This window comes from Pseudochaenichthys georgianus, unplaced genomic scaffold (genome assembly GCF_902827115.2).
Source record: "Pseudochaenichthys georgianus unplaced genomic scaffold, fPseGeo1.2 scaffold_612_arrow_ctg1, whole genome shotgun sequence".
Lineage (NCBI taxonomy): Eukaryota > Metazoa > Chordata > Actinopteri > Perciformes > Channichthyidae > Pseudochaenichthys > Pseudochaenichthys georgianus.
This window is the reverse complement of record NW_027263170.1, coordinates 1-70,000: the sequence shown is the minus strand read 5'-3', so window position 1 is coordinate 70,000 and position 70,000 is coordinate 1. Positions and strand designations below refer to the sequence as shown.

The window sequence follows — 70,000 nt, the reverse complement described above, 5'->3', positions numbered from 1 at the left end:
CATGGCACAGTTTGAGTCAAATTATTATATATAGTTTCAATTAACTAACATACTCTTTTTGCTTTTTGACTACTCAAAGGCAATGCATATTAAAGGTCCCCTGTTTATACTGTTCCTCATCAATATATCACAGCTCTCAGATATATACAGAGCCTGTCTCTGATTGGCTGAAACACCAAACTGATCATTGCAGCATTACCCATAATCCCTTCTGTTTCAGCCCTGTTTCCAAAGTGCTGATTCTCTGTCTGTGACTTTAGATGAAAATAAGGAGCCCCTCCCCACGCCCCTCTGAGAGACATTTGGTTACAAAGAACTCAATGTGCTCTAGGAGGAGATTCAGGGGGTAAGGGGGGGGGGGGGGTACCTTGGTTGCTGATTGGCTAATGGTTACACAAGACAAACATCGTTATGACATCATAAAGTGGCCAAAATCTGATCAGCTCATTTTCAGACAGGTTTTTATTTAGAAGAGACATGCAGAAGAGGGGACACATGTTGATGTAGAAGAGACATGAAGAAGAGGGGACACATGTTGATGTAGAGGAGACATGAAGAAGAGGGGACACATGTTGATGTAGAAGAGACATGAAGAAGAGGGGACACATGTTGATGTAGAAGAGACATGAAGAAGAGGGGACACGTGTTGATGTAGAAGAGACATGAAGAAGAGGGGACACATGTGATGTAGAAGAGACATGAAGAAGAGGGGACACGTGTTGATGTAGAAGAGACATGAAGAAGAGGGGGACACGTGTTGATGTAGAAGAGACATGGAGAAGAGGGGACACATGTTGATGAAGAAGAGGATTTATAGATGACCTACTGAAACGTTCTCTAACCCCTATGGGCGTATATTTGACTCAATCTTATTTGTATGAACAGACGGTGTAAATGTGTAACTACTTCATCACATGAACATAGCCGGAGTGACACGAGTAGATTTTTGTTGTAGGTCGTTGCAGTTTGAAAGCCCTCGATCGATTCTGGGAATCTAAAAAAGAAAGGGAAGTATCGGGCAAACGTAAAAAGGTGGCGTTTATTTTATTCTCTTTTCAGTTATTGTTTCTAAATGTCATTTTATAACGCGTTCTGCAGCACTATTTCTCACTGCTTTCAATGTCTTTTATTTTTGTAAAGCACTTTGAATTACCTGGTGTTGAGAGGTTCTATGCCTTGCCTACCACTAGAGATGCCCCGATCCGATCACGTGATTGGGGATCGGAGCCGATCACGTGATTTTCAAAAGATCGGAATCGGGAGAAAAAATCGGGGATCGGGATTTTTTTTTTTTTTTTTATAAATATTTCTATTATTTTATTTAATGTTACAAAACAAAAACGACCATGTTCACGTCTTAAAGTCATCCTGAGGACTTAGTTTTGGTTTAAAATTACACAACATCATGTATAGTGCTGCGTACCGGTACGCCGAACCGGTACTGGACTTGTAAAAAGTTTTCGGTTCAAGTCCGGTTAAACCGGAACGTCAGGAAACCGGTACTTGGACTCGCAAAAAACTAGCACTTACGTATATTCTGGTGTCTGTGGTTATTTAAACATTCCCTGATAAACGTTATTCAGCGTCAATAAATGAGTGCTAATCCCAGTGTGCTCAGTGTACAACATCACATGTCATTTCACCTTCGATTTACGGTTTGAAAACGTAGAATTTCGCCACATGCTAATGCTAACCGGAAGTGAAGAATTTTCAGAATAAAAGTTTAAGTTAATAGTGTGAACTTTCGGTTTTTTTCAGAATAAAAGTGATTTAAATTAGTGTTTTTAATTCAAAATTACGCCATATCAACATTGATTTTAATTTCTAACAGTATGTATTGTAGAGTTGTAGAAAATACATGGTGCACAGACAGTACAGTACACTTTGACTGTACAGTCACTAGAGTGTAGCCTATACTGTATAGTAGGTGTGTAACAGTGTGATGCGTATAGTCTACTCTACACTCTACCTTTCAGCAACGTTTTAGGGATTTAGGCTCAGTCAGCTCAGGGACTGTTTGGTTACTTTAGTTTGGTAAATGAAAATAAATGTTTGAACTTTGTAGTAGTTTCACTGTAGTTGCTGTCATAAGTCATTTGTAGACTAAGTGGCACATTTGTACTTTGTAGAGAAATGTAGACACAAGTTGGAAGGGAGCGCAATAAACCTGATGAGTTTGAATTTGAGTTGATTATGAGTTAATTTTCAATTGATAATTAGCTCACAATAAGTTCACTTTAGTTACTCACACAACTTGACACAAGCCATGGGTTCAGGTCCGGACTTATAAGTCCGGACCTGAACCTGAACCTCTGGACTTGAGTCCGGACCTGAACCTGAATGTGAGTCCAGGTACGCAGCACTAATCATGTATGTGTTGCTTCTGTTGGGCTTGTTTTCAGACCTGGTTGCTTATTCCTCTGAAAGCTGGCAACAGAGTGGGCGCAGTGTCTAATGGTAGCAGCAAGCTAACGAGAGGCTACGTTCAGCTGGTGACTCGGGAGTCGGGACAGAGAACATGTCAGGAGTTTGGAAGTATTATAAAATTGAAAGCGAAGGCAGTGTAACAGCCAGATGCAATGTTTGCAAGGCGGAGGTTCCGCGTGGTGGAAAGAACAGAGCTACGTTCAACGCGACCAATCTAATACGCCACCTGAGAAACAAACACCAACAACAACACGACGAGTACACAGCGGCCACTCAGGTAACGGCACTGAAACAACCGACACTTTCAGAGACTTCTAAAAGGAAAGAGAAACGGCCCCAGAACAGTGAAAAGGCCAACACAATAACAGCCAAGATAGCTGAATTCATCGCGTTGGATAACCAGCCGTTATCTGTTACCTTTTTTTTTCTCTTAATGCATTGAATAAAGATCGGATCGGGGAAAAATCGGTATCGGCAGATTGTCAAAATCAAATGATCGGAATCGGATCGGGAGCAAAAAAAGGTGATCGGGACATCCCTACTTACCACCTTTGGAAAGTTTGTCTCAAAGCAGTGTCTGTGTGAAAGCCGGACCACAAACACAGAATTGAGAAATACAAACTGGACTCACAAATGCCTGATAGAGATATATTCCTGTCCTTTGAGTCACTTGGTCATGTTTTATCTGGACGTCACATCATGGTAGAGGTATATCAATTAGATATAATCCACCCTTCTTTATCCGGGTTGATGCCACGGCTTTCTCCTCGTCTTGGGCTTGGATTCGTTGAAGGGCTAATGTGATGAGAGTCTGTTTTCTGTGAAGTTGTTTTGAGAGCCGCTCGCTCTAAATAAGGCATGAGCTTCTTCCTCTCTGACTCCCCTCCACGTCCCAGAGTACATATTTTAATACATTTACATAATGACTGCTTTCTTCAGATGAATCAGAGTTACGGAGCGTGTCTCGATTTGCGTAAGCATTTTTTAATTAAAGGCACGCAGAGTAAATTATTGGACTTAGTGGATCCTTACTGTTTTGGAGCTCCAGGGCAGAGGAAGAGGAGAGTTCCTGCGTGAAGATTAATGCATATGGACTACTGACCACTGTGTGTGTGTGTGTGTGTGTGTGTGTGCGTGTGTGTTGTGTGAGGAGTGTGTGTGCGTGCATGTGTGTGTGATTGAGAGGATAGTGTGTGTGTGTGATGTGAGAGGATAGTGTGTGTGTGTGATGTGAGAGGATAGTGTGTGTGTGTGTGTGTGAGAGAGGAGAGTGTGTGTGTGAGGAGTGTATGTGTGAGGATGGTGTGTGTGTGAGTGTGTGTGCGTGCATGTGTGTGTGTGATGTGAGAGGATAGTGTGTGTGTAACCGTGTGTGTGTGTGTGTGTGTGTGTGTGTGGAGGAGTGTGTGTGTGTAACCGTGTGTGTGTGTGTGTGTGAGGATGGTTGGTGTGGGTGTGTGTGCGTGCATGTGTGTGTGATGTGAGAGGATAGTGTGTGTGTGTGTGTGAGAGGATGGGTGTGTGTGTGCATGTGTGTGTGTGATGTGAGAGGATAGTGTGTGTGTGTGTGTGTGAGAGGAGTGTGTGTACGTGAGTAGTAGTAATGATACCCCTTTCATCTCATTAGTATGCATGAAAAAGTGACAGGTGACACGCCCCCAATTATGCAAATTAGCTAAGTCCCGCCTCCCATTGCAAGATCCTTTGATGTGATTGGGTACGATCATGTTAATGAGCTAAGTCCCGCCTCCCATTGTTCGAGATCCTTTGATGTGTGTTTATAACAGGTAGGTGTGAAATGCCCCCCTGTGTAGTGCCTTTGTTGTTTAGTTCTTTGATGTGTTGATTAGGGCAGTCTCTTTGAAGTTATGTTGTCTGGCCCCTGTCCCCTCACCCCCTTTGTAGTCTAGTCCTTTGATGTGTGTTATAACAGGTAGGTGTGAAATGCCCCCATGTGTAGTGCCTTTTGTTGTCTAATTCTTTGATGATTAAGGCAGACTCTTTGAAGTTATGTTGTCTGGCCCCTGCCCCTCAGAGCCCTTTGTTGTCTAATCTAATTAGCCTTTGATATTTTCCCTTTGATGTGAGGTGTTATAGCAGGCAGGTGTGATTTCACACTGGTGAAAGCCTTTGATGTTAATCTAGGTGTCTCTTTGAAGTTATGCGTGAGACTGTCTACCCGCCCCCTCCCAGCCTCCCCCCTTTTCTCCACCCCTTCCTTATGGCTATGACGCCAGCAGATAGTGGGGGTGGAATTAGATGAAGATAGAAATACACTCAAACTAAAATAAAAAAGACAGTCATTTCCACTTACCAAGTTACCTTTCAAAAAGAAAAATGGCAAGAGACGCCTCGAATTGGGGTTTAATCAGCCTGTGACAACTTACCGCCACCCGTCCGGAGCGCCAGTCACAGAAACGAATGCAGCAGCTGGGCCGGGTTCAGAGTACAGCCGAAAGATCTGTGCGCAAACTTATCTCGCGCCCTCTTTCTGGTCATGTGAGCGTTCATGTGTGTTGGAGGAGGGGCTCTGTAAGGAAGTCTGAAGGAAGTGGCAGATTTCCCCCCGGTTGTGTACTTTCAAATTCTAGCTCACTCGAGATGGTTTCTCCAAAATGACAGGTTTGCATCCATTAAAGTGTAACTAAAAGTATCTTAGTAACACAAGAAAAGAGAATAAAGCATTGATGTCAACAAAACAGCCTCACTGAAATAGCCTCAAAATCACAAACTCCCATTAAGAGTCAGATTCTTAATGGAATCTAATAAAACAGAGTACTTCATGGTAGTGGTCCGCTTTTATACATAAAAGTGTATCTTTTCAGTAACTTTCTCAGAGAAATTAAGCATAAATCTGTCAAATGTTCAAAACAGCCTTGTTTTCACTGAAATAGCCACAAAATCACAAACTGACATTAAGAGTCAGATGCTCAACGAAATCTAATAAAACAAAGTACTTCATTATCTACTTTTTCAGCTTTTATACACAAAAGTGCAGGGAAGGTATGCTGATTTAGAACACTATCTGTGAGATGCAGTTAGTTTTAAAAATAAAACAAGATCAAATGAAATAAAAACAGCCATTATTTTTCACTCTTTTGTAAAACGGACAGTTTCAAGAAAGATGACACCGTGTTTATGCAGACATGCAAAATATCTGAAGCCCTATAAAAAAAAAGTTACAAGTATATTGTGTTGAAAATATCTCAAAAAGCTTTTGGTATTTGTTCAACACATTCGCAGCAATCGGTTAGCGGGAGATGATCTATAAGATTATCATGATCCGGTAATGGCTCTCCAACACCATCCTCGAGTTTAAATTTCTTCACTTGTTTCTTCTTTTTCTTTTCACCTTCCTTCTTTTTGTCTTTTTCGTTTTCCGTCCTCTGGCCCCTTTTCTTTTCATTCGCATTCTGCGTTTGCTTTTCATTTTTCTTCTCCTTTTCATTTTGCTTTTTCTTTTTTTTTTTCTTTTTTTTTTACTTTTTCTTTTTTTTCTGCTAATTGTCATTTGCGATCTTGGCGAGTGGTATGACATAGACTGTTTCTATAAAGGTTATCTATAATACCATCTTTTAAAGAAAGATATTCTTCATATGTCATGTTATCATGGTCCTCTTTGTCCTAAAGACCTTACATGGATATGATATAGAGGAGAGGTCTTCTTCGGTAACATCCTCTCCCCTACTTTGTAACATCCAGTCATTAAGCCCATATCCGTTATCCTGGTGATAATAAGGGCAGGCTACATCAGACTTGGTTTTTCTCAATCCATGGCTAGTTTTCAAACGGTCGTCCTTAGTTTTATATGATTTGCTGAGTGGGTGGGACTTATTGCGTTGAGTGGGAGGCCTCATCTGTAGAAAGTACTCTGTTTGAGGAGATTTCGTAAAGCATCTGACTCTTAATGGCAGTTTGTGATTTTGAGGCTATTCAGTGAAAACATAACGCTGTTTTGAACATTTGACAGATTTATGCTTAATTTCTCTCAGAACGTTACTGAAAAGATACACTTTTGTGTTTAAAAAGCTGAAAAAGTAGATAAGTTTGAGGAGAGTTCGTTAGGATTCTGACTCTTAATGGTCCTCTCTAAATTTGATTCAGGGTTTGTTTTAAATGGTTTGTGGTTGTGTGTACAGACACACAGAAACACTGAAACACACAACAAGAAGGACTGTAATACACATGTATCAGACACGCTCCCCTTGCTATAATGATGACAACAGTTTTTAAATGTAAAAAAACTTTTTTTTATTTTCACACACAAAATCAATAGTTATACTGATTGTAGCATCCCCAGGACCGTCTCCAGCTTAGAATTCCCCATATTACTGGAGATATCGTGATGGAGTTTTTTCACTTCAGTCAAAATATTCACGTGTATGCTGTTTTCGACACAAAGATGCATTACATCTACAATGAGAGCATACAATGAGAGCACATGATACACTTTTGATGTTTGTTTCATTTCTGAGGTAATGTTACAGAATGTTTCGGAAAATGAAGATTCCATGACCACTTTAATGTTTCGTTTACAATCGTTTCCCAATGACCCGGAATAGTACTGCCAGAACGAACGATATCCAAAATGTCTTCCAGTTTACAAACTTCAGCCATTCTTTTTACGCAGGGGTCACTACTCGTTCTGTTTTCAATCGTCCCCATCACCCACACTTATTAAAAGGGTAATGACTACATTCTGATCAATATATACAGATAGTTTTGCATAGTAGTTTCCCATTTTTATTTTACTTAAAGAAAAAGTCAATGTAATCGAACAAGTCCCTGGCTTCTTCTCCATCCAACTGCTGGTTATTAGTCTTCTTCTTCTCCATACAACTCGATATGGATCTTTTCAAGTCTGTCCTTGAGGCATCTGCATTTTATAAGCTTGTGCAGAAAAGCCTCCGAAGCGCGTCCTATCCTCAGTTCATCCTCGCAAATGCCTTTTCAATAAGACTCTGGTCAATCACTGTACGAAGTTGGCGAGCCAAAGTCTTTTCATTAACGCTTTGTAATTGTTTCTGAAGAAGAAATCGGGCATGTCATTCCGACAATCGTGTTGCCTCTGGTCGGGGTGACTGACTCGGCATCCTTTGCATATTTCTTCTCTGTACCGATACAGCACCCTCTCCAGAATATGAAACAATTCCGATTTCACTGTGTCCCTAAACCGAGACTTCTTGACCCGAGGAGTAGCATCAGCAGCAGTCGTACTGCAAGATTCGGGTTTCCCACATGGTGGTGTTACAATTAAAAAAGAGAATATCCTCAGGTATCACATTATACAATATTCCGACTTTTTGAGATATTTTCAACACAATATACTTGTAACTTTTTTTATAGGGCTTCAGATATTTTGCATGTCTGCATAAACACGGTGTCATCTTTCTTGAAAACTGTCCGTTTTACAAAAGAGTGAAAAATAATGGCTGTTTTTATTTCATTTGATCTTGTTTTATTTTTTAAAACTAACTGCATCTCACAGATAGTGTTCTAAATCAGCATACCTTCCCTGCACTTTTGTGTATAAAGCTGAAAAAGTAGATAATGAAGTACTTTGTTTTATTAGATTTCGTCGAGCATCTGACTCTTAATGTCAGTTTGTGATTTTGTGGCTATTTCAGTGAAAACAAGGCTGTTTTGAACATTTGACAGATTTATGCTTAATTTCTCTGAGAAAGTTACTGAAAAGATACACTTTTGTGTATAAAAGCGGACCACTACCATGAAGTACTCTGTTTGAGGAGATTTCGTCAAGCATATACACTTTTTTTTTTAAAAGCTGACCACTACCATGAAAGTACTCTGTTTTATTAGATTCATTAAGAATCTGACTCTTAATGGGAGTTTGTGATTTTAGGCTGTTTTGTTGACATCAATGCTTTATTCTCTTTTCTTGTGTTACTAAAATACTTTTAGTTACACTTTAATGGATGCAAACCTGTCATTTTGGAGAAACCATCTCGAGTGAGCTAGAATTTGAAAGTAACACAACCGGGGGGAAATCTGCCACTTCCTTCAGACTTCCTTACAGAGCCCCTCCTCCAACACACATAGAACGCTCACATGGACCAGAAAGAGGGCGCGAGATAAAGTTTGCGCACAGATCTTTCGGGCTGTACTCATGAGACCCGAGCCCCGCTGCTGCATTCGTTTCTTGACTGCCGCTCCGGACGGGGGGGTGGTCAGTGGTAAGTTGTCCACAGGCGTCTCTTGCCCATTTTTCTTCTTTTTGAAAGGTCGGAACTTGGTAAGTGGAAATGGTACTGTCTTTTTTAATTTAGTTTGAGTGTATTTCAATCTTAATCTCATTCCACCCCCCACTATATGCTGGGCGATCATAGCCATAGGAGGGGTGGAGAAAGGGGGGAGGCTGGGAGGGGGTGGGCTAGACAGTCCTCACGCATAACTTCAAAGAGACACCTAGATTAACATCAAAGGCTTTCACCAGTGTGTGAAATCACACCTGCCTGTTATAGCACCTCACATCAAATGGCAAAACATCCAAGGGCTAATTAGATTTAGACAACAAAGAGGCTCTGAGGTCAGGGGGCCAGACAACATAACTTCAAAGAGTCTGCCTTTATCAACACATCAAATAATTAGACAACAAAAGGCACTACACAGGGGGGCTTTTCACACCTACCTGTTATAACACACATCAAAGGACTAGACTACAAAGGGGTGTGAGGGGACAGGGGCCAGACAACATAACTTCAAAGAGACTGCCCTAATCAACACATCAAAGAACTAAACAAACAAGGCACTACACAGGGGGGCATTTCACACCTACATCAAAAGGATCTCGAACAATGGGAGGCGGGACTTAGCTCATTAACATGATTGTACCCAATCACATCAAAGGATCTCGCAATGGGAGGCGGGACTTAGTTCATTTGCATAATTGGGGGCGTGTCACCTGTCACTTTTCCATGCATACTAATGAGACGAAAGGGGTATCATTACTACTTGCGTGCATGTGGTGATGTGAGAGGATAGTGTGGTGTGGTGTGATGTGAGAGGAGAGTGGGTGTGCGTGCGTGTGTGTGTGTGTGTGTGTGTGTGTGAGAGGAGAGTGTGTGAGGAGTGTATGTGTGAGGATGGTGTGTGTGTGTGTGTGTGTGTGTGAGGTCTTTCTCTGCAGGTTCAACACGCAAACCGTGAAATAAATGCTCTGAGGTTTGTTTTGTCCGTGCTGCAGGAACACGGGGAAATGACTGCTTTAGTGTTGGAGGAGTGTGTAGAGGTGTGTAGAGGTTGTACGGAAGAGGATTAGGGCCAAAACATTTTGTAGATCCGACCGAAATTGATTTTTTTCATTTGAATTCTAATATTAAAGTCAGAACTCCGATTTTAAAATTCAGTATTCGAAGACAGAAAGTCAGATGTATGGAAAGAATAAAAGTAAATCTCCAGCAGGGTCTCCAGCACGAAACTGCCGAATGCTAACCTGCATAATTAGTATACATTGTGTTAATTAGCATTAATGTCACTATGTAAACAACAGCATAACAAAATGACCTAAAGTAGTAGACAAACAAAGTTCATATACACAAACACTTTAAGACTCTCTTTCTTAATGGTTTTGTAGCTCAAACAGTAATTCCAGTGGTTCAGTCTTTAGAGATGCATCATGTTAAATCGTGTTTTTAATGCTAAACCCTAATTGGAAAAGTGACTAAAGCAGTCAAATAAATGTCGTGGAGTGAAAATACATGTCTTCCTTTTGAAATGTAGTGAACTAGACGTATAAAGCAGCATTAAATGGAAGTAAAGTAGAAGAACATACACAGTCAAATGTCTTTCCACCCTGAATGTTTCCCTGTTTCAGTTTCAGATCTTCCGGTTGATTAAACACAGTTTTTCCTTTTGTTTCGTTGCCGTTAAAGTCACAATCTGTTCCCTGTTTTTGGAGGGTACTTAGTGCAACCAAATGTCCCGGGTACTCCAGTCTTAACATGACACATGTGAACATTGGTGCTCATTGATTACACGCAGCACTGATGTTTTTGGGCAGAATGTTCTTCTTCTGTGGTGCATTGGACTTGTAGCTCTGACTTCCCCCGAAAACCAAATCACTTGAACTCACCATTGTTGAAGCCTAACTGTGTGTTAACGCAAAACAAAGGAGCCACAAACTGTCACGATCTGTCTGTGTTGTGTTTTGTCTTGCCTTTTTCTGTCTTTGGTTCATGTTTTATTGTTTATTGTTCATTCTGTTACGGTTGAGTGAAGCAGGCAGGACCCAAATGCAGAATAAACTGAAAAAATACCTTTATTTCAAGGTCTCGAGGCACAAACAGAACACTAACACGAGAACACAGTCAAAGACAAACAAATGAACCAACAAGGACGGACAGAAAAACCAGAACTTAAATACACACAAGACTAATCACACACACAAGAGACAGGTGAGGAGGGAGGAGAAAACACAGGGGCACCAGGTGAACACAATCGGGTAATCAGACAGGAGGGAAAACAGACAGAGAGCAACAGGCAAGACAGGGGTGAAGACTTTTCAAAATAAAACATGAAACAAAGACAGAAAAAGACAAGACAAAACACAACACAGACAGATCGTGACACAAACAAGGTCAACTGTTTGTTCTGTAATCTACCAATCATGCAACATGTCAATACATGTGAATAACAGCGATAACTTACATGGTGCATTGATATTAATCATATGTGCAATATTTACATGTTGAAAGTTCATATTCACAGTATCCACAATACGTTTGATTCCATGTGTCTTACATGTATGTTTATAATTTAAAAGCATAACATCTGATTTATTAAATCCTCCAAGGAAGTTACGTTTTTTTATATTCTCTGCACGATTACTGAAAAAACCTACTGGTCTGTTTGTCATGATATTTTGGGGGAAGGGCAAAGAAGAGGTTATCCAATTAAAAAAAAATGTCGGATCCCTTTTGTTAACATTGCTTGAGTGTTGCGTTCATGTGCTGTCGGGATAGTCAGAAAAATGAGTTCCCAACTAGAACCTTTCACATTGTTCGCCCCCTCAAATCGGAAGTGGACTAGAAGAAATGTGTTTTAATTTGTTGGTGATGTCATTAACAATGACTCATTCAAGGTTCGATTAGATTTCAACTAGATTTATTTGCATTGATTTACATTTGCAAACGTTTTTCATCAGACAAAGCATTGCACCATGAAGGAAGAAGAAACTCCGGCCCATTCCCAAACCGCCCCCCTACACCCTACCCCTACACCTACCCCTCCGTTTGCGCGTTCATGCGGAGGGTCCGCCATATTGAGGGCTGTTCCAAAGCAACGAGTGATGGAGGGTGGGAGTGGGCTTTCAAGCCCTCAAACAGCGAGTTGCAGCGGTGCTGACTCTGAAAACCGGTCTCTACCTGACCGGAGTCACGCTGTGTGTTGTCCTCAGGAAACACGCTGTGTGTACAAGTAGTTCCAGCAACATCCACTGATAAATTGCGATGTTAGCAACCTCATGATAACCTCATATGTTTTAACTTAGGATCAAACCGTGTTTAGTCTAGAAAAGGTAAATGTGTGCATTTTATTATAAAGTTGTGTAATTTACAGACCGTTGCAAAAACTAAGAAGCTTATAACATTCAGGTTTAAAACTAAAGAGCTTTGATGAACACAATTGAAAGATGTTTGAGTTTTATTTGAGTCGTATTCATTTAACTTTTTGTCAACAGAGATGCTGATTTGAAACCGTTGGTTAGATACCGTTACGGCATTTCCTGTTTCTTCCGGAGAGAGGGAGAGGCCGTCCCAAAGCTTGCTGCTGTATTTAACTTCCCTCCATCTGACAGGAGGAGCCTCGTTGAGCTGCGAGTGTGGCTCCAGACGGAGTTCACTCCATCACGGAGGGTAGCGTCGGAGGGGGGGTGGTTTGGGATTGGCCTCCCTCTGGAGGGTAACACGGGGATTTTAGCCTCTGCAGACCATTTACATGCACTAAAACCAATATAGCACAACTACATGGAAGGGAACCCCCCAAAACTAGAATAGGGGACTCTTATAAAACGGAGAAAATGGACTTGAATTGCTTTGGAGGAGCAGGGCGCGAAGAGGCAGAACATTAAAAAATGTGCTTGGATAGAAAGTGAAGTCTAATCTCAGAGATGGAGTTTTTAAAGTAATGTGTTTCTATTTTATCTCTCAAAGTCTTATAATGCCCAGCCCTTTCTCTCTCTCTCTCTGCTTCCTTAGACAAACCCATCACTCCCCCAACTCATTTATTCAAATCTATGAAATAATCTTATGAAACAAGACTCCTTATCTTCATTTTGCGCTGGGGACGTATAACTTAAGTATAATTTATAAATGTTTGAAAGATTGCTATGCACAAAGAAATGTGATAAACAAGAACATGGTTTAGTGTCAAGATGTGCACTTTGGACATGTTAGTGAACTTTTAATTGAAAATGTAAAAACTAACATTGCACTTTAAAACAAAAGTAAACTACAAAATAATTCCTCCGTCTCTACTGACTCTGAAATGTCCCAACACCAGGCAGCAGTTTGTTATTTTCCTTTAGTAATGTTGTCTTTTTGCTTTATTTTCTCTAAACTTTCAATAGGAAATGTAAAAACTAACGTTGCTCCCGCTGCTGAACACTGTTTTTAATCAATAATCCCCTCCATGTTAGTGTTTTATTAAAGTGTTTGTGTGTTTCCTTCAGGCCTCATGAGACGGTGGTTCCTCTGGAGGATCCGATCATCACCGAGGTGACGGCAACTCTTCAGGAATGGGCTTTACTGTGGAAGCAACTCTATGTGGTGAGCTGAAAAACATCTCCTTTATAAGATAAGAACAGAGGTGGGAAGTATTGGAGTACAAATACTTTGTTACTGTACCTAAGTACTTTTCTCCACTACTTATTTTTCTGACGACTTTTTACTTTGACTTCTTACATGTTGAACACAAATACCTGTACTTTCTACTTCTCTCATTTCCCAAACAGCTGGTTCCTTTAGTCTGAATGTGTGTTTGGTGGCGTGGTCATTATTCTTTAGAGTCATTGCGTGCCTATTGGTTTGATCACGATCCGTGTATCCATCATTTCCTGGTCTTCTCTAAAGAAGAGGGACCAATGGAAACGTTGTCATGTTGGCGTTGTTCACCATGGAAATATTCATTAGCTAACAATGACATTATTGTTCTATTAATATAAAGGGAGGTCAGGTATTCTTTAAAGCAGCTGCTAGCTATGGGTACTTTTTACTGAAGTACACTTCAAAGTTCTTTACTTTGACTTGAGTAAAGAAGTGTAGTCAGTACTTCTACTTTCATTACATTACATTACATTACATTGCATTTAGCTGACGCTTTTATCCAAAGCGACTTACAATAAGTGCGTTCGACCAACAAAATACAAACTTGAAGAAAACAGAATCATAAAGTACATCAGGTTTCATAGAGCAAAAACATTTCAAGTGCTACTCAACTGGCTTTAGATAAGCCAGTCCTTTATCAGTATAAAGTGTTACGGTAGAGCGAAGGAAGCAGGACCCAAATGCAGATTAAACTGATATACCTTTATTTCAAGGATAGAATAGAACTTGGACAAACAGAACACTCACCGGTGACCCAGGTCATGACACAAGACGAACCGACACTGAACACTGGGAGGGGAGACAGGGGAATTTAAACACAGGGTAACTAGACACAGGTGGGAACAATCAGGGGCGGGGCTGACACTGATGAGCACAGGAGACACACAAGGAGTGACAGGTGAAAACAATCAGGAAATTAGACACACCAGGGAAACTAACGACAGACATGAAAACACAGGGAAAAGAGACCAGACAATATACCCAGAGGAAAACATGACAGGGAGAACAGCAAAACACCCAAACCAAGACATAGAAAACGTGACATAAAATAATCGTAACATAGTGCTTTGTTAGTGTGTGTGCGGTGTGTGTGGTGTGTGTGTGTGTGGTGTGTGTGTGTGTGTGTGTGTGTGGTGTGTGTGTGTGTGTTCAGACAGGTAATTGAGCTCCCTGCAGCCGGAACCTCCTAACCTCGTTGTCAAACGCATGGCTGACCACAGTAACTCTGTTTCTCCTTAACACTATTGTGCTCTCTCTCTTCAGTTAACACTCTAACACACACTTAGTTACACACTCTAACACACTCTTCAGTTACACCTCTAAACACACTTCAGTTACACACTCTATCACACACTTCAGTTTACACACTCTAACACACACTTCAGTAACACACTCTAACACACACTTCAGTTACACACTCTAACACACACTCAGTTACACACTCTAACACACTCTTCAGTTACACACTCTAACACACACTTCAGTTACACACTCTAACACACTCTTCAGTTACACACTCTAACACACACTTCAGTTACACACTCTAACACACACTTCAGTTACACACTCTAACACACTCTTCAGTTACACACTCTAACACACACTTCAGTTAACACTCTAACACATCTTCAGTTACACACTCTAACACATTCAGTTACACACTCTAACACACTCTTCAGTTACACACTCTAACACACACTTCAGTTACACACTCTAACACACACTTCAGTTACACACTCTAACACACTCTTCAGTTACACACTCTAACACACACTTCAGTTACACACTCTAACACACACTTCAGTTACACACTCTAACACACACTTCAGTACACACTCTAACACACACTTCAGTTACACACTCTAACACACACTTCAGTTACACACTCTACAACACACTTCAGTAACACACACTATCACACACTTCAGTTACACACTCTAACGCACACTTCAATTACACACTCTAACGCACACTTCAATTACACACTCTAACGCACACTTCAGTTACACACTCTAACACACACTTCAGTTACACTCTCACACACACACAGTTTACACACTCTAACACACTTCAGTTACACACTCTAACACACACTCAGTTACACACTCTAACACACTTCAGTTACACACTCTAACACACACTTCAGTTACACTCTAACACACTCTTCAGTTACACACTCTAACACACACTTCAGTTACACACTCTAACACACACTTCAGTTACACACTCTAACACACACTTCAGTTACACACTCTAACACACACTTCATTACACACTCTAACACACACTTCAGTTACACACTCTAACACACACTTCAGTTACACACTCTAACACACACTTCAATTACACACTCTAACACACACTTCAGTTACACACTCTACACACACTTCAGTTACACACTCTAACACACACTTCAGTTACACACTCTAACACACACTTCAGTTACACACTCTAACACACACTTCAGTTACACACTCTAACACACACTTCAGTTACACACTCTAACACACACTTCAGTTACACACTCTAACACACACTTCAGTTACACACTCTAACACACACTTCAGTTACACACTCTAACACACACTTCAGTTACACACTCTAAACACTCTTCAGTTACACACTCTAACACACACTTCAGTTACACACTCTAACACACTTCAGTAACACACTCTAACACACACTTCAGTTACACACTCTAACACACACTTCAATTACACACTCTAACACACACTTCAGTTACACTCTAACACACACTTCAGTTACACACTCTAACACACACTTCAGTTACACACTCTAACACACACTTCAGTAACACACTCTAACACACACTTCAGTTACACACTCTAACACACACTTCAGTTACACACTCTAACACACACTTCAGTTACACACTCTAACACACACTTCAGTTACACACTCTAACACACTTCAGTTACACACTCTAACACACACTTCAGTAACACACTCTAACTCAGATCTTATACTTGAGTAAAAGTAGAAGTACTCAGATCTTGTGCTTGAGTGAAAGTAGAAGTACTCAGATCTTGTACTTGAGTAAAGTAGAAGTACTCAGATCTTGTACTTGAGTAAAGTAGAAGTACTCAGATCTTGTACTTGAGTGAAAGTAGAAGTACTCAGATCTTGTACTTGAGTAGTAGTAGAAGTACTCAGATCTTGTACTTGAGTAAAGTAGAAGTACTCAGATCTTGTACTTGAGTGAAAGTAGAAGTACTCAGATCTTGTACTTGAGTAAAGTAGAAGTACTCAGATCTTATACTTCAGTAAAAGTAGAAGTACTCAGATCTTGTGCTTGAGTGAAAGTAGAAGTACTCAGATCTTGTACTTGAGTAAAAGTAGAAGTACTCAGATCTTGAGTAAAAGTAGAAGTACTCAGATCATGTACCTGAGTGAAAGTAGAAGTACTCAGATATTGTACTTGAGTAAAAGTAAAAGTACTCAGATCTTGTACTTGAGTAAACGTAAAAGTACTCAGATCTTGTCCTTGAGTAAAAGTAGAAGTACTCAGGTCTTGTACTTGAGTAAAAGTAGAAGTACTCAGATCTTGTACTTGAGTAAAGTAGAAGTCCAGAGTGTAGGAATACTCTGTCACAGAAAAGTCCTGCATTCAAATGTTCCTCAAGTGAAAGTAGAAAAGTATTCTCATCTAAATATAGTGAAAGACAGTGAAAGTAGTCATTGTGCAGATTGGTCCATTTCAGAATAATATATATGATGTGTTTTTATAATGATTGATCATCAAAGTGTTCTCAAAGCTGGTGAAGGAGCAGCTAGTCTGAAGTACTTTGTAGACTGCAGGGTAGCTGGTGGAGGTGCAGCTAGTCTGAAGTACTTTGTAGACTGCAGGGTAGCTGGTGAAGCTGCAGCTAGTCTGAAGGGTCTGAGGACAGAGGGCCTAATGACAGAGGGTCTGAGGACAGAGGGTCTAAGGACAGAGGGTCTAAGGACAGAGGGTCTAATGACAGAGGGTCTAAGGACAGAGGGTCTGAGGACAGAGGGTCTAATGACAGAGGGTCTGAGGACAGAGGTCTGAGGACAGAGGGTCTAAGGACAGAGGGTCTGAGGACAGAGGGTCTGAGGACAGAGGGTCTAGGGACAGAGGGTCTAAGGACAGAGGGTCTGAGGACAGAGGGTCTAAGGACAGAGGGTCTAAGGAGAGGGTCTAAGGACACATGGTCTAAGGACAGAGGGTCTAAGGAGAGAGGGTCTAAGGACACATGGTCTAAGGACAGAGGGTCTAAGGAGAGAGAGTCTAAGGACAGTGGGTCTGAGGACAGAGGGTCTAAGGACAGAGGGTCTAAGGAGAGAGGGTCTAAGGAGAGAGGGTCTAAGGACAGATGGTCTAAGGACAGAGGGTCTAAGGAGAGAGAGTCTAAGGACAGTGGGTCTGAGGACAGAGGGTCTAAGGAGAGAGGGTCTAAGGACAGAGGGTCTAAGGACAGAGGGTCTAAGGAGAGAGGGTCTAAGGACAGAGGGTCTAAGGACAGAGGGTCTCGTATTGTCATACTGATATTCTGTACAAACTGTGAAGTCCACTGAGACAAATGTAGCATTTGTGATATTGGGCTGGATAAATGCTTGATTGATTGATTGATTGATTGCTTGATTGCTTGATTGATTGATTGATTGATTGATTGATTGATTGAGTTAGAAGTGGAGATGGATAATCTTAATTTAGTAAACGCCTGAAATAACCTTTTTCTGTCACAATATTTAGTTCATATTGTGATATATCACAGTTTTTTCTCACAGATTTTGCGAGACTGTGCTCGGTGGACCGTAGGCTTTTTTTTAATTAACTTTATGTTACTACTGAAAGTAATATGGCCAATGAGAAGGCTCGCAGTACTGTAAGTAGTTGTGCCATTTATTTGAAAAAGTAAAATAACATTGGTGTATGATGCTTGAAAAACCAAACGTGTGCTCGTGTTCGAGGCAAGTTGCATCACTCTAAGTTGCGTTGTGGTTGTGTTACATTTCTCTAATTTGTGTTGGGCTTGTGTTGCGTTACCTAGGTTTGATTTAAGATGTGTTGTCGTTACGTTGCGTTAAGTTGTATTGTGGTTACGTTGTATTGTGGTTACGTTGTATTTGTTACGTTGTATTGTGGTTACGTTGTATTTGGTTACGTTGTATTTTGGTTACGTTGTATTGTGGTTACGTTGTATTGTGGTTACGTTGTATTGTGGTTACGTTGTATTTTGGTTACGTTGTATTGTGGTTACGTTGTATTGTGGTTACGTTGTATTGTGGTTACGTTGTATTTTGGTTACGTTGTATTGTGGTTACGTTGTATTGTGGTTACGTTGTATTGTGGTTAAGTTGTATTGTGGTTACGTTGTATTGTGGTTACGTTGTATTTTGGTTACGTTGTATTGTGGTTACGTTGTATTTTGGTTACGTTGTATTGTGGTTACGTTGTATTGTGGTTACGTTGTATTGTGGTTACGTTGTATTTTGGTTACGTTGTATTGTGGTTACGTTGTATTGTGGTTACGTTGTATTGTGGTTACGTTGTATTGTGGTTACGTTGTATTTTGGTTACGTTGTATTTGGTTAGTTGTATTGTGGTTACGTTGTATTGTGGTTACGTTGTATTGTGGTTACGTTGTATTGTGGTTACGTTGTATTGTGGTTACGTTGTATTTTGGTTACGTTGTATTGTGGTTACGTTGTATTGTGGTTACGTTGTATTTTGGTTACGTTGTATTGTGGTTACGTTGTATTGTGGTTACGTTGTATTGTGGTTACGTTGTATTTTGGTTACGTTGTATTGTGGTTACGTTGTATTGTGGTTACGTTGTTTTTGGTTACGTTGTATTGTGGTTACGTTACGTTGATTGTGGTTACGTTGTATTGTGGTTACGTTGTATTTGGTTACGTTGTATTGGGGTTACGTTGTATTGTGGTTACGTTGTATTGTGGTTACGTTGTATTTTGGTTACGTTGTATTGTGGTTACGTTGTATTGTGGTTACGTTGTATTTTGGTTAAGTTGTATTGTGGTTACGTTGTATTTTGGTTACGTTGTTTGTGGTTACGTTGTATTGTGGTTACGTTGTATTGTGGTTACGTTGTATTGTGGTTACGTTGTATTGTGGTTACGTTGTATTGTGGTTACGTTGTATTGTGGTTACGTTGTATTGTGGTTACGTTGTATTGTGGTTACGTTGTATTTTGGTTACGTTGTATTGTGGTTACGTTGTATTGTGGTTACGTTGTATTGTGGTTACGTTGTATTTTGGTTACGTTGTATTGTGGTTACGTTGTATTGTGGTTACGTTGTATTGTGGTTACGTTGTATTTTGGTTACGTTGTATTGTGGTTACGTTGTATTTGGTTACGTTGTATTGTGGTTACGTTGTATTTTGGTTACGTTGTATTGTGGTTACGTTGTATTGTGGTTACGTTGTATTGTGGTTACGTTGTATTGTGGTTACGTTTGTATTTTGGTTAAGTTGTATTGTGGTTACGTTGTATTTTGGTTACGTTGTATTGTGGTTACGTTGTATTTGGTTACGTTGTATTGTGGTTACGTTGTATTGTGGTTACGTTGTATTTGGTTAAGTTGTATTGTGGTTACGTTGTATTGTGGTTACGTTGTATTGTGGTTACGTTGTATTGTGGTTAAGTTGTATTGTGGTTACGTTGTATTGTGGTTACGTTGTATTGTGGTTACGTTGTATTTTGGTTACGTTGTATTGTGGTTACGTTGTTTTTGGTTACGTTGTATTGTGGTTACGTTGTATTTTGGTTACGTTGTATTGTGGTTACGTTGTATTTTGGTTACGTTGTATTGTGGTTACGTTGTGGTTGCGTTACGTTTCTCTAATTTGTGTTCGGATGGGTTGCGTTAAGTTGGGTTTGCTTTAAGATGTGTTGTCGTTACGTTGCGTTATGTTGTGGTTGCGTTGTATTTATGTTGCGTTGTATTTATCTTGCGTTGTATTTATGTTGCGTTGTGATTGCAAACATGAAGTTGTGTTGCTTTATCTTGCAAGATTTAAGTCATGTTGTGGTCACGTTGCATTAACTTGGGTTGCATTGTGGACGGGGCTTTAAATGGTCCTGTTGTGTTAAGATGAGGTGTAGTTTTTGTATGTGTGTTGTGGTTGCGTGGCATTGCTTTAAGTCATGGTTGCGATGTGCCAAGTAGTGTTGTGTTTGTGTCAGATTGTGGTTTCAAACTTTACCTTTTTTTTTTGGTTTATCTTGCATTGTTTTGACTTGCGTTGCATCACAAAGAAAACACACAAGTTATGAACAGGTTCACAGGTGATTTTAATAACCAAGTACATTTTTTGCCAAAGACCTGAAAACCGATCTAACCCAAACTGCTAAATGCTCAATAGATGGTTTTAAAACAAGGTGTGTGTCTGCTTTACCTGCAATGTGAGAGTTAATATTAATCCGTATTTTAAATCAAATGAAGCGCTGTGCATGCCAACAGCTTCCTCTATTCACACACATGAATTATTGATCGCTGCCCCTCTGAGAGTTTTCTACATGTATTCAGCTTGTTCTGTGTGTCTGTGTTTCAGGTGGGGAGTAGTGGAGGGTACTTTATAGTATTCATTAAATAAGCGTTACCTGCTTCCTGGCTCTGGGGATGTTAGAGTCGGTATCTTCACGCTGAAATAACTCGACAACTCTGGGATGGATTTATGTGACAGTTATGAGCACAAAAGGTGTTTCTAATGGTGTACTGATCACCTGACTCCACAGACAAAAAATACAAAAGAAAAAAGTATATTTAGTTGTATCTTTTATTCAATATAATGTTCACTTTACTACTGGTTATATTCATTACAAAAAAAAAACATTTTTTATTTTCTTACTTCACGTTTTTCTTTAACTTGTTATGTTTACATGAATATTTGTATGGTATCTTTTCATTGCACATGTTCAATGGTCATACATATTTTTATCAAATGTTATATAATCTTCTAATGCAGACATTTTACCTCAACTTTATATAAAAAACCATTTTCACTTTATCTTTTTATTTTATAATAATTGCACAGTTTGTATTGTTTTCAAAGTGTATTTATGAATTAACGGACGAGCATCCCTGTTGAGCTGAAGTCCCTGCCTCCTCCAACAACCTACGATATCAAAACAAATACAAATTAGTGCAAGGAAGAATTGAAATACATTGTATGTATCTGTCACAGATTTAGACATTGTCTCTAAAAGTGAGGTGCCAACACCTCTTTGTGGTTTGATCCTTTTATTTAACGTGATTTTTCTGTCTCTGTCTCTGCAGGGAGTTTTCCCAGCGAGCTACATCCAACTGAAGAAGGCCATCGTAACCAACAGAGGGTAGGTTTACAGACCTCCAAATTAACATGGCACAGTTTGAGTCAAATTATTATATATAGTTTCAATTAACTAACATACTCTTTTTGCTTTTTGACTACTCAAAGCAATGCATATTAAAGGTCCCTGTTATACTGTTCCTCATCAATATATCACAGCTCTCAGATATATACAGAGCCTGTCTCTGATTGGCTGAAACACCAAACTGATCATTGCAGCATTACCCATAATCCCTTCTGTTTCAGCCCTGTTTCCAAAGTGCTGATTCTCTGTCTGTGACTTTAGATGAAAATAAGGAGCCCCTCCCCACGCCCCTCTGAGAGACATTTGGTTACAAAGAACTCAATGTGCTCTAGGAGGAGATTCAGGGGGTAAGGGGGGGGGGGGTACCTTGGTTGCTGATTGGCTAATGGTTACACAAGACAAACATCGTTATGACATCATAAAGTGGCCAAAATCTGATCAGCTCATTTTCAGACAGGTTTTTATTTAGAAGAGACATGCAGAGAGAGGGGACACATGTTGATGTAGAAGAGACATGAAGAAGAGGGGACACATGTTGATGTAGAGGAGACATGAAGAAGAGGGGACACATGTTGATGTAGAAGAGACATGAAGAAGAGGGGACACATGTTGATGTAGAAGAGACATGAAGAAGAGGGGACACGTGTTGATGTAGAAGAGACATGAAGAAGAGGGGACACATGTTGATGTAGAAGAGACATGAAGAAGAGGGGACACGTGTTGATGTAGAAGAGACATGAAGAAGAGGGGACACGTGTTGATGTAGAAGAGACATGGAGAAGAGGGGACACATGTTGATGAAGAAGAGGATTTATAGATGACCTACTGAAACGTTCTCTAACCCCTATGGGCGTATATTTGACTCAATCTTATTTGTATGAACAGACGGTGTAAATGTGTAACTACTTCATCACATGAACATAGCCGAGTGACACGAGTAGATTTTTGTTGTAGGTCGTTGCAGTTTGAAAGCCCTCGATTCGATTCTGGGAATCTAAAAAAGAAAGGGAAGTATCGGGCAAACGTAAAAAGGTGGCGTTTATTTTATTCTCTTTTCAGTTATTGTTTCTAAATGTCATTTTATAACGCGTTTCTGCAGCACTATTTCTCACTGCTTTCAATGTCTTTTATTTTTGTAAAGCACTTTGAATTACCTGGTGTTGAGAGGTTCTATGCCTTGCCTTACCACTAGAGATGCCCCGATCCGATCACGTGATTGGGGATCGGAGCCGATCACGTGATTTTCAAAAGATCGGAATCGGGAGAAAAAAATCGGGGATCGGGATTTTTTTTTTTTTTTATAAAATATTTCTATTATTTTATTTAATGTTACAAAACAAAAACGACCATGTTCACGTCTTAAAGTCATCCTGAGGACTTAGTTTTGGTTTAAAATTACACAACATCATGTATAGTGCTGCGTACCGGTACGCCGAACCGGTACTGGACTTGTAAAAAGTTTCGGTTCAAGTCCGGTTAAAACCGGAACGTCAGGAACCGGTACTTGGACTCGCAAAAAAACTAGCACTTACGTATATTCTGGTGTCTGTGGTTATTTAAACATTCCCTGATAAACGTTATTCAGCGTCAATAAATGAGTGCTAATCCCAGTGTGCTCAGTGTACAACATCACATGTCATTTCACCTTCGATTTTACGGTGTTTTGAAAAACGTAGACTTTCGCCCCACATGCTAAGCTAACCGGAAGTGAAGAATTTTCCGAATAAAAGTTTAATTTAAGTAGTGTGAACTTTCGGTTTTTTTCAGAATAAAAGTGATTTAAATTAGTTGTTTTTTAATTCAAAATTACGCCATATCACATTGATTTTAATTTCTAACAGTATGTTATTGTAGAGGTTTGTAGAAATACATGGTGCACAGACATACAGTACACTTTGACTGTACAGTCACTAGGTGTAGCCTATACTGTCTAGTAGGTGTGTAACAGTGTGATGCGTATAGTCTACTCTACACTCTACCTTTCAGCAATGTTTTAGGGATTGAGGCTCAGTCAGCTCAGGGACTGGTTGGTTACTTTAGTTTGGTAAATGAAATAAATGTTTGAACTTTGTAGTAGTTCACTGTAGTTGCTGTCATAAGATCATTTGTAGACTAAGTGGGCACATTTGTACTTTGTAGAGAAATGTAGACACAAGTTGGAAGGGAGCGCAATAAACCTGATGAGTTTGAATTTGAGTTGATTATGAGTTAATTTTCAATTGATAATTAGCTCACAATAAGTTCACTTTAGTTACTCACACAACTTGACACAAGCCATGGGTTCAGGTCCGGACTTATAAGTCCGGACCTGAACCTGAACCTCTGGACTTGAGTCCGGACCTGAACCTGAATGTGAGTCCAGGTACGCAGCACTAATCATGTATGTGTTGCTTCTGTTGGGCTTGTTTTCAGACCTGGTTGCTTATTCCTCTGAAAGCTGGCAACAGAGTGGGCGCAGTGTCTAATGGTAGCAGCAAGCTAACGAGAGGCTACGTTCAGCTGGTGACTCGGGAGTCGGGACAGAGAACATGTCAGGAGTTTGGAAGTATTATAAAATTGAAAGCGAAGGCAGTGTAACAGCCAGATGCAATGTTTGCAAGGCGGAGGTTCCGCGTGGTGGAAAGAACAGAGCTACGTTCAACGCGACCAATCTAATTACGCCACCTGAGAAACAAACACCAACAACAACACGACGAGTTACACAGCGGCCACTCAGGTAACGGCACCTGAAACAACCGACACTTTCAGAGACTTCTAAAAGGAAAGAGAAACGGCCCCAGAACAGTGAAAAGGCCAACACAATAACAGCCAAGATAGCTGAATTCATCGCGTTGGATAACCAGCCGTTATCTGTTACCTTTTTTTTCTCTTAATGCATTGCATAAAGATCGGATCGGGAAAAATCGGTATCGGCAGATTGTCAAAATCAAATGATCGGAATCGGATCGGGAGCAAAAAAAAGGTGATCGGGACATCCCTACTTACCACCTTTGGAAAGTTTGTCTCAAAGCAGTGTCTGTGTGAAAGCCGGACCACAAACACAGAATTGAGAAATACAAACTGGACTCACAAATGCCTGATAGAGATATATTCCTGTCCTTTGAGTCACTTGGTCATGTTTTATCTGGACGTCACATCATGGTAGAGGTATATCAATTAGATATAATCCACCCTTCTTTATCCGGGTGATTGCCACGGCTTTCTCCTCGTCTTGGGCTTGGATTCGTTGAAGGGCTAATGTGATGAGAGTCTGTTTTCTGTGAAGTTGTTTTGAGAGCCGCTCGCTCTAAATAAGGCATGAGCTTCTTCCTCTCTGACTCCCCTCCACGTCCCAGAGTACATATTTAATACATTTACATAATGACTGCTTTCTTCAGATGAATCAGAGTTACGGAGCGTGTCTCGATTTGCGTAAGCATTTTTTAATTAAAGGCACGCAGAGTAAATTAATTGGACTTAGTGGATCCTTTACTGTTTGGAGCTCCAGGGCAGAGGAAGAGGAGAGTTCCTGCGTGAAGATTAATGCATATGGACTACTGACCACTGTGTGTGTGTGTGTGGTGTGTGTGTGTGCGTGTGTGTGTGTGAGGAGTGTGTGTGCGTGCATGTGTGTGTGATGTGAGAGGATAGTGTGTGTGTGTGATGTGAGAGGATAGTGTGTGTGTGTGATGTGAGAGGATAGTGTGTGTGTGTGTGTGTGAGAGAGGAGAGTGTGTGTGTGAGGAGTGTATGTGTGAGGATGGTGTGTGTGTTGAGTGTGTGTGCGTGCAATGTGTGTGTGATGATGTGAGAGGATCGTGTGTGTGTACCGTGTTGTGTGGTGTGTGTGTGTGTGTGTGTGAGGAGTGTGTGTGTGTAACCGTGTGTGTGTGTGTGTGTGAGGATGGTGTGTGTGTGTGTGCGTGCATGTGTGTGTGATGTGAGAGGATAGTGTGTGTGTGTGTGTGAGAGGATGGTGTGTGTGTGCATGTGTGTGTGTGATGTGAGAGGATAGTGTGTGTGTGTGTGTGTGAGAGGAGTGTGTGTACGTGAGTAGTAGTAATGATACCCCTTTCATCTCATTAGTATGCATGAAAAAGTGACAGGTGACACGCCCCCAATTATGCAAATTAGCTAAGTCCCGCCTCCCATTGCAAGATCCTTTGATGTGATTGGGTACGATCATGTTAATGAGCTAAGTCCCGCCTCCCATTGTTCGAGATCCTTTTGATGTGTGTTATAACAGGTAGGTGTGAAATGCCCCCCTGTGTAGTGCCTTTGTTGTTTAGTTCTTTGATGTGTTGATTAGGGCAGTCTCTTTGAAGTTATGTTGTCTGGCCCCTGTCCCCTCACACCCCTTTGTAGTCTAGTCCTTTGATGTGTGTTATAACAGGTAGGTGTGAAATGCCCCCATGTGTAGTGCCTTTTGTTGTCTAATTCTTTGATGATTAAGGCAGACTCTTTGAAGTTATGTTGTCTGGCCCCTGCCCCTCAGAGCCCTTTGTTGTCTAATCTAATTAGCCTTTGATATTTTCCCTTTGATGTGAGGTGTTATAGCAGGCAGGTGTGATTTCACACTGGTGAAAGCCTTTGATGTTAATCTAGGTGTCTCTTTGAAGTTATGCGTGAGACTGTCTACCCGCCCCCTCCCAGCCTCCCCCCTTTTCTCCACCCCTTCCTTATGGCTATGACGCCAGCAGATAGTGGGGGTGGAATTAGATGAAGATAGAAATACACTCAAACTAAAATAAAAAAGACAGTCATTTCCACTTACCAAGTTACCTTTCAAAAAAGAAAAATGGCAAGAGACGCCTCGAATTGGGTTTAATCAGCCTGTGACAACTTACCGCCACCCGTCCGGAGCGCCAGTCAAGAAACGAATGCAGCAGCTGGGCCGGGTTCAGAGTACAGCCGAAAGATCTGTGCGCAAACTTATCTCGCGCCCTCTTTCTGGTCATGTGAGCGTTCATGTGTGTTGGAGGAGGGGCTCTGTAAGGAAGTCTGAAGGAAGTGGCAGATTTCCCCCCGGTTGTGTACTTTCAAATTCTAGCTCACTCGAGATGGTTTCTCCAAAATGACAGGTTTGCATCCATTAAAGTGTAACTAAAAGTATCTTAGTAACACAAGAAAAGAGAATAAAGCATTGATGTCAACAAAACAGCCTCACTGAAATAGCCTCAAAATCACAAACTCCCATTAAGAGTCAGATTCTTAATGGAATCTAATAAAACAGAGTACTTCATGGTAGTGGTCCGCTTTTATACATAAAAGTGTATCTTTTCAGTAACTTTCTCAGAGAAATTAAGCATAAATCTGTCAAATGTTCAAAACAGCCTTGTTTTCACTGAAATAGCCACAAAATCACAAACTGACATTAAGAGTCAGATGCTCAACGAAATCTAATAAAACAAAGTACTTCATTATCTACTTTTTCAGCTTTTATACACAAAAGTGCAGGGAAGGTATGCTGATTTAGAACACTATCTGTGAGATGCAGTTAGTTTTAAAAAATAAAACAAGATCAAATGAAATAAAAACAGCCATTATTTTTCACTCTTTTGTAAAACGGACAGTTTCAAGAAAGATGACACCGTGTTTATGCAGACATGCAAAATATCTGAAGCCCTATAAAAAAAAGTTACAAGTATATTGTGTTGAAAATATCTCAAAAAGCTTTTGGTATTTGTTCAACACATTCGCAGCAATCGGTTAGCGGGAGATGATCTATAAGATTATCATGATCCGGTAATGGCTCTCCAACACCATCCTCGAGTTTAAATTTCTTCACTTTGTTTCTTTTTCTTTTCACCTTCCTTCTTTTTGTCTTTTTCGTTTTCCGTCCTCTGGCCCCTTTTCTTTTCATTCGCATTCTGCGTTTGCTTTTCATTTTTCTTCTCCTTTTCATTTTGCTTTTTCTTTTTCTTCGTTTTTTTTTACTTTTTCTTTTCTTTTCTGCTAATTGTCATTTGCGATCTTGGCGAGTGGTATGACATATACTGTTTCTATAAAGGTTATCTATAATACCATCTTTTAAAGAAAGATATTCTTCATATGTCATGTTATCATGGTCCTCTTTTGTCCTAAAGACCTTACATGGATATGATATAGAGGAGAGGTCTTCTTCGGTAACATCCTCTCCCCTACTTTGTAACATCCAGTCATTAAGCCCATATCCGTTATCCTGGTGATAATAAGGGCAGGCTACATCAGACTTGGTTTTTCTCAGATCCATGGCTAGTTTTCAACGGTCGTCCTTAGTTTTATATGATTTGCTGAGTGGGTGGGACTTATTGCGTTGAGTGGGAGGCCTCATCTGTAGAAAGTACTCTGTTTGAGGAGATTTCGTAAAGCATCTGACTCTTAATGGCAGTTTGTGATTTTGAGGCTATTTCAGTGAAAACATAACGCTGTTTTGAACATTTGACAGATTTATGCTTAATTCTCTCAGAAAGTTACTGAAAAGATACACTTTTGTGTTTAAAAAGCTGAAAAAGTAGATAAGTTTGAGGAGATTTCGTTAGGATTCTGACTCTTAATGGTCCTCTCTAAATTTGATTCAGGGTTTGTTTTAAATGATTTGTGCTTTGTGTGTACAGACACACAGAAACACTGAAACACACAACAAGAAGGACTGTAATACACATGTATCAGACACGCTCCCCTTGCTATAATGATGACAACAGTTTTTAAATGTAAAAAAACTTTTTTTTATTTTTCACACACAAAATCAATAGTTATACTGATTGTAGCATCCCCAGGACCGTCTCCAGCTTAGAATTCCCCATATTACTGGAGATATCGTGATGGAGTTTTTTCACTTCAGTCAAAATATTCACGTGTATGCTGTTTTCGACACAAAGATGCATTACATCTACAATGAGAGCATACAATGAGAGCACATGATACACTTTTGATGTTTGTTTCATTTCTGAGGTAATGTTACAGAATGTTTCGGAAAATGAAGATTCCATGACCACTTTAAATGTTTCGTTTACAATCGTTTCCCAATGACCCGGAATAGTACTGCCAGAACGAACGATATCCAAAATGTCTTCCAGTTTACAAACTTCAGCCATTCTTTTTACGCAGGGGTCACTACTCGTTCTGTTTTCAATCGTCCCCATCACCACACTTATTAAAAGGGTAATGACTACATTCTGATCAATATATACAGATAGTTTTGCATAGTAGTTTCCCATTTTTATTTTACTTAAAGAAAAAAGTCAATGTATCGAACAAGTCCCTGGCTTCTTCTCCATCCAACTGCTGGTTATTAGTCTTCTTCTTCTCCATACAACTCGATATGGATCTTTTCAAGTCTGTCCTTGAGGCATCTGCATTTTATAAGCTTGTGCAGAAAAGCCTCCGAAGCGCGTCCTATCCTCAGTTCATCCTCGCAAATGCCTTTTTCAATAAGACTCTGGTCAATCACTGTAACGAAGTTGGCGAGCCAAAGTCTTTTCATTAACGCTTTGTAATTGTTTCTGAAGAAGAAATCGGGCATGTCATTCCGACAATCGTGTTGCCTCTGGTCGGGGTGACTGACTCGGCATCCTTTGCATATTTCTTCTCTGTACCGATACAGCACCCTCTCCAGAATATGAAACAATTCCGATTTCACTGTGTCCCTAAACCGAGACTTCTTGACCCGAGGAGTAGCATCAGCAGCAGTCGTACTGCAAGATTCGGGTTTCCCACATGGTGGTGTTACAATTAAAAAAGAGAATATCCTCAGGTATCACATTATACAATATTCCGACTTTTTGAGATATTTTCAACACAATATACTTGTAACTTTTTTTATAGGGCTTCAGATATTTTGCATGTCTGCATAAACACGGTGTCATCTTTCTTGAAACTGTCCGTTTTACAAAAGAGTGAAAAATAATGGCTGTTTTTATTTCATTTGATCTTGTTTTATTTTTTAAAACTAACTGCATCTCACAGATAGTGTTCTAAATCAGCATACCTTCCCTGCACTTTTGTGTATAAAAGCTGAAAAAGTAGATAATGAAGTACTTTGTTTTATTAGATTTCGTCGAGCATCTGACTCTTAATGTCAGTTTGTGATTTTGTGGCTATTTCAGTGAAAACAAGGCTGTTTTGAACATTTGACAGATTTATGCTTAATTTCTCTGAGAAAGTTACTGAAAAGATACACTTTTGTGTATAAAAGCGGACCACTACCATGAAGTACTCTGTTTGAGGAGATTTCGTCAAGCATATACACTTTTTTTTTTTAAAAGCTGACCACTACCATGAAAGTACTCTGTTTTATTAGATTCCATTAAGAATCTGACTCTTAATGGGAGTTTGTGATTTTGAGGCTGTTTTGTTGACATCAATGCTTTATTCTCTTTTCTTGTGTTACTAAAATACTTTTAGTTACACTTTAATGGATGCAAACCTGTCATTTTGGAGAAACCATCTCGAGTGAGCTAGAATTTGAAAGTACACAACCGGGGGGAAATCTGCCACTTCCTTCAGACTTCCTTACAGAGCCCCTCCTCCAACACACATGAACGCTCACATGACCAGAAAGAGGGCGCGAGATAAGTTTGCGCACAGATCTTTCGGCTGTACTCTGAACCCGGCCCAGCTGCTGCATTCGTTTCTTGACTGGCGCTCCGGACGGGTGGCGGTAAGTTGTCACAGGCGTCTCTTGCCATTTTTCTTTTTTGAAAGGTGACTTGGTAAGTGGAAATGACTGTCTTTTTTAATTTAGTTTGAGTGTATTTCAATCTTCATCTAATTCCACCCCCACTATATGCTGGCGTCATAGCCATAAGGAAGGGGTGGAGAAAAGGGGGGAGGCTGGGAGGGGGTGGGTAGACAGTCTCACGCATAACTTCAAAGAGACACCTAGATTAACATCAAAGGCTTTCACCAGTGTGAAATCACACCTGCCTGTTATAGCACCTCACATCAAAGGGCAAACATCAAGGGCTAATTAGATTAGACAACAAAGGGCTCTGAGGGGCAGGGGCCAGACAACATAACTTCAAAGAGTCTGCCTTTATCAACACATCAAATAATTAGACAACAAAAGGCACTACACAGGGGGGCTTTTCACACCTACCTGTTATAACACACATCAAAGGACTAGACTACAAAGGGGTGTGAGGGGACAGGGGCCAGACAACATAACTTCAAAGAGACTGCCCTAATCAACACATCAAAGAACTAAACAACAAAGGCACTACACAGGGGGGCATTTCACACCTACATCAAAAGGATCTCGAACAATGGGAGGCGGGACTTAGCTCATTAACATGATTGTACCCAATCACATCAAAGGATCTCGCAATGGGAGGCGGGACTTAGTTCATTTGCATAATTGGGGGCGTGTCACCTGTCACTTTTTCATGCATACTAATGAGACGAAAGGGGTATCATTACTACTTGCGTGCATGTGTGATGTGAGAGGATAGTGTGTGTGTGTGATGTGAGAGGATAGTGTGTGTGTGCGTGCGTGTGTGTGTGTGTGTGTGTGTGTGTGAGAGGAGAGTGTGTGAGGAGTGTATGTGTGAGGATGGTGTGTGTGTGTGTGTGTGAGGTCTTTCTCTGCAGGTTCAACACGCAAACCGTGAAATAAATGCTCTGAGGTTTGTTTTGTCCGTGCTGCAGGAACACGGGGAAATGACTGCTTTAGTGGAGAGAACAGTGTTGGAGGAGTGTGTAGAGGTGTGTAGAGGTTGTACGGAAGAGGATTAGGGCCAAAACATTTTGTAGATCCGACCGAAATTGATTTTTTTCATTTGAATTCTAATATTAAAGTCAGAACTCCGATTTTAAATTCAGTATTCGAAGACAGAAAGTCAGATGTATGGAAAGAATAAAAGTAAATCTCCAGCAGGGTCTCCAGCACGAAACTGCCGAATGCTAACCTGCATAATTAGTATACATTGTGTTAATTAGCATTAATGTCACTATGTAAACAACAGCATAACAAAATGACCTAAAGTAGTAGACAAACAAAGTTCATATACACAAACACTTTAAGACTCTCTTTCTTAATGGTTTTGTAGCTCAAACAGTAATTCCAGTGGTTCAGTCTTTAGAGATGCATCATGTTAAATCGTGTTTTTAATGCTAAACCCTAATTGGAAAAGTGACTAAAGCAGTCAAATAAATGTCGTGGAGTGAAAATACATGTCTTCCTTTTGAAATGTAGTGAACTAGACGTATAAAGCAGCATTAAATGGAAGTAAAGTAGAAGAACATACACAGTCAAATGTCTTTCCACCCTGAATGTTTCCCTGTTTCAGTTTCAGATCTTCCGGTTGATTAAACACAGTTTTCCTTTTGTTTCGTTGCCGTTAAAGTCACAATCTGTTCCCTGTTTTTGGAGGTACTTAGTGCAACCAAATGTCCCGGGTACTCCCAGTCTTAACATGACACATGTGAACATTGGTGCTCATTGATTACACGCAGCACTGATGTTTTTGGGCAGAATGTTCTTCTTCTGTGGTGCATTGGACTGTAGCTCTGACTTCCCCCGAAAACACAAATCACTTGAACTCACCATTGTTGAAGCCTAACTGTGTGTAACGCAAAACAAAGGAGCCACAAACTGTCACGATCTGTCTGTGTTGTGTTTTGTCTTGCCTTTTTCTGTCTTTGGTTTCATGTTTTATTGTTTATTGTTCATTCTGTTACGGTTGAGTGAAGCAGGCAGGACCCAAATGCAGAATAAACTGAAAAAATACCTTTATTTCAAGGTCTCGAGGCACAAACAGAACACTAACACGAGAACACAGTCAAAGACAAACAATGAACCAACAAGGACGGACAGAAAAACCAGAACTTAAATACACACAAGACTAATCACACACACAAGAGACAGGTGAGGAGGGAGGAGAAAACACAGGGGCACCAGGTGAACACAATCGGGTAATCAGACAGGAGGGAAAACAGACAGAGAGCAACAGGCAAGACAGGGGGTGAAGACTTTTCAAAATAAAACATGAAACCAAAGACAGAAAAAGACAAGACAAAACACAACACAGACAGATCGTGACACAAACAAGGTCAACTGTTTGTTCTGTAATCTACCAATCATGCAAACATGTCAATACATGTGAATAACAGCGATAACTTACATGGTGCATTGATATTAAATCATATGTGCAATATTTACATGTTGAAAGTTCATATTCACAGTATCCCAATACGTTTGATTCCATGTGTCTTACATGTATGTTTATAATTTAAAAGCATAACATCTGATTTATTAAATCCTCCAAGGAAGTTACGTTTTTTTATATTCTCTGCACGATTACTGAAAAACCTACTGGTCTGTTTGTCATGATATTTGGGGGAAGGGCAAAGAAGAGGTTATCCAATTAAAAAAAATGTCGGATCCACTTTTGTTAACATTGCTTGAGTGTTGCGTTCATGTGCTGTCGGGATAGTCAGAAAAATGAGTTCCCAACTAGAACCTTTCACATTGTTCGCCCCCTCAAATCGGAGTGGACATAGAAGAAATGTGTTTTAATTTGTTGTGATGTCATTAACAATGACTCATTCAAGTTAGATTAGATTCAACTAGATTTATTTGCATTGATTTACATTTGCAAACGTTTTTCATCAGACAAAGCATTGCACATGAAGGAAAGAAACTCCGGCCCATTCCCAAACCGCCCCCTACACCCTACCCCTACACCCTACCCCTCCGTTTGCGCGTTCATGCGGAGGGTCCGCCATATTGAGGGCTGTTCCAAAGCAACGAGTGTGGAGGGGGAGTGGGCTTTCAAGCCCTCAAACAGCGAGTCTGCAGCGGTGCTGACTTGAAACCGGTCTCTACCTGACCGGAGTCACGCTGTGTGTGTCCTCAGGAAACACGCTGTGTACAAGTAGTTCCAGCAAACATCCACTGATAAATTGCGATGTTAGCAACCTCATGATAACCTCATATGTTTTAACTTAGGATCAAACCTGTGTTTAGTCTAGAAAAGGTAAATGTGTGCATTTTATTATAAAGTTGTGTATATTTACAGACCGTTGCAAAAACTAAGAAGCTTATAAACATCAGGTTTAAAACTAAAAGAGCTTTGAAACACAATGAAAGATGTTTGGAGTTTTATTTGAGTTATTCATTTAAACTTTTTGTCAAAGAGATGCTGATTTGAAACCGTTGTTAGATACAGTTACGGCATTTCCTGTTTCTTCCGGAGAGAGGGGAGGCCGTCCCAAAGCTTGCTGCTGTATTTACTCCCTCCATCTGACAGGAGGAGCCTCGTTGAGCTGCGAGTGTGGCTCCAGACGGAGTTCACTCCATCACGGAGGGGTAGCGTCGAGGGGGTGGTTTGGGATTGGGCCTCCCTCTGGAGGGAACACGGGGATTTTAGCCTCTGCAGACCATTTACATGCACTAAAACCAATATAGCACACTACATGGAAGGGAACCCCCCAAAACTAGAATAGGGACTCTTTAAAACGGAGAAAATGGACTTGAATTGCTTTGGAGGAGAGGGCGCGAAGAGGCAGAACATTAAAAAATGTGCTTGGATAGAAATGTGAAGTCTAATCTCAGAGATGGAGTTTTTAAAGTAATGTGTTTCTATTTTATCTCTCAAGACTTATTAATGCTCCACCTTTCTCTCTCTCTGCCTTCCTTAGACAAACCCATCACTCCCCCCTCATTTATTCAAATCTATGAAATAATCTTATGAAACAAGACTCCTTATCTTCATTTGCGCTGGGGACGTATAACTTAAGTATAATTTATAAATGTTCTGAAAGATTGCATGCACAAAGAAATGTGATAAACAAGAACATGGTTTAGTGTCAAGATGTGCACTTTGGACATGTTAGTGAACTTTTAATTGAAAATGTAAAAACTAACATTGCACTTTAAAACAAAGTAAACTACAAATAATTCCTCCGTCCTCTACTGACTCTGAAATGTCCCAACAACAGGCAGCAGTTTGTTATTTTCCTTTAGTAAATGTTGTCTTTTTGCTTTATTTTCTCTAAACTTTCAATAGGAAATGTAAAAACTAACGTTGCTCCCGCTGCTGAACACTGTTTTTAATCAATAATCCCCTCCATGTTAGTGTTTTATTAAAGTGTTTGTGTGTTTCCTTCAGGCCTCATGAGACGGTGGTTCCTCTGGAGGATCCGATCATCACCGAGGTGACGGCAACTCTTCAGGAATGGGCTTTACTGTGGAAGCAACTCTATGTGGTGAGCTGAAAAACATCTCCTTTATAAGATAAGAACAGAGGTGGGAAGTATTGGAGTACAAATACTTTGTTACTGTACCTAAGTACTTTTCTCCACTACTTATTTTTCTGACGACTTTTTACTTTGACTTCTTACATGTTGAACACAAATACCTGTACTTTCTACTTCTTACGCTTTGAACACAAATACCTGTACTTTCTACTTCTCTCATTTCCCAAACAGCTGGTTCCTTTAGTCTGAATGTGTGTTTGGTGGCGTGGTCATTATTCTTTAGAGTCATTGCGTGCCTATTGGTTTGATCACGATCCGTGTATCCATCATTTCCTGGTCTTCTCTAAAGAAGAGGGACCAATGGAAACGTTGTCATGTTGGCGTTGTTCAGCATGGAAACATTCATTAGCCAACAATGACATTATTGTTCCATTAATATAAAGGGAGGTCAGGTATTCTTTAAAGCAGCTGCTAGCTATGGGTACTTTTTACTGAAGTACATTTCAAAGTTCTTTACTTTGACTTGAGTAAAGAAGTGTAGTCAGTACTTCTACTTTCATTACATTACATTACATTGCATTTAGCTGACGCTTTTATCCAAAGCGACTTACAATAAGTGCGTTCGACCAACAAAATACAAACTTGAAGAAAACAGAATCATAAAGTACATCAGGTTTCATAGAGCAAAAACATTTCAAGTGCTACTCAACTGGCTTTAGATAAGCCAGTCCTTTATTAGTATATAAGTGTTACGGTAGAGCGAAGGAAGCAGGACCCAAATGCAGATTAAACTGATTATACCTTTATTTCAAGGATAGAATAGAACTTGGACAAACAGAACACTCACCGGTGACCCAGGTCATGACACAAGACGAACCGACACTGAACACTGGGAGACAGGGGAATTTAAACACAGGGTAACTAGACACAGGTGGGAACAATCAGGGGCGGGGCTGACACTGATGAGCACAGGAGACACACAAGGAGTGACAGGTGAAAACAATCAGGAAATTAGACACACCAGGGAAACTAACGACAGACATGAAAACACAGGGAAAAGAGACCAGACAATATACCCAGAGGAAAACATGACAGGGAGAACAGCAAAACACCCAAACCAAGACATAGAAAACGTGACATAACAAAATAATCGTAACAATAAGTGCTTTGTTAATAGTTATATCGCTCGAAGTGGAGTCGAGAGAGATGAGTTTTCAGTCTGCGCCGGAAAGTGTGTAAGCTTTCTGCTGTCCTGATGTCAATGGGGAGCTCATTCCACCATCTTGGAGCCAGGATAGCAAACCCACGTGTTTCTGCTGATGGGAACTTGGGTCCCCCTCGCAGCGAGGGTGCAGCGAGCCGTCTGGTTGATGCAGAGCATAGAGCACGTGCTGGGGTGTACGGTTTAACCATGTCCTGGATGTAGGAAGGGCCAGATCCATTCGCAGCATGGTACGCAAGTACCAGTGTCTTGAAGTGGATTCTAGCAGTTACCGGAAGCCAGTGGAGGGAGCGGAGGAGCGGCGTGGTGTGGGAGAATTTAGGAAGGTTGAAGACCAGACGAGCCGCTGCATTCTGGATGAGCTGCAGAGGTCGGATGGCACATGCAGGTAGACCAGCCAGGAGGGAGTTGCAGTAGTCTAGGCGTGAGGTGACGAGAGCCTGGACCAGAACCTGCGTGGCTTTCTGGGTCAGCTGGGGACGCATCCTCCTGATGTTGTAGCAGCGATGTTTGCAGTGAAGGACAGGTTGTTATCTAGGGTCACACCCAGAGTCCTTGCAGTCTGAGTCGGGGAAACAACAGAGGTGCCGATGTTGATTGTTAGGTCAAGAGTGGGACAATCTTTTCCCGGAAGGAAAAGCAGTTCAGTCTTGTCAAGGTTGAGCTTGAGGTGATGATCAGACATCCACCGAGAGATGTCTGCTAGACAAGCAGAGATGCGTGCGACGACCTGGGTCTCTGAGCGGGGAAAGGACAGGATTAATTGGGTGTCGTCAGCGTAGCAGTGGTATGAAAAACCATGCGGGCTAATGACTGATCCGAGCGAGTTTGTGTACAAGGAGAAGAGGAGGGGACCGAGAACAGAGCCCTGAGGGACCCCTGTAGTTAATTGACAAGGGTCGGACTCGGACCCTCTCCAAGTAACCCTGTAGGTGCGGTCTTTGAGGTATGAGGTGAGGAGGGAAAGGGCAGAGCCTGAAACTCCAAGTTCTTGAAGAGTGCGAAGGAGGATCTGATGGTTCACCGTATTGAATGCAGCAGACAGGTCCAACAGGATGATGACAGAGGAGAGGGAGGCTGCTTTAGCAGTGTGCAGTTCCTCAGTGACAGCAATGAGAGCAGTTTCTGTGGAGTGACCTGCCTTGAACCCAGACTGGTGCGGATCCAGAAGGTTGTTCTGATGGAGATAGCAGGAGAGTTGTCTAAAGACAGCGTGTTCAAGTGTTTTAGACAGGAACGGGAGGAGAGAGACAGGCCTGTAGTTTATAACATCTTTCACCAGAGTATTTTTAAACACGAGGATCTGTACTTCTACTTGAGTAAAGGATGTGTGTACTTTTGAAATCTCTGGATAAGAAGTACTTTATTGATCCCAAAGTGGGAAATGTTTGTGTTGGAGCAGCATAAAAAGACAAGGCATTGTACAATACAAATAAAAAAACTAGAAATAAATGTTCCAAAATGTAAACATCTCAATAGCAATAACATAGCATTAAAGAAAAGTAGAAAATATACATGTTGAATTACAAATGTACAGTGACAAAATATAAAGCAGGATATTATACTTAAGTATGTGAGGAATGGAATATTAAATATTAGATTGGACATAAATGTAAAATGTACAGTGTGGTTTTAAGTCCAGTTGTCTAAGGAGCAGATAGTGTTGTTTTTCTCCACATCATGCATTCATAACGTTATTGATGAATCATCATTATGTGCCACCTGGAGTTCATTCCAAGTGTTTAAACTAGAGTGATATTGAATGTAGTTAAACACAGTTTTTCTTTCTTTTTTTAATACTTCATTTTTAAGTCGTTGACAAATTACAACAACAACAAAAAATACAGAATTTCAGAAAAAAAGTCAGCATTTTGAGAAAAAGTCAGAATTTTTGAAGAAAAATACATAATTTTCAGATTTTCAGAAAAAAACCAACATTTTGAGAAAAAACTCTTTCCTACAAGAACCGGTATTCCTCCATCTTGTGACTGTGTAACTCCCTCTCTTGTATATCAGCATACTAGTTCCCCAGAATATGTGGAAGTGATCAGCCATAATATTGCTTCAGATTCTGGACTGCCATTCTGATAATATTTTCTTCTTGGAGTTATGAAAAAACTAATGATATTCTTCCATGAAAGTTCTCTCCACTGGCCAGAGCTGGAGGCGGTGGCTTGTATTTTACACGTTAGACCATTCTTCTTCTGTTAAAGCTACACAGTTTTTCTTTCTTAAAGGTGACATGTCATGCTTTTCCGGTTATCGCCCGTCCCCTTGTTGTTATGAAGGTTTTTATGCATGTAAACGGTGTGCAGAGTCAAAACCCTCAAAGTACACCATGTAGGGAGTAAAACTCTAACACAGAAAATACCTCCCCAAAACGCCTCGTTGGAGAAACGTCACTGTCCATTTGATTCTTCCCGGTACATCATGATGTCATGTCGTCCCCGGAACGAAATGGACTAATTAGTGGAGCCGTAATGTTACGTCCGCGGAGCCGTTACGTTAAGCCCCCGCTGATTGGTCCAAATTGACCAATCCAAGGACTTCCTCACACACTCAGTGCATGCAGCTCTGCTGATCTCTCCTCCCTGGCTGCAGGCTGATAACAGACAGTTGGGATCGCGGGGAAATTCTCTCTGTGGACCCATTCTCACAGCGTTTATCAACCTTTTTCTTACTCGATATCAAGCCACACTTATTGTTTTTACTTCGGCTGTGACTTTGTGTGTGCTCAGGGTGAGTTTGGCTGTGTTTCGCTGTGTATCACTAAACAAGGAAATCACACCTCCACGGAGCTCAGCGCGATTCACAACGTCCCGACTGGTCCCGACCAATCGGAGCACACTGGGCTCACAGGGAGGGGGGGGGCTGGAGCTGCAACGAGCCGTTTGGTGGAGAGAGTGAATACACATACTTTACAGAGACGCTGAGAAACCAATGTGAGTTTGGAACATTGCACAGTATAAATCTATTCTAGTAGACCTCAACAATGGAACTATGATCAGTGGAAATGGCCATGACATGTGACCTTTAAATAAAATAAGTGTGGAGAGGATGGCATGAACAGTCAGAGGCTGGGTAAATAAATATAAATCTATTGTCATGTCTGTGAATACTGGAAGGTTAGATGTACGCTAAAAGCAAATGGCAGACAATATGTTAAAAGTGTTTCAATGCATTAAGGCCACGGCACGACTAATGAAGAAAAGCAGAGGCTGATTAATGTGAACCGTTCATGCCTAACCAGGTCATTAATTATGCTTACTAACGCTTGAATAAACAGCTTTGTTAACATTATGCTCTGCCCACGTTTTTCTTCAAAGTTCATCCTGTAGAATGTAGAGATTTAAACTGAAGGATCCTCGTGATTTAATCAATTTAGGAAAGGAAAACAATGTTGTGTTGTTCATTTATATAAAAACAAACTAGAAACTTTGCACATTGACTTTAAGGGAAATGCTGGAGCTGGTCTTTTGTTTTTTGAAACAATATATTTATTAATGTTTCATTATTTTAAACAACAGTTACAAGACACGACAGACCTTACACAAACTTACATAAATAATGAAAAACAGAGGCAAAAACAAGACAGGACATTATATGACATGTTTTTTTAAATATAGGTAACACTTAATATTAAGGTACACAAATCAACTAGTTGTTAATTAACATGCATATCAGCAGAATATTGGTTCTTTATTAGTCATTATAAAACACTTATTAATGCCTTATTCTACAAGTAATAAGCCATGAGTTGAGAGTTTTTCCTCAATAACCCTCCAAGTAAGGAAGTTGTTGTCCACGAGTTCTGGGGCCTATGCTACGAACCTGGTTCAACCTAACCTGATATGTTTGAGTTAGCCGGTTGGCCTAATCCAAAACATACGCGCTCTCGCTAAACGGTCCTACGACGCTGGTTATCAAGTGGATCGCTCAGCCAGCCGTGTCCTATCTAGTTAGGTGCGCGTTCACATGAAAGGGGTGGTATCTGGAGCATTCGACCAATCACAAACATGGAGAAGCGCACTGACAGCGCAGCGTCATACTTCCTGAATGAAAAGTGAACTTTAATACTAGTCAAAAATGAAGAAGTTAAACTTTAAACATCCATGACTTAAACACTTGATCAGGATCAAAGCCTCAGAGCTGCAGCTGCAAGGTGAACACAGCTGGAACAGAACAAGTGTTTGAATGCGTACATTAACAGGTTTATGATATCACTGCGCGTCTAACACACGATCTGACTCTCATTACCTCTGACTCGAGTGTTTCGTCAACTTAATGTGTTGCTTAAAATAATACTTCTGCATACAGTATGTGACGCTGTGAGTGCTGCACGGCCAGATACGGCTCAGCTGACTCAGATCAGGAGATATATGATACATTATGAAGTGATATGCCGCGGACTGTACTTAATGTACTCTGATCCGGTTACTTGTGTTGTGGCCGATATTTAAGAGCTTTCTTAACGCTAATGTTATAATAGTCAGATTGCTCTGAAGATGGAGGTGATATTCTATTCATGTTCACGTTCACACAGTCGGTGATTTTTGCCGGCCGTCTTTCCTGCGACGGCAGCTTTTCTGTATTTCCTTTCTCCTGTAATATGACTTGATCGCTTTAAACTCCGCACACTGAGCTCTGATTGGTCAGCAGGCGGTGCTTTCACTGAGTTGAGCTCTTAGCCTGCAACCTAACCTGGTCCCGACCAGGTTAGCTGCTTAGCATAAGTTACCATGGAGATCTAGCCTGCTAAAAAGAGAACCAGCTTCGTAGGACCGGAAAGCCGGAGTTTGCCCTGAATTTAGCCGGCTAAGCGAAAATCCTGCTTCGCAGTATACCCCCCTGGTCTTAATGTGCTCTGCTCAATATGGGCCTAATAAGGCAGTACCACTAGAATAGTAATTCTCCCATAATAACACTTAACAAATATGATCTATTGTTATATAACAAGACATGAAACTAAAAGTGTTAATTGAGTCAAAATAACTCAAAATGTGGTATTTATAACTCAGAATCCCAATTTTAAAGTGAAGTCTTGTTCATAAGAAATAAGCTGGTAGTTTGTGTCACGATCTGTCTGCGTTGTGTTTTGTCTTGTTTAGATCTGTCTGTGGTTCCCTGTCGTTAGTTTCCCTGGTGTGTCTGATTACCCGATTGTGTTCACCTGGTGCCCCTGTGTTTTCTCCTCCCTCCTCACCTGTCTTGTTTGTGTGATTAGTCTCGTGTGTATTTAAGTTCTGGTTTTTCTGTCTCTCTTTGTCGGTTCGTCTTGTGTCATGACTAGTTCGTCGGTGAGTGTTCTGTTTTGTCTTTGTTTATCACCTAGCCTTGAAATAAAGGAATTTTCAATGTATTCTGCATTTGGGTCCTGCCTGCTTCACACACCGTAACAGTTTGTCTCTAACATGTTGATTAACAACTAGTTGATGGTGAATTGAGGGTACCTTAATATAAAGGGTAGCCAAATATATGTACATGTATGTGTGCCGGTAACAAGCTGTTGTGAAAACAGTGTCGATGTGATGTGCAGTACCTTATCGCTGCATTCAAACATGTTGCACAAAAGGATCATGTGGTCCCTCCTCTGATATGAAAAGGTGTTTCTGCAGCATTACTTTAGAGATAATCTCACACTGTAAAAACATTGCCAAGTATATGTGTCTAATATCTCGTCAGAATATGTCTTTACTCTCGATGTAAACATAATAACTGAAGAGTGAGATAGAGGCTCTTGTTTTTAGACAATGCTTCTTCAAGACTCTTGAAAACATCTTTGAGCTGCTGTGGTTTTTGTAAAACATGGTTTTAACAAATACATCTTACTTGAATTAAAATACAAAACAAATTCTTATTGGAAAATCACCAACTAACATCAGACAACTGAACACTTACACTTATAATAACATGTACAGATCCTGGATATAGTTCAACATAAGGATATAGTTCTCAGCTGATCAAGATCTCCTTTATTAAATATCCGTCTTATTTCAAGTTCTCTTACCAAGCAAATCTCCACGTGTTCTATTGGCAGATCTTTTGACTTGTCTAACCAGCTTGTTTCATTCTTCTGGTCCTTGGTCTCGGAGCAGCATGTGATCCAGTGTCAAAGTACTCGGCTCCGGCCAGCTGTGTGTGAACTTGTGTGACTGTGATTCAAACCGTGTTCCTGCTGCAGGTTGTGTGTTCCTCTCGTTGTGTCTTCTTGTCTTCAAGGTTCTCCTTCAAACCTCCTGTCTCTCGTCCTTGTGCTGCTTGACATGAGTTTTAAAAGAAAAAACATGAAGAAAGTTTAGTTCCCTGGAGTCTTGGTTGAATCTCTGGACCATCACAATAGATGATATGATTCAAGCTCACTGCCGTATAGCTGTGTGTTCGTGTGGTCGATCGTCGTCACTCCAAAAGGCCCTGGCTGCCATCGATTACTAAAAACAAAACAAATAATCTCCATTATTGTTCAAACTAAGTTATGATTAAAAATTAAAAGCTTTATGAATCAAGCTGTATTTTACATTCATAGCACACAGCGATGTTTCACAGATTCTCGGGCAATGCAGAGGCATGTCAGGTCCTTCAAATAAAATATCAAATATATCTAAATGAGCCAAGAACAAGGACGTTGGGATGCACTGTTTATTAGAACACTCTACCATCGGAGGCAAAGACACAATAAGACACTTTAGACAAATGAGGTGCTGGTGTTTCACATATTTACCATCTTTCCCATATTTTTACAAATCCACTCGCACTCAGGAAGCGAAAATAAATATGAGAAGAACTTTTCTTTCATGGTGAAATATACCGAAAAGATGATGAGAAAAAAACACTAGTTTGTAATCACATTTTTGTTAAAGTGCACAAAGTAACACAAAGTTAGCACATCTGTGAAGACACCCCTACTGTGACCACACACACACACACACGCACGCACGGCACACACACACACACACACACACACACACACAGAGCAAGATAGACACAAACACACACAGAGCGAGAGACACAGACACACATAGAGACAGACACACAAAGACACACATACACACAGAGAGAGACACACACACACACACACACACACACACACACACACACACACACACACACACACACACACACAGAGCGAGAGACACACACACACACACACACACACACACACACACACACACACACACACACACACACACACACACACACACACACACACACAGAGAGAGACACAGACACACACACACACACACACACACACAGAGCGAGAGAGACACAAATACATACAGACACACACAGACACACACAGAGCGAGAGAGCCACACACACAGACACACACACACACACACACACACACACACACACACACACACACACAGGATACGTCTTTGCAGAGTCGATACATGTTATTTATTTAGCCTTTTGTAAAAAGCACTGCTCTCTCCCTTCCCTGTGCTCTGTGTGTTTGGCCTTTGCACACCGCCCCAGGGAACTCAGACTTTGCTCAGAGTTAAAGTTACTAACTCTTGGGCGAATCCAAGAGCTGGAGCTGCATACATAAGACAAACAGGAACATAGGCTGAACTCTCAAAGCACCCACATCTGGAACATGGAGCTCCAGCTGCACATCAGGACACGAGGAGACACGGGACATGCGGACGAAGAGGCTCCTTTGATGGCAAATAATAGTCAGGTTCATTATAACTTGATTTTAACTTTCGTGGGATTTTTGTGGGGATTTGCTAAACTATACATTTTTGGAAAGGGTATTGTATAAGGATTCAGAAAATCCATGTTTCCATTTGCCCAGATGTCTATATGGCGGCCATATTGGAATTTCCAAATTGATTGCAAATAAACCCTAATTGCAAAAACAGGCGAATCCTAAACGCAGTTGCACACACTGCTACTGAGAAGCAAAGGGACGCATGCTGCGGTGCGAGAACATAGGTGGGAACTGAAGAGATGTTGCTCAGAGTCATTTAGTTTGGGATGAAGACTGGCTGCAGAGTGCTTTTGTTTCATAAAGAACAAGGTCAGATGGACTGAGGTGACGAGGAGACAGTGTTCACTGCAGGTAACAGGGAGCACGAGAAAGGTGGAGTGTGCATCAATAAGACTTTAAGAACCCAGAGCGGGAGAAGAGAGAAACACATCTCTGCGATTAGACTTCACATTTCTATCGGAGCCCATTTTATATTTTCCACCTCTCCTTTTCCTCCATCGTTCTGCTTCTTAATCTCTCATTCACTCCCTCTCTATTATCTCTTAAATGCTGATGTGTCAAAGTAGATAAGATTGTGTGTGTGTGTGTATGTGTGTGTGTGTGTGTGTGTAGGCGGGTTAGATGTGTGAACAGGAAGGAGGTAGGAGAGGGAGACAGTGGTGACAACCGAACAATGATTGAGGGATGTGAAGACGGAGGTGTGTGTGTGTGTGTGTGTGTGTGTGTGTGTGTGTGTGTGTGTGTGTGTGTGTGTGTTGCCTTGACGCAGAGGCTGACAGTAAGGACACGCAGTGGGAGGGGAAGTTGTCCTTGTCCATTTCTCAGACGTCTTGTGATTCAGCTGAACAGAAGCAAGGACTCACAGAGTGTATAGCACTTCTCTGACTGAGGCGTCTCACTCAGTCTGTGAAGCTTCAGCACGTTGCTTTATAAACAGCTATAGACCGTAGAAGTAGACATAGTCACCAAGCTGTTTGTTTTACGGCTTTGAAGCCTCACATTTAGCAGCGTTGTCGTTGTTGTGGTCCAATAAAGACCACTTCAAAGATACCGTGCAGGTTATTAAGTCAACTCGTTAAGGTGTGTCATTAATAAAGACACACCTTAACAGAAGATGCTGAATGTTTAGAAACAAATCAACACCATCAATCAGTCACACACACACACACACACACACACACACACACACACACACACACACACACACACACACACACACACACACACACACACACACACACACACACACACACACACACACACACACAGCACTTAAGATGTAAATGTTACATCGTACTCACTCTTACGCTGGAAACAACGTCCTCATACATGTGCACATTGTTTACATTGTAATTCTTAGGAAATCAACCATTTTGTTGGGATGTTTACAAAATAAACAAGTATGTGACCCTCAGCAGAGCAGAAGAAGAGCGTCCAGCGTTCAACACTCAGCTTTCTGACCACGATGAGAACACCTTCTGGTCTCCATCGTGCCGTACGGTTTCCATACTTTACACATAGGGACGCACTTCTGCACTTTGTGATGTCTTTTCTACATCAACATGTGTCCCCGGTGTGTGTGTCCGGTGTGTGTCCCCGGTGTGTCCCCCGGTGTGTCCCCCCGGTGTGTGTCCCCGGTGTGTCCCCGGTGTGTCCCCGGTGTGTCCCCCCGGTGTGTCCCCGGTGCGTCAGGGAACTCACGCAGCGTCAGAAAATAAAACCGTCTCTCTTTTCCTCCGTACCCAAATCTCTAAAAGATTTGCGTCCGATATGACGTAACATCTGAAATGTGGACCCACGGCCCAATCAGAAACGCTGCTATCAGAAACAATGCCCGACTGTTTTGGACGTAATATGGTTGGTGTTTACATTAGCATCGCTAACACTCAGAGCTAACCTGTACTGGAGAGCATGTGTGTGAAGAAGCAGGAAGTAAAGAGGAAGTCATCTTGTGGTAAACCTGAGAGAAAAAGAGTTTGAGCTCCAGACTGTTTCGGAGAGAATCCTTGATGTGGTTTGGAACATGATTTGGCGTTTAATCACGGCAGCATTTAGCTGAGTTTCCGTATAATTCTCCTGCATGAGCTCTCGTCTCGGATATTGTGTTGTTCTTCTTTTTTGTAAAGCTGTATACCCAGAATCAGCACTTTAGTAACAGGGCTGAAATAGAGGGGTTTGAGGCTAGAATGGGTGATCTTTGGTATTTTGAGCAAAACACTTCACAAACTGGGAATCTTGCCAAGTATATTCGTCTGATATCTGGTCAGAATGTGTCTCTCCACCTGATGCAAGACGTATTCACTTCAGAAGTGACACTGCACTGAGATATCGGGTGCTGTTTTTAGATAATGCAACATCTTGTTCAGTCAAAACATCTTATTTTGAGTTGTATCTCAAATGAAACACATATTTATTAGAAAATCACCAACTAACAACAGAAAACAAAAGACTTTTGAGCATTTGCGGCTTATATTTCCTGATTCTGGTCAAACATAGTTCAAAATGAGTTCTCCAGCTAAGATGTGATTGGTCTAAATATCCCTCCTTAGTTCAAGACACCTCACCAAGCTAATGGTCACTTGTTCTTTGGCACATTTTGAAGTGAAAACAGCTCGTTTTCATTATTAACTGTTTTTTGGAGCAGCATTTTTTCCAGTGTAGACATGTTTTTAGAGACCTATAATATATGCCTAAAAATAGTATAACACGAGACCTTTAAGTAACAGCGAGAGAGTAAATGCTCCTATCGCTCATCATCTCTCCTTCCGTCGTGTCACACACTCTCAGAGAGATGTGTGTGAGAGATGTGTGTGTGAGAGATGTGTGTGTGTGTGTGTGTGTGTGTGAGAGATGAGAGATGTGTGTGTGTGAGAGATGTGTGTGTGTGTGTGTGAGAGATGTGTGTGTGTGTGTGTGTGTGAGAGATGTGTGTGTGTGTGTGTGTGTGTGTGAGAGATGTGTGTGTGTGTGTGTGTGTGTGTGAGAGATATGTGTGTGTGTGTGTGTGTGTGTGTGAGAGAGAGATGTGTGTGTGTGTGTGTGTGTGTGAGAGATGTGTGTGTGTGTGTGTGTGTGTGTGTGTGACAGATGTGTGTCAAAGGCCAAACTCTGAAGTGATGTTTTAACACTGTCGGTCACACTGAGGGAAGTGACAGCAGAGACCTGGGGGGAGGGGGAGAGATGTGTGTGTGAGAGATGTGTGTGTGAGAGATGTGTGTGTGAGAGGTGTGTGTGTGTGAGAGATGTGTGTGTGAGGGGGACAGACCTGGTAACACACTGTGGAGCAACAGGACACACAGCAGCTCTGACAGACTGGGTCAGAGAGACAAGCTGCATCAGACTCCCTTTCTATCTGTCTCTGGAACATACATTATGCAGAGAGGCGTAGCGTGTTTTTAAGAATGTTTATAAAAAGAAAACATGCTGCAGTTGTTTATTTATGACATGTTTTTCCCTTCAAATGCACACAGATGAGTGGACTTTATATAAATATATATGTTTATAATGCAGACAATACACAGTGACCTCAATAAAAAACATGTGTTTAAATGAACAACTTTCAAAAAGTGTCAATACAACTGATTGCACTCTTCCAGAATTGGGAGTGTGCTCACAGCAGACTTCTTTCAGATAATAATAATAATTAAAGCTGCAAGCAGCGTTGAGCGGGTCTTCGACGTTCCGCAGGCTGTTGTCCGCACGTCGACGTGTCTAGGTGTCTCGAGGACTCGGCCGGTTGGCAAACGTGTGGAGTTTCAGGCCGATCGGACAATATATTTAGGAGTTACAGCAGTAACACAAACATTGTGTTTGATGGCGAGTGATCTGTCGCCATGGCAACGGCATATTATGACATCCCATAATACGCCTCGATGTGTTGAGGGCTGCATGGTGATCAAACCTGTGAAGTTTTGTGCCGTTTGGAGCATGTTAACTGGAATTATGAGAACCATGTTTCATGGCCACCATTTTGTTACCATAGCAACGACATTTGAAGAAATCTCAAAAGTGACACATATATGTGTCGAGGGCTTGACGGTTAGCACACATGTGACATTTGAACCCTTTTTTACCATTTACACAGGAGTTATAGCAATATCGTGCTTAACAGCAAGGAATGCGTTGCCATGGCAACAGCTTTTGAGGAAAACTCACTATTGTCATATTGAGGGGTTCAGGGCCAGACCATTAACTGTCATCTGAAGTCTGGTGGCGTTTAGACCATTTTCATAGGAGTAACAGCGACACCGTGTTTCATGGCGAGGGATGCGTTGCCATGGAAACGGCATATGATGACATCCCCTAATTGACATAGAGTTGTTGAGGGCCGGACCATTAATGATAGTCTGAAGTCTGGTGTTGTTTGGATGATTTTCCATTGAATTAGGAAAACACTGTTTCATGGCGAGGGACGCGTTGCCATGGAAACGGCATATGATGACATCCCATAATTGGCGTAGAGCTGATGAGGGCCGGACCATTAATGATAGTCTGAAGTGTGGTGCTGTTTGGACGATTACCCATTGAATTACAACAACATCATGTCTTATGGCGAGGGAAGCGTTGCCATGGAAACGACAAATGGTGAGATTTCAGATTTCACGTAAAGCTGATGAGGGCCGGACCATTAATGATAGTCTGAAGTCTGGCGCAGTTTGGACCATTTTCCATTGAATTAGGACAACACCGTGTTTTATGGCGAGGGAAATGTTGCCATGGAAACGACAAACGGTGAGATTTCAGATTTCAGTAGAGCTGTTGAGGGCCGGACCATTAACCATCATATGAAATCTGGTGCAGTTTGGAAGATTTTCCATTGAATTAGGACAACACCGTGTTTCATAGTGAGGGACGCTTTGCCATGGCAACGGCATATGAGGACATCCCATAATTGACATATAGCTGTTGAGGGCTGGACTAGGAGCCATCATATGAAGTCTGGTGGTGTTTGGATGATTTTCCATTGAATTAGGACAACACCGTGTTTTATGGCGAGGGAGGCGTTGCCATGGAAACAGCATATGAAGACATCTCATAATTGACATAGTGCTGTTGAGGGCTGGACTAGGAGCCATCATATGAAGTCTGGTGGTGGTTGGATGATTTTCCATTGAATTAGGACAACACCGTGTTTCATGGTGAGGGACACGCGTCCCTCGCCATGGAAACGGCATATGATGACATCCCATAATTGGCGTAGAGCTGATGAGGGACGGACCATTAATGATAGTCTGAAGTCTGGTGCTGTTTGGACGATTTTCCATCGACTTACAACAACATCGGATTTTTTGGCGAGGGATGCGTTGCCATGGAAACGGCATATGATGACATCCCATAATTGACATAGAGCTGTTGAGGGCCGGACCATTGATGATAGTCTAAAGTCTGGTGGTGTTTGGACGATTTTCCATTGAATTACGACAACACCATGTTTCATGGCGAGGGATGCGTTACCATGGCAACGGCATATGATGACATCCCATAATTGACATAGAGGGCCGGACCATTAGCCATCATATGAAGTCTGGTGCTGTTTGGACGATTTTCCATTGACTTACAACAACATCGGATTTTTTGGCGAGGGCAACGGCATACAGTGAGATTTCAGATTTCACTTGGAGCTGCGCGACCGATTTCCAATTTCAATTGGGTCTTCGCCGACCTAGGTCTCAGACCCTAATAATAATACATTTAAATGATATAGAGATACACAAAGACACTTCAACATGTCTACTGTACTTTACTGCATTAATTAAGAATTAATAGATCGACTAAAATGTGTAAAGACACCTCAGAGTCCTAATTTTTTTCACATTTTTTGCTTTTCTTTTGTCCTTACTCTTTTTCTTTTGCATGTCTTTGATGCACATGATTATTTCACGTCTGGCGTTTGTTTTAATACATTTAATACGTTTGTAGGTGTCAGCGCATGTAAATGGTCTGCAACCACTGGCTCAGATAATGAACAACAACAACATAAGTTACCATAGCTATGCAGATGACACACACATTTACATAACCATTTCACCAGGAGACTATGCTCCAGTTCAAACACTGAGTAAGTGCATTGAACAAACCAATGACTGGATGTGTCAGAACTTTCTCCAATTAAACAAAGATAAAACTGAGGTAATGGTTTTTGGAGCCAAGGCAGAACGTATAAAAGTTAGCGCTGAGCTTCAGTCCTGCAATGTTCAAACCAACAGATAGAGCCAGAGATCTAGGTGTAGTCATGGACTCTGACCTGAGTTTCAACAGTCACATTAAAACAGTTCCTAAATCAGCCTACTATCACCTAAAGAATATATCTAGGATTAAAAGACTAATGTCACAGCAGGATCTGGAGACACGTGTCCATGCTTTATCTTCAGTAGACTCGACTACTGCAATGGTGTCTTCACAGGTCTCACTAAAACATCTATTAGGAAGCTGCAGCTGATTCAGAACGCCGCTGCTCGAGTCCTCACTGACACTAAGAAAGTGGATCACATCACTCCTGCTCTGAAGTCTTCACACTGGCTTCCTGTGTGTCAAAGAATAGATTTCTAAATACTGCTGCTGGTTTATAAAGCACTGAATGGTTTAGGCCCAAAATACATTTCTGACCTCCTGCTAAACTATGAACCATCCAGATCTCTCAGGTCTTCAGGGACTGGTCAGCTTCCTGTCCCCAGAGACAGATCTCTCAGGTCTTCAGGGACTGGTCAGCTTCCTGTCCCCAGAGACAGATCTCTCAGGTCTTCAGGGACTGGTCAGCTTTCTGTCCCCAGAGTCAGATCTCTCAGGTCTTCAGGGACTGGTCAGCTTTCTGTCCCCAGAGACAGATCTCTCAGGTCTTCAGGGACTGGTCAGCTTCCTGTCCCCAGAGACAGATCTCTCAGGTCTTCAGGGACTGGTCAGCTTTCTGTCCCCAGAGACAGATCTCTCAGGTCTTCAGGGACTGGTCAGCTTCCTGTCCCCAGAGACAGATCTCTCAGGTCTTCAGGGACTGGTCAGCTTTCAGTCCCCAGAGTCAGATCTCTCAGGTCTTCAGGGACTGGTCAGCTTTCTGTCCCCAGAGACAGATCTCTCAGGTCTTCAGGGACTGGTCAGCTTTCTGTCCCCAGAGTCAGATCTCTCAGGTCTTCAGGGACTGGTCAGCTTTCTGTCCCCAGAGACAGATCTCTCAGGTCTTCAGGGACTGGTCAGCTTCCTGTCCCCAGAGACAGATCTCTCAGGTCTTCAGGGACTGGTCAGCTTTCTGTCCCCAGAGACAGATCTCTCAGGTCTTCAGGGACTGGTCAGCTTCCTGTCCCCAGAGACAGATCTCTCAGGTCTTCAGGGACTGGTCAGCTTCCTGTCCCCAGAGACAGATCTCTCAGGTCTTCAGGGACTGTTCAGCTTTCTGTCCCCAGAGTCAGAACTAAACCTGGAGAAGCAGCGTTCAGTTATTATGCTCCAAACATCTGGAACAAACTCCCAGAAACCTGCAGGTCCGCTGCAACTCTGACTACTTTTAAATCCAGCAAGAAGACTTTTCTTTTTGTCGCTGCTTTTAATTGAACTATTCACATCTTAAACTGCACTGTAACTTTTATCCATGTATTTTTTCTTTTAATGTTTATTTTATTAGCTTTTATTTTTAATGACTGATTTTAAATGCCTTTTTTTTTTAATGTCTTTCATTTTTGTAAAGCACTTTGAATTGCCTTGTGTTGAAAAGTGCTATATAAATAAACTTGCCTTGCCTTGCCTTTGCAGACCACACAAACCTACAGTATACACACTACGGGTAAAGTAAAACTCCCAAAAGCAGAATAGGGCCTCTTTAAACCTTATTTTTGTCTTTTTGTCCACACACACACACACACACACACACACACACACACACACACACACACACACACACACACACACACACACCACACACACACACACACACACACACACACACACACACACACACACACACACACACACACACACACACACACACACACACACACACCACACACACACACACACACACACACACACACACACACACACACACACACACACACACACACACTCTCTCCAACCTTACCAACGTGTAGAGGAGCTTTGTGCTGCAGACTGGCCCGTGGGCGGAAGAGAGAGAGAGGTAAAGAAAGGAAGATGGGACAAGCTTAGGGGGTGTGAGGGAGGCAGAATAAAGCTGAGGTACACAGAGAGAGAGACACATTGTGAGAGGATCCAAAGTGTTTGACTGGCTGTGATTTCTCCTCTGGGTTGCATCGCTGTGCAGAGCTTTGGTAGAATCACAGAGAGCAGAGAAAGGAGAGGATTTATCATCCAAACACACCTGTAAGTAGCTCCAATCATCTCTTTATCCGTGTATAGAGTGTGTGTGTGTGTGTGTGTGTGTGTGTGTGTGTGTGTGTGTGTGTGTGTGTGTGTGTGTGTGTGTGTTTAAATCCCTCCAGGTGAGTGTGTGTGTGTGTGTGTGTGTGTGTGTGTCCATACTTGTGGGTTTTGAGCTGCGTGTAAACTTGGTCCAGGATCTATAGGCTTTGATAAGTGCACTGTCATTTATCTGTAAGCTGACTCACTAACTGTTGCCTTGGCGACGGGGACATTGTTGACATACAGTAGCTGCTTTTATTTTGGTGCATTATTGGAAAGCATACGAATAAATATCACCCTAACCCTAATATATATCCAATGGTGTGTGTGTGTGTGTGTGTGTGTGTGTGTGTGTGTGTGTGTGTGTGTGTGTGTGTGTGTGTGTGTGTGTGTGTGTGTGTGTGTGTGTGTAATATATACAGGGTTGGGAGGGTTACTTTGTAAATGTAATCAGTTACTGATTACTGATTACATGGCTCTGAAAGTAATCCAAATACAGTTACAGTTACGTGTCTTAAAAAAGTAATCAGATTACTTTTAGAGTACTTTTGGATTACTTTCTTTTTCCATCACGGATGGGTATGTTTTGGTGAACAGGAGACACAAAAAGCAAACGGAAACTGAACGTGTTTTTACTGTTTTAATGGCTTATCAAGAGCACACTGAAACATCACATCTGAAACGATGCAACAACATAATACACGTTTTGGGGATGCAGCTTGGGATGTGAGGAGTGAGGACACGGCTTAGAACGGGCGTGTCGCCTTCTGTCCTGCCAGTGTTGGCAGGACATGCATTAAAATGTCGAACTCGGACTTCATTTTAAGGACATTTCGGCCAGGGGTGTAGAGCTATATTTGTTTAAGCACCGGATTGGCAAAACAGGAGAGTGTGTGCACCAGTCTGCCTTGATCTATGAATTAATGTCCGTGACACTCACAGTATTTGCTGCCCATAGCTGATTTATAGAAGGAACACCTCCTTCACTTCATGACCTCTCTGCAGCGCCAGGAGGCAGCGGGAGGGTTAACTCAGCCTCTGAGAAGACGAGCTCGCAGTGCCTTTCGCACCGCCTTCGCTGTGTTTACCTTCAGAAATAATCATTAGAAAGGCTAAAGAGCGACCGCTGGCTGATGTGTTTTAACCACACACACGCGATTTAAACGCAGACTTGTGTTCCTCCATGTTTCGTTGTTATTGTTTCAGAGCGAGCGGACCCGCGATTTTTTTTCAAACGCTTTTTTGGCCCATCTGCGGCGGTAATAGGTTTTGTGGGCTGTGATGATTCCGCTGTACCTTTAGTAATGAATATTAAATGTTGAGAGGAAATCTTTCCACCAATAATTCCAATAAGTAATCCAAAATGTATTCACTTCAGGTTTACGAAAGTAACTGTAATCAGATTACTCGTTTTTCAAATGTAACGCGAGCTGAATACAGTTACTTGATTTTTGTATTCTGATTACGTAACGCCGCTACATGTATTCCGTTACAACCCAACCCTGAATATATACAGTCAAGGTACGAGACCACTAAGTCAGGAACACAGAGATGTTAGCCTTTGCAGACCATTCACATGCACTGAAACCTGTAGTATACACTTGATGATAGGGAGAACCCCAAAAGAACAACTGGGCCTCTTTAAGAGCAGGGGGGTCTTCCAGCTTCAGCGAGCTTTGTGCTTTCATGTTCTCCACTTTGTGACTTGTATGGCCTGAATACGACGTTTCTAGCCTGAAATAATGATGTAAGAAATGTAATTATGGAGGGAAGCATTTTGAAAATGGACGTGTAGGGTGTAGATGGAATCGAAATTGCTGAAACATGTGGACAAAATATGTTGTAAAACTTCCTTTCAGTTCAGAGCTTCAGTCTGGTTTCTACATTTGTTTCCAAATAATTTTTGTGTATTCATTTGTATTTTCTTTAGGTGTGTTATTTGTCTCTACTTGTCTCCACTGTTTGTCTCTACTCGTCTCCACTGTTTGTCTCTACTCGTCTCCACCGTTTGTCTCTACTCGTCTCCACCGTTTGTCTCTACTCGTCTCCACTGTTTGTCTCTACTCGTCTCCACTGTTTGTCTCTACTCGTCTCCACTGTTTGTCTCTACTCGTCTCCACTGTTGTCTCTACTCGTCTCCACTGTTTGTCTCTACTCGTCTCCACTGTTTGTCTCTACTCGTCTCCACTGTTTGTCTCTACTCGTCTCCACTGTTTTTCTCTACTCGTCTCCACCGTTTGTCTCTACTCGTCTCCACTGTTTGTCTCTACTCGTCTCCTCTGTTTGTCTCTACTCGTCTCCACTCTTGTCTCTACTCGTCTCCACTGTTTGTCTCTACTCGTCTCCACTGTTTGTCTCTACTCGTCTCTACTCGTCTCCACTGTTTGTCTCTACTCGTCTCCACTGTTTGTCTCTACTCGTCTCTACTCGTCTCCACTGTTTGTCTCTACTCGTCTCTACTCGTCTCCACTGTTTGTCTCTACTTGTCTCCACTGTTTGTCTCTACTCGTCTCCACTGTTTGTCTCTACTCGTCTCCACTGTTTGTCTCTACTCGTCTCCACTGTTTGTCTCTACTCGTCTCCACTGTTTGTCTCTACTCGTCTCTACTCGTCTCCACTGTTTGTCTCTACTTGTCTACCCACTGTTTGTCTCTACTCGTCTCCACTGTTTGTCTCTACTCATCTCCACTGGTTGTCTCTACTGCGCTCCACCGTTTGTCTCTACTCGTCTCCACTGTTTGTCTCTACTCGTCTCCACTCTTGTCTCTACTCCGTCTCCACTGTTTGTCTCTACTCGTCTCCACTGTTTGTCTCTACTTGTCTCCACTGTTTGTCTCTACTCGTCTCCACTTTTGTCTCTACTCGTCTCCACTGTTTGTCTTTACTTGTCTCCACTGTTTGTCTCTACTCGTCTCTACTCGTCTCCACTGTTTGTCTCTACTTTCTCCACTGTTTGTCTCTACTCGTCTCCACTGTTTGTCTCTACTCGTCTCCACTGTTTGTCTCTACTCGTCTCCACTGGTTGTCTCTACTCGTCTCCACCGTTGTCTCTACTCGTCTCCACTGTTTGTCTCTACTCGTCTCTACTCAGTCTCCACTGTTTGTCTCTACTCTTCTCCACTGTTTGTCTCTACTCGTCTCCACTGTTTGTCTCTACTCATCTCCACTGTTTGTCTCTACTCGTCTCCACCGTTTGTCTCTACTCGTCTCCACTGTTTGTCTCTACTCGTCTCCACTACTCGTCTCCACTGTTTGTCTCTACTCGTCTCCACTGTTTGTCTCTACTCGTCTCCACTGTTTGTCTCTACTTGTCTCCACTGTTTGTCCTCTACTCGTCTCCACTGTTTGTCTCTACTCGTCTCCACTGTTTGTCTCTACTTGTCTCCACTGTTTGTCTCTACTCGTCTCCACTGTTTGTCTCTACTCGTCTCCACTGTTTGTCTCTACTTGTCTCCACTGTTTGTCTCTACTCGTCTCCCACTGTTTGTCTCTACTCGTCTCCACTGTTTGTCTTTACTCGTCTTCACTGTTTGTCTCTACTCGTCTCCACTTGTTTGTCTTTACTCGTCTCCACTGTTTGTCTCTACTCGTCTCCACTGTTGTCTCTACTCGTCTCCACTGTTTGTCTCCACTCGTCTCCACTTGTTTTGTCTCCCCACCTCGTCTCCACTGTTTGTCTCTTACTCGTCTCCACTGTTTGTCTCTACTCGTCTCCACTGTTTGTCTCTACTCGTCTCCCTGTTTGTCTTACTCGTCTCCATGTTTGTCTCTACTCGTCTCCACTGTTTGTCTCTACTCGTCTCCACTGTTTGTTCTCTACTCGTCTCCACTGTTGTCTCTACGTGTCTCCACTGTTTGTCTCTACGTGTCTCCACTGTTTGTGCTCTACTCGTCTCTACTCGTCTCCACTGTTTGTCTCTACTCGTCTCCACTGTTTGTCTCTACTCGTCTCCACTTTTGTCTCTCTACTCGTCTCCACTGTTTGTCTCTACTCGTCTCCACTGTTTGTCTCTACGTGTCTCCACGGTTTGTCTCTACTCGTCTCCACTGTTTGTCTCTACTCGGTCTCCACTGTGTGTGGGTCTCTACTCGTCTCCACTGTTTTGTCTCTACTCGTCGCCACTGTTTGTCTCTACTCGTCTCCACTGTTTGTCTCCACTCGTCTCCACTGTTTTGTCTCCACTCGTCTCCACTGTTTGTCTCCACTCGTCTCCACTGTTTGTCTCCACTCGTCGCCACTGTTTGTCTCTACTTTCTCGACCTCTCTGTGGTATATTTTAAGAATTTACTTTCCATCCTTTGGCGTTTTTAGTGGATAATTCATGTGACTTTATATATATACTGATGAGTCTTAGGGACTGTGATGTTGTGTGGTGGTTGTGTGTGTGTGTGTGTGTGTGTGTGTGTATTGTGTGTGTGTGTGTGCTCCCTCAGCGTTTGGACGGTGTGAAGATGAAGCAGAATGTCTGCTAATGGCTCCGAGGTGTTGGAGAGTCCCCTCTGATTTAGGCGATGTCACTTCCTGTTAGCAGGCTTCAAACCGGTGACTTCCTGAAAGTAATCGGTGGGATAGAGACTGTGCAATGTTTTCAGTTAACTGTTCTGCGTGTTTTCTCACTTGGAGATGTACGCCCTCGCTTAAAGACGACTTACTCTGCTCATTTCGTGCATCTCATGCTCAAACGCTCTTTTATTCAGTAGGTTTTTTCTGCAAAGACTAAAATCCCAAAGTTCCGGAACATAGTGACGTCACTACGGAACACTGAGCAAACCAAATGAAAAAAAACTGCTGGATCGAGCTAATTGTGCAGCATTTTTTAACGTGAAAGAAGAAGAATTCCATTGCCATTTCTACACTGTAGCTTATGTGCATATGACAATAAAACCTTTGAATGTGAATTTGAAAAAGCATCACAAGCGATCAACCCACAGACAGATCTCTTCCAGCAGCCTTTTACGGATCGTTAAGCATCCTTCAGAGCATTGTTTTGGTTTTACAGCCCATTGTATCCAATGTGAACACAACAACAGACTGTTCTTTACATTTGTATTTTTCTTAACCCTGTGCAAACTCTTGCTTTTCTATCCTGAGCTTCACTCCTTTGGGTATGTATTTTATTTTCCTTTTACATCGACAACATTCAGTGCAAAATAAGAAACACACGTTGTCTCCTGGTCCTCCTGGCCTCGTGCTTTTCTCGTCAGAAAGGTGTGAAACTGCAGCAGGATGTCGCTAAGGGAGGAGAGGTGTTGCAAATGTCCGGTTAGATGTGCCAGCTGTCAGCAGAGATGCTCCTGTTGCCCTTGGAGACAGCATCCTCTCACCCACAGCTATTACAAAACATTGCTGTACATTTGAAAGAAATGCTGCTCCAAAACCAAGTAAATGAATAATGAAAATATTGTGTTTTCGCCTTTAATAAGTTCAAACATCTGCCAATAGAACTAGTGAAAGTAGCGTGGTAAGATTCCTTGAAGTAAGAAGGGATATTGAGACAAAACACTTCTTATTAGCTGGGAGAACTAGTTCTGAACTGGATTGAACCAGAAACAGGACATGTAGTGTTACAAGATGAGCCAGAAAAGCTCAACGTTTCTGATCTAAGTTGGCGATTTTCCAATTAAAATGTGTTTTCTAAAATCAAGTAAGATTTATTTTGTGAAAGAAGATATTTACGAACACAGCAGCTTAAAAAGAACCTTGTTTCATCTTAGATATAACTCAAGAGTCTTTGAGTTAACAAGAAGATGCATTGTCTCAAAAACAAGACCCTCTGTCTCACTGCGTAGTTCCTTCTGAAGTTATTATGTCGAACATCAAGTTAAGGACATATTCTGACTCGAGATTAGACGAATATACTTGAGTTTTTAAAGTTGTTGTGGTGAAAAAAAGCTGTGTGTAGACGCAGCAGCGATGTTATGATGGTCTGTCAGAGAGAGGAACTCTTTATCTCAAGTCTCTCTGACTGTAAAGCCAAAGGCCAAGAGCAGAGTTGTATTTCTGCAGCTGAACACCATCTTTGTTTGTTTGTTTATTTTATTTAAAGGACAGTGCACATTAATTCACATTGCTGTAAATGAGCCAGTATTAGCCAGCAGGCTAATGTTCAACTGTTGTCCTTGGCAAGATGTTAACTGACCACAACAAGACTAGAAAATAAAAACATAATTAAATAGAGTACAGCAGACAACATCAGTACACCAATAAATAAATAGCAGTACAACAATAAATAGGAACAGTAGTACAACAATAGAGAGGAACAAACAAACATGCAAACAGATGAAATATCATCATACCTTGATTCAGTTAAAAGTGTTCACATTTGTGATTGTTTAAAAGCCAGTTCTTATGATTGCGGTTAATGTATGATAGGAGGGTGTTATTCCTGATCTGCATGGTATCGTGTTCCAGAGTGTAGATGCCCTCACAGAGAAACAGTGTGTGCCAAAGGAACTGGACCTAAGAGGGACTACACAGTCCCCTCTTAGGGCAGACCTTGTGGTTCTGCTGTTTGAATTGCTCTGCTGTATAAAAGTGCAGAGTGGTGTGGGGGGGGGGGTGCCTTGCCGTTTAGCATTTTAAAAATGAGACATGCATCAGTGTGTTTTTAGTATATTTTCCCAGCTGAGCAGGTTATGTTTGTCCAGGATTTTGCAATGGTGGTATAGGCTTTGGTTTTTGTCAAAAACTTTGAGAGCTTTCTGTTTGTGCTCAGAAACGCTTCATCTCATTGTGTTCGCTCCTGAACCTAACGTCCAATGAAACAGCAGCGTGTCCAACCTGCTCCGTTATCTGAGATCCACCCGGCTGCTTTTCAGAGCGTGAGGTGGTAACGATGGGTAAACGGTGGTGTGTGTGTGTGTGTCTGTGTGTGTGTGTGTGTGGTGTGTGTGTGAGGTGTGTGTGTGTGTGTGTGGTGTGTGTGTGTGTGTGTGTGTGTAATGTGACTGTGAGAGAGAGGGACAGAGAGATAGACAGTGAATGTGAGAGATAGAGGGACAGAGACAGGGACAGCGAAAAACGTTTATTTCGCTGTGAGAAAGTATGTGAAGAATAGAGGATGGAATATGAGTCTGTCTAACATCTGTGTGCGTGTGTGTGTGTGTGTTTGTGTGTGTGTGTGTGTTCCCGCAGGATGTGAAGGTGTGATTGCTCACTTTAGTCGAGGGAGAGAGGCATGGGGAGACTTAAAATCCACAAGTAGTCGACAGAAAAGAGATTTCCACTCTGCAAAATAAAAGAAAGATTGTGTATTTTCCTCTCAAAGAGAGACCGATCGGGCAATTCCTCAGAGAAGCACCATTTATATCTATCTGTGGAGAGAGGGTTGTATTTGAAGAAGGTGGAGAGGAGACTCTGCCGTCCTATTGGTCGAGCTGGAGCGCCTGTTGATTAGCTGATTAAGTCAGAAGAGTTCATTCTCAATCTTAATCAATCTTTATTTATTTATACATTTAAAACAACCTCAGTGGACAGGGAAACGATGCAATATAGAATAACACAAAAGGAGTACAATAATAAAAAACCAGAGGAAAGGCACACCAACTAGAAACATATAATATAGAATGTCAACATGTGATGTTCAACGAGAAGTCAAAGCCAGTGAGAATTGCTCCTATCACAATGTTGGTTTTAGAGAAACCAGACGGATGGCACTTCATCCTCAGACTCCATGTTGCCTCAAAAGCTGCTTCTGTTTTTATATCATGCTCCAAAGTAAAGGTGTAACCATCTCAGTGAGGCAGTTGTTGTGAGAGAGTTATAATGGGATTTTTTTTAAACTGTTGAAACGTTTTGTCAGCTTCTATGAGACTCTGTGGCGTTTAGAAATGATTGTTTCCTGAAGTTCAACAGTTATAACACTTCCACAAATAAGACAGTCAAAACCAAATGTTCAATTGTTTCTATTTGTTATTAGCGGTAGAGGAGGTGGATGATTTTCTTTTGTTCCAATGCTAAATGACCTATATGAGCACAATAAAAGCATTACAGCACACAGGGTGATACAGAACAGAGTATAATTAACGAGATACATATTGAAAGTAAAGACTCAATCGTCCCATAATGCCCCAGCTGAAACAGAATTCCCTGTCTTGTGATTTCCCAACATGTGACTCATTTAGTAAAGAAATTGATTATACATGTATTTTAGTATTGCTTGCTCTTTGAAACACATGCTCCCAAGTTGAATATGTATTTATCCCTCAGAGTGTGTACAGAGAGCATTAGTGTGTGTCCAGGGGGCTTCTGTTCAACAGCTAATGTTCAACAGATGCTGGGCAGAACTGCTGTGTGTCACTGTTGCTAGGAAACTAGTGAAAACCAATTTGTAGAAGCGGCAATCTTTGGCAAAAATGCGTCAGTGTTTTTATCCCCGAGTGCTTAATCCCTCAGCAGGGGTCCCAACAGGAAGTGCAGGGAGAAGGACTTCCCTGAGGACACATTAACTCACAGTTTTATTATAATGTATAAACAGGAAACACACCTCTTTAAAATGACACCATATTTGAAAAAGCCCTATTTTACTCACTGCAGAAAGAAGTACAGTTTTCCCTCAGGGGTGGGTGTTTTCTGTCGGCAGTGTAAATTATGCTGAGCTGGCTTTAAAGAGTCCTCTCCTGCTGATGTTCAGGTGTATATCAGTATGTAGTGTCTCTACTTTAAAGTAGTCCTCTCCTGCTGATGTTCAGGGGTATATCAGTATGCAGTGTCTCTACTTTAAAAGAGTCCTCTCCTGCTGATGTTCAGGTGTATATTAGTATGTAGTGTCTCTACTTTAAAGAGTCCTCTCCTGCTGATGTTCAGGTGTATATCAGGATGTAGTGTCTCTACTTTAAAGAGTCCTCTCCTGCTGATGTTCAGGTGTATATCAGTATGCAGTGTCTCTACTTTAAAGAGTCCTCTCCTGCTGATGTTCAGGTGTAATATTAGTATGTAGTGTCTCTACTTTAAAGAGTCCTCTCCTGCTGATGTTCAGGTGTATATCAGGATGTAGTGTCTCTACTTTAAAGAGTCCTCTCCTGCTGATGTGCAGGTGTATATTAGTATGTAGTGTCTCTACTTTAAAGAGTCCTCTCCTGCTGATGTTCAGGTGTATATCAGTATGTAGTGTCTCTACTTTAAAGAGTCCTCTCCTGCTCCTCTACGTTTAGAGATTTAGGGTCTTTCCTGCACTTATTCCTGGCTTATGTTTTTTTCCCAGCATGCACTGGGAGAAGACTGGTCGATATTCTTTTAGAGCTGCGTCAACAAACTCTGTGCTTTCTTATTTCCTAAAAACAGTTCCTCCTCCTCTGCAGCCACAGTTATATAATGACACAGATGCATCTCCTCCAAACACAGAGATAAACACACATGCACACGCACACACACACACACACACACACACACACACACACACACACACACACACCAGACTCACTCACACACACACACACGTGCACACACTTACAGCACGTTCACACACACGCACGCGTACACACGCACTCGTTGACGCGACGCTCACACACACGGCACGGAGTGCACACACACGCACGCGTGCAGCGCACACCACACACACACACCACACACACTTACACACACACACACACATGCACACACTTACACACTTGCACACACACACGCACGCGTACACACGCACACACGCACACACACACACACACGCTCGCACACACACTCACGCGTGCGTCTCACACACACCACGCAGCACACACACACACACTCACTCACGCACGCACTCACACACACACGACACACACCCACACACACACACACACACACATACACATACACATACACAACACACACTACACCACACACACACACACACACCACACACACACACACACACACACACACACACACACACACACACACACACACAACACACACACACACACACACACACCACACACACACACACACACACACCCACACCCACACACACAGATAATATATACTGAAGACAGTAAATTGAGATGCTTCAGACACGCTGCATATATGTGTGCAATTATGTATGCATTCATTACAACTCATATTCCTGTGTGTGTACAGTCAGCAACTATGTAGTGAACACACATGTGATCACAACCAGGCATACAGAGACCAGCCTGGTAAAAAATGGCGTGTGTACGTTTACAGATAACATTTGTTTTCGACGTGTCTCAAACATGTCTATTCAAACACTGACAAAGTTAGATGGAAATCCAGGACCATGTTGTGGTCTTTCTGATATAAAAAATTACAAACAATAACTTATTTTAAGGTATTACAATGTAAATAAAAGTAAAGTAAATAGATGTTAGTAAGAAATAAAAGATATGTATACAGTATTGTCATGGCTTGTATCCACTCAGAACGTCTCTATACTGTGTGATGTGTGCTACTTAATACTTGATATACTTACCTTTTTGTCATATACTGTAAGAAGTGTGTATGTGCGTGCGTGCGTGTGTGTGTGACACCTGCCCCTTAAGAGCAAATGCTGCCTTCCTAGCGTCCTGAGAAGAACTGAGCGGACATTTAGCTGAGGTCTGCAGGGTACATTAGAGCGCTAATAATAGAACTAACTATAGGGGAAAGTGTGTGTGTGTGTGTGTGTGTGTGTGTGGTGTGTGTGTGTGTGTGTGTGTGTGTGTGTGTGTGTGTGTGTGGTGTTGTGTGTGTGTGTGTGTGTGTGTGGTGTGTGTGTGTGGTGTGTGTGTGTGTGTGTGTGTGTGTGTGTGTGTGGCCTAGCATTACTATACTTGTGGGGACCTAAATATGTTTACACAGTCACGTGTGGGGACTCACCTCCCTTATGGGGACAAAATGGAGGTCCCCATGAGGGAGATCATTAATTTGAGGGTGAAGACTTGGTTAGGGTTAGGCATGTGTTGGATAAGGTTAGGATAAGTCTCCAGGAAATGCATGTAAGTCAATGTAATGTCCCCTGAAGTGAGGTATACATCGTGTGTGTGTGTGTGTGTGTGTGTGTGTGGGGTGCTGTCTCAGTTGTAACACCACACTATTAACCTGTAGTCTAATCGGTGCTGACCTTGTTTTAGAGAAGCCTCCAGAGACCCCAGAGGAGTCTGAATGTGCATTAAAAATGTGATTAAACACTTTAAGGCAACGAGCAATCGATTTCCTTCTAGATCAAATGGATTAATCATGATTTCTTTCCTCAATTGAAAAAGGGGACAATACCCATTAAAAGTCTGTTATTGAGCCTATTCAGCGTTCGGGATTTTAAACTGCAAAAAAAAAAGTCACTTCTCAATTTTAAGAAACTAGAACTTCGGGTATTTTTCTATTGAAATATTACACATGTTCAACCTAGAACATATCGATTAGACCAAAGCTGACAGGAGGCAAACAACTGCAAAGTAAGTGTTTCGTTCAACAGGCAAATCAAGACGTGGATCCCTAACAATTAAACACACAATATGTCATATCTGCTGCCATTGACCTCTCAATCAAAACACCAGGAAAAGAGTTCTGCAGTGTTGTGAAGTACTGAAGGATCATGGGAGTTGTAGTCTTCATCCCATATTGTCCCCACAGTCTGCTTCTTCTTAACCTTTCCTCTTTAGGAGCTGAATCATCCAGTTCAAATATAAACAGATACACACACTTTGCAACATGTAGTTAAGACAGGTATGTGGCTGAGAACTGCATCAAAAGTCAATTTATGACAACTTCTGTGCAAAAGATAACAACACAATAACGCTTGAGGTGCCAAAAGATTACGACTTACTCCGCATGAATTGGACAACAGATGAGTGTAATATCTCCCTCTTTCTCCCCCTCTCTCCCCTCGTTCTCCCCCTCTCCCCCGTCTGCCCCCCCCCCTCCATCAGAAACACAAGGTGGACCTGTTCTATAAGGTGCGTCACGTGATGCTGGAGCTGCTGGACCTGAGGAGGCAGATGCTGTCGGGTCACCTGACGCAGGAGCAGAGCCGAGACGTGAAGAGACACATCACTGTGAGGCTGGACTGGGGCAACGAGTGAGGACACACACACACGCACGCACACACACACACACACACACACACACACACACACACACACACACACACACACACACACACACACACACACACACACACACACGCACACGCACACGCACACACACTGTACACACACTGACAGGTGTTGATATAGATTTAAAGAGAAGAGAAGTCATGGATGATCCTGCGGTCCTGTGTCCTGGATCGCGAGCGCTGGATCTTGAGTCGTGGCTGTGGTCCTGGATCATCGGTCCTGGATGGATATCCTCGTGGATTCATCTTCCTATTATACACACATGCATTTCCAAACATTTGGACTACCTATGTTGCAAATATATTATCTTTTCAATTTACACACGGCATCTATTGCACGTCTGTCCGTCCTGGGAGAGGGATCCCTCCTCTGTTGCTCTCCCTGAGGTTTCTCCCATTTTTCCCTTTAAACTGGGTTTTCTTTGGAAGTGTTTCCTTGTACGATGTGAGGGTCTGAGGACAGAGGGTGTCGTATTGTCATACTGATATTCTGTACACACTGTGAAGACCACTGAGACAAATGTAACATTTGTGATATTGGGCTATATAAATAAACATTGATTGATTGATTGAAGTTGAGATTGAAAATGTATATGCGCTTATCCATTTAAGGGTTAATATGCAAGACAAACATAAAGAAGCATTTGTTAAATAAGTGATAAAGTCATAAAGATGTTGATGGTTATACAAGATGTCTAATATTCTAACACAAATCAACTGATGAATGCAATGTTAGAACAAATACATAGATGTTAATAGTTGGGATTATACATATATTTAAATGCAAAAAGACACACACGTCTTTTGTTCTCGTGTTAGGAGCACAAACTGTATTTAACAAAAGGATGTGAGGCAGGAATATCAGTGGCTGCAAAGGCTCATGGGAGATTGTCAAAGAGCTGATGGAAAACAAAGGAAAAGGAGAGAAATTTACCTGGGATTGAGTTATTTAACCTGGAGATATGAAAGGTGTGCAACCCAGACCTGAAGCAGCTTAATGTTTCCTCTGGAGTCTCGCTCAAACACAATTAACCTCCTCTGCCACCGAACACGCAGAAATAAAACCTTTCGTTTTTAAATCACAGTTACAGAAACCGTTTACTGCGTCTTTAAGAGCCGGGTCGAAGGTCAGCTGCTTTTGTGATTGGACAGAAAGTAATCCTCAGGAACAATAACCCCCCGAGGCAGCATCTAAAATTACTTACACTGAACAAAAATATAAACGCAACACTTTTGTTTTTGCTCCCAATTTTCATGAGATGAACTCAAAGATCTAAAACATTTTCTATAAACACAAAATAACCATTTCTCTCAAATATTATTCACAAATCTGAAAAGATCTGTGATAGTGAGCACTTCTCCTTTGCCGAGATAATCCATCCCACCTCACAGGCGTGGCATATCAAGATGCTGATTAGACAGCATGATTATTGCACAGGTGGGCCTTAGGCTGGCCACAATAAAAGGCCACTCTGAAACGTGCAGTTTTGCTTTATTGGGGGGGTCTGGGGGGGTCCGGAGACCAGTCAGTATCTGGTGTGAGGGGTAGGATTTTAGGGGTGAGGGGGTAGAATTTCATCTCTCTAAATATATGGCGTTGTGGCAGCAAATGCATTCATAAGGAGCAGCCTCTTCTGGGTTTAAAAGTGAAATCTACCAGGAGGGGGTCCATTATTCACAAATACAAGTTTGATTGTATAGAAGTCTCTGAGAAAATGAGCCTTGCTTAAGAAATAATTGTCCTGATTGAGACAATGAGTGAATTGTCTCGATCTCAAAAGTATGTTTCAATGGTCATTTGGTACATTATAGCCCTCTTTTAAACCAGACGATAAAGAACAGGTCAGATTGAATAGAAGTCTATGAGAAAATTAGCCTTGCTTAAGTAAACATTTTCCTGATGAGTTTTATGCCCTCAATCTCTAGTTTTAAGTCTTCTTCAACACAGCACAATTTTCATTTAGTAGTTTATAACCCTCTTTAAAATAGACAACAAATCAGAGTAGGCAGAGCAAGTCAGATTGAATAGAAGTATATGAGAAAATGAACCAACTTCTCACTTGATTTCTTACCTCAGTAAACCTTGTCCTGATGAGTTTATGGTCTCAATCTCTAGTCTTAGGTCTTCTTCAATACAGCTTGATGTTCATTTAGTAAATTATGGTCCAAATATGTATTTCAACCATAACCCTTTCACAGTTTTTTATTAACTTTATCAAAGTGAGGCATAACATTTTGGTCGCCTAAAATGTCTTTCGATTTTGGGTACTTTTTTTATTTTATTTATTTATTTGTTAATCAACACTCTATGTGTTTACATTTTGTTTTATAATCCCCATTAATATGATTATTATTCATATATCATTTTGTATCTATTTCCATTCTAGTACTTTTGTAGTTAAATGTGTTTTTATTTTTTTTATTATTTAAATGTGTTTTTATTTTTTTAGTACTGCTTTCGAGTTTAAGACATGTTTCTATGTTATATTTTATTCATAATATGATTGTAGTTTGAACAATACATGCACGGTCACTACAGGTCAATAAATAATAAGTAAATTAATCTTTAGATCTTGTATTGTACATTTGTTTTTGTTGCTGTTGTGTAATAGAAGCTTCAAATGAAGAACCAAGTGAGTCTAGTCCAAACTGAACGACATGTTTACTTTGTATTAATATATTTATTAATTTAACAGTTTCCAACAAGAACGGTGGAAGACGGAGGAAATGCACTCGACATACTCGTATTCATTTCTATATCAAAACAGGAAGGAGCAAAAGCAGGACATATACTTACACTTTTTTACTTCAACATTTGACCCTTAACTTCTGTCAAGAAGCAAATAAACAAATGTTTGTATTGCCTTAAATAAAAGAAGTTACAACAGTTGCAAACTATTGTCAACATAGAATGAATGTTATCTGCGTAGATGAATGTTTAAATGATCTCCTCCTCTCTCTTTCAGACACATGGGTCTGGACCTGGTGCCAGGAAGGAGTTTGAGATGGTGGATGAAGACCAGATCAGCGTGTCAGATCTTTATAAGATGGTAAGTTCAAAATACAATTCATATATGTTTGTGGGGGAAACTTCTGAAGCAATTGGAAACAGGACTCAGAGAGGCACGAGGAGAGCTGGAGCTTTGATGGCAAACACTGACGGTTTATTTGGAGCCTCGGCCAGAGAGACATGTGGTGTGTCATGAGTTGCCAAACCAATTCTGAAGAACTCTTCTGTAGCTCCAGGTTTGAACTAGTTCGGAGTGTAATAATCAACATTCTTTATCAGCGAGACTAAACATTATGGACCCTGAATCTAACTAGAGCTCTCGTCCATAGAAAATAATGTGCGCCAGGGAACCTTCGTCCCTGAACAGCAGGGGCTGTTCTAGGGGGGGGGGCAAGGGGGGCCAGTGCCCCCCTAACACTGACCTCTGACCCCCCTGTGCCCCCCCTAACAATGCATTTTTTTTTTATGTATATTTTCTGGTACTCGGTTTGCCAAAAACCGCAGGATTTTGTTGCTGTAATGTGAGATTGTGCAGACACCCTTATGTAAAGTAGAGATGTAACTGTTCATTGTCTTTATTTTTATATAAATATGGTGTTAGTGCAAACATTGCTCTATAACAGGGGTGACCAAACCAGTCGATCGCGATCGACCGGTCGATCGCAGCGAGATTCCCAGTCGATCGCGAGATGTGTCTAAAAATAGAACAACAATATTCTGTTTTATCGTTAATGTCCTGTAACATAATCTTCCCGTGCCAGAATAATGCACTTGAACGCACCAAAGCTTTGTGATTGGCCGGCGTGACCCCATGTGTGGGGGCGTGGCTGGTGGGCAGTGGGCACTATTTCGCTGACGTTCTCCGTGTCAACAGGAGTGACAGTCTGCACACAAACAAGACCGCAATTATGGCAGAAGCAAAAAAGCCCAAAATATATTAATTTTCACTCCGAGTGGGAGGATGATCATTTTTGTATCTATTCCAATTCAAAGTCCATCTGTCTCATCTGCAATGCGAGCGTGGCTTTATCGAAGAAGGGTAATTTAGGAGCGGCATTTCAAAACAGTGCACAAACGCTACGAGACGGAATTCCCTCCTAATTCTGCCCTACGCTCCAAAAGGGGAGGGGCCTGAAAGGACAGCTAAATGCACAGCAGTCCATTTCACCTGGCCCAACAACAAGAGCAAGGCTGCTACCATAGCATCTTATCGTGTCAGTCACATTCTTGCAAAACACATGAAGTCTTTCAAAGACGGCGAAATTGTGAAGAAAGCTTTCTTGGAGGCTGCCGACGCGCTTTTGGGGGGACAGTAAAAAATAACAGAAGCATTTCAACAGGTTTTTGATATAATACAAACTCAAGTTAGATACCGTTATTAATCAGGTGTAAGTTTTAGTTTGTTTGAACTTATTCATTATAATTATTGTACAAAATGGTATAAGAATGCAAACTTAAATTGATTATAGTCTATTATCAATTCAGGTTAAGAAACTAGTGTTGCTTGCATCCTATTTTAAAAGGCATTTCTTTTTATACTCGACTAAAATGCAACAAAAAAGGGTTTTGGATTCTATTAATTTGTCTTTTTTATTGCACTTTGGCAGCAGACTCCTGTGTAGCTTCAGATCTGAGTTGTCTTATTAGTAAGCCTCATTTATACTTTTGTAGCAACACTATTTTTATATAATGGCAAATAAAGGGTTCAGAGTCTTTTCTTTTTTCCCTGTGTCATATGTGGCAGCACTGTTCAATGTTTCTTAAACATTACCCACTGTAGTACGTCACGTGTGAATAAACTCCAACTCTGTATCAACAACACTGCTGTGTAACTTCAGTTAAATACTTGTATGTGTGTAGATTAGAAAGAGGTAAAATAAAGGATCTGCAGTATTTTATGGAGTATTAAAGGTCAGTTTTATACAAGTAGTGTGTATTTACCTGGCAGTAGGCTGTCAGTAATGGCTACGCCTCTCTATTTGGACTGGTAGATCTCCGTAGACTGGCAACTTTAAAAGTAGCTCTCGGTTCAAAAAAGGTTGGGCACCCCTGCTCTATAACTTAAGCTGAAGCTAAGAGTAATAACTATAAGATCTATCTGAAATAAATAAGTGTACTGAAACAAATACCAATAACTGTATTGCATTGTTTTATTATGCGCAATTACTTCATACTGTCTAGTTCTCTTTTTCGTCCTGCATTTATTGTGCCCCCCTCAGAAAATAACTGGCCCCCCAGTGGCCCCCCCAGTCAAATTGGTCTAGAACCGCCACTGCTGAACAGTAAACTACCTCATGACGGCTTGTGCTTGGTCATAGACTGGCAACAACAATGCGCCCAAGCTCCTCCTCCTTAAGAGAGATAGCAGCAATACCCAAGGCCGTAGACCTATGCCGTGGGAAAGGAGACAGTGAAGAGAGAAAACGATGAACTGGGACGAAGGTTGAATACCTAAGCAAATGATTCCCTAACAATGTTAATAATTGAGTTTTTGGGAGAAAGGGTTGGATTAAATAAGTGAAAACTTCTTCCCACCCCTTTTCGGATTTGTGTAATTAGGTAGATAATTTGTTCATATATAATTTGATACTGCTTGAGTTTGTATATAATCATAATTCTCATGTTTCATTTCAGTATTAATATAATTGTTTTGTATTATTGTTTTACATGTTCGAAATAAATTTGAGTAAAGTGCAATCATTTTAGAGAAACACTTGTTGGATCTTCCTGATGTTCGTCGGTCCGGCTTTTAATAGCCGAGCTGCAGCCATAAAACTCCGTCGTCGTGGTGATTCCTCTTTGTTGCGTTGCCTAGAGATTGATGTGAGAACGGGAAAGAGATAAAGTCTTAAAGTGGATGGATGGGGAACAGAGA

The 70,000-nt window shown here is 41.5% G+C and overlaps 1 protein-coding gene and 1 long non-coding RNA gene across 2 annotated transcripts in view; both read left to right on the top strand.

Moving 5' to 3' along the window:
* The window catches only part of LOC117443438 (uncharacterized), a 40,028-nt gene extending 26,827 nt beyond the window's left edge, over nucleotides 1-13,201 (top strand). Inside the window, exon 4 of the long non-coding RNA XR_004551672.1 lies at nucleotides 13,115-13,201. This is a non-coding gene — a long non-coding RNA (uncharacterized lncRNA). The remainder of the gene's footprint in view (nucleotides 1-13,114) is intronic.
* A 4,911-nt stretch (nucleotides 13,202-18,112) lies between these two features.
* LOC117443439 (dedicator of cytokinesis protein 3-like) lies at nucleotides 18,113-67,165 on the top strand (the record flags this gene model as incomplete). Its single annotated transcript, XM_034079425.1, has 5 exons — nucleotides 18,113-18,139; nucleotides 21,555-21,610; nucleotides 34,702-34,798; nucleotides 63,931-64,079; nucleotides 67,082-67,165. Coding segments are annotated over exons 1-5 (413 nt in total), but the record flags the coding sequence as incomplete, so codon positions are not given.
* Nucleotides 67,166-70,000: the final 2,835 nt, after the last annotated feature.